This window comes from Sciurus carolinensis, chromosome 3 (assembly GCF_902686445.1).
Source record: "Sciurus carolinensis chromosome 3, mSciCar1.2, whole genome shotgun sequence".
Classification (NCBI taxonomy): domain Eukaryota; kingdom Metazoa; phylum Chordata; class Mammalia; order Rodentia; family Sciuridae; genus Sciurus; species Sciurus carolinensis.
The window spans coordinates 41915977-41977311 of record NC_062215.1 but is presented as its reverse complement, the minus strand read 5'-3'; the positions used below and the strand labels follow the sequence as shown (position 1 = coordinate 41977311).

The 61335-nt window shown below is 38.9% G+C and overlaps 1 protein-coding gene across 2 annotated transcripts; it reads left to right on the top strand.

The window, feature by feature from the left end:
• Positions 1-867: 867 nt before the first annotated feature.
• On the top strand, positions 868-56596 carry LOC124978893 (multidrug and toxin extrusion protein 2). Of its 2 annotated transcripts, XM_047542803.1 has the most exons (17): positions 868-1082; positions 1232-1333; positions 7313-7381; positions 8771-8919; positions 9900-9942; positions 10590-10634; positions 11870-11967; positions 13557-13654; positions 23519-23632; positions 24653-24720; positions 35146-35254; positions 36222-36297; positions 41337-41406; positions 43430-43562; positions 53669-53763; positions 55322-55376; positions 55833-56596. In XM_047542803.1, the coding sequence occupies exons 1-17, from the start codon at positions 924-926 to the stop codon at positions 56069-56071; spliced, it is 1722 nt and encodes a 573-aa protein (XP_047398759.1). In that variant the 5' UTR covers positions 868-923; the 3' UTR covers positions 56072-56596. The 2 variants fall into 2 exon arrangements, with proteins under 2 accessions (XP_047398759.1, XP_047398760.1); XM_047542804.1 differs by lacking the exons at positions 868-1082; positions 1232-1333 and adding an exon at positions 7109-7218.
• Positions 56597-61335: the final 4739 nt, after the last annotated feature.

Sequence of the window (61335 nt, the reverse complement as noted above, 5' to 3'; positions counted from 1 at the left end):
GCCTGGCCTGTGCCCTGAAAGAACAGATAATGAACAAAATCAAAGAAGTTAGCTACTGTTAATAAAAATCACCCAACTGCTGATTTTTTCCCATCTTGCATTCCTGGGGATGAACCCAGGGTCTTGCACTTGCATGTGCTCTACCACAGGGCTACACCCCCAGCCCTCCAACTGCCAAGGGATCTCTGCCCTCAGGGCTTCATTCTTCTTGGGTCCCTTACCTAAGTAAAGATTTACACTGTATGTGGCCCTCCAGGTGGAGCCTGGGGGCCTGAAGCAGCCACAGGGTCGCCTCTCACCCAGCTCTTTTTTAGAAAACCTTCATCCCTCCCCTTGTCTTCACCCCTGGCCCTCTAGCGATGTCTCATACCCCTGCCCTTCCCACTTGGCCCTGGATAACAGGTTCCTCTAAGCTGCAGGTACCAAGGCTACATTGACAAGAAGCCACACTGGCAGCATGTTCAGGACCCTGACCCGCAGAGCCAAGGCACTGGGGAAGAGTGGGGTAGTGGTGGATGGGGAACGGGAAGGCCTGAATATCCCTTCAGCTGCGGCCTGAAGAAAGACGTCCGGAAAGTGTACTTCGGGTATGGAGGATTGAGGGAATGACGAAGTCCACTCTCCCTCCACACTACTTTTGCAACCTGCCATGACGCCTTATGGAAACTCACTATCATCCTAGAGGGGCCCTCCGGGGCAAGCACCCCCTCCCCCGGGGTTCTGCGGCGGCGACGGTTGGACTGGGCGCCCCGGGCTTGGGGTGGGGGGAGCTGGCCTCGGCGAAGCCTGCCGATTCCCGCAGTGGACCATCGGCGGGCGGGGCGGGGCGGGGCAGGGCCACGCCGGGCGGTGTGGGGCAGGGCCGCCTCTGCCTCGCGCGCTCGCATTCCGCGGGCCGGCTTGGAGCCCGGTCCGGAGCCGGCATGGAGTTCCCGGCGGCCGCAGCGGAGCTCCCAGCGGACCAACCCCTCGAACGGCCCGGCGTCTTCTTGCGACGCGGCGGCCTGCGGGGCCTGCGGGGCGCGTTGCCCCCGGACCTGCGGCGGGAAGCGGCCGAGCTGGCGGCGCTCGCCGGCCCCGTGGTGAGTGCGGCGGCCCAGCTGAGCCCGCCCGAGGGCCCCTGGAGCCGAGTCGCGAGGCGTGGACCGCCAGCGTGTTCCCACCTGGCTGCGCGAAGCTCGGGGAGGGAGGGTTGATGTAAACTCAACTTTCCTTTCTATTCCCTGGGCAGTTCCTTGCACAGCTGATGATCTTTCTCATTAGCATCGTCAGTTCCATATTCTGCGGACATCTGGGCAAAGTCGAGCTGGATGCTGTTACGCTTGCTGTCTCGGTAGGTGTTCACATCTTTTTATTTGAGCTGATAACGGCACAATTTCAGAACTTTTATTTATTTGTTTAGTTTTATTTTAATTTTGGTGGTGCTGGGTTGCACATACTGGGCTGATGCTCTCCCACTGAGCCACCACCCCGCCAGTACCAAGCTTCAGAATTTAAATTGTGTCATGTCCTCCGTGTCTTTTTTTAGAGGATCTGGGTCTGACTTACAGGTACTGTTACCTGATCTTTAGATTTGAAGTAGATAGTATCAACTACTTAGACAAAGCTTTCTGAGCAGATCTCTAATTATAGAGGCACCAGGTCTTGTGAGGACTGTCGCAAGTAGATAAATTGGGCATATCTACTAAAATTAAAAGTTGCATTCTTTTTCTATTTATGAAATCAAACCGAAACTATTTTCACAATTCATTAGATCACACTATTTCACCTCTGTGAAGTATGTCCCTTCCTCCCTGGGTTGAAATTACACCTCTTTTGACGCCTTCTTGGGTCTGTTAGTGAGGTAGTGGAAAACTGCTTCTCTTGTATTTAAATCAGGTTTTCAAAGAAGGTGAAGACCCCTCCTGCAAGTGTTGGCAGGGTTTTTTTTTTTTTTTTTTTTTTTCTGTTCCCTCCCCCTAGGAGATGGGAATGCACAGTGAGATGGTGGAGGGCCATAGAAGTTTTTCATTCAGCCTTAGTGGAGGAACCCTGGCTTTGTGGAATCACATTTTATTTAAGGGATTTCTACTGTATTTGGTGAACTGACCTGAAGTGCAAACTGATCTGGAGTGCAGACATTTCTGCTTCTTTTGAAAGCTTATATTGACCCTCCAGAAAGTCAAGATTGAAGATGGGTTTTATATACACAATTGTCCCTGTGTCCTCTTCAGGAAAGATGAACTTGGCCCCTGCATAGCACAGGGCAGCAGATCCCTGGCCCACATTGTGCTGCCGGTCACCCATGGGGTATGAATGTACATTAGTGGGGTGATGATCTGAGGCCACGATTGAGGTCTGCTGTTTTCCTGTCCCTGCTTCTCAACCAGTATCCCGCACCCCAGAGCTCATTTCTGGGCAGTGCATCCTATACTTTTCCCTGTTCCTGATATCTCATGGCCTGTCAGTGACCTCAGCCCATGAGTGCTCCCTCTTCTATCTCTGGGGGTGTGACTTCACCTCCCTGAATTTATCGCATTAACTTCCAGGACCTCTGAATCCTCTTTGGGCCCCTCTTCCTGCACATTTTCACCCCATAGTAGGAATTTTCAACTTTACTTTTTCAGTCTCTTTTCAACCTTTGTCCCTGTAGCCATCAGTCTCCATGCCCATTCTACCTGTCCTTGACCTCATGGAGTTGTCATGCCAGGGTCCCTTCATCTTCTTTCATTCCTGTGGTCTCACCTGGCCCCCTACCCTGCATCCATGGCCAAGCAAGCAGCACCTGAACTCTCACCTCCCATTTCACAACCCCCCAGACCTTTTGTCAACCCTCTCTTCAAGACCCACTTTTTATTGTGCTCTGGAACCTTCCTTTCTCTTCCAACCTCTTATGCTTTATATATTTCTATCCCATTATGATAAACCTATCAAGATTCTCTTTTTCAATAAAAATATCCCTGTCCATCCATCTCCCTCTTGCCCAATGCCCTCTGACTTTATAACCTATGTTCTTTGCCAGAAAATTGACATTCTGTCTTCATTTCCTTCTTTCCCATTACAGTCCAGCCTCTATTCTCCCACTTCTCCCTATAACCTGCTCTGACAACAGTTGTCAGTGACTCCCTCCCCTTGTCAGGACAGAGGACTCACCCTGTGCTCTTCTCCCCAGCCCCCAGGAACCTGCCTTCTGTGTTTCGTCCTGGTCCACCTTGGCTCACCTGTGGCTTCCCTGATAGTTGTTCCTCACTTCTCCCCCCACCCCCTCTCTTCTGTTTTAAATGTTCCCTATTTATTGGCGTCTCCCAAATTGGTACCTCCACCCCTCACCTGGGCTTCCAGGAGACTGCTTGCAGAATGGATCAACTGGAAGACACAGAGACTTCTGGAACACAGAGTTTGAAGCTACTCCCTGAAGTTGCTAAGTACTGCCTTTCTTATTTTTAACATTTTTTTCATGGTGCTGGGGATGGAACTCAGGACCTCATCCATGCTAGGCAAATGCTCCACCACTGAACTACACCCCAAAGACCCCTCTTATATTTTTTATATCCCCAATCTCTATTAGTAAGCAAGTCCTCCTAACTTACTTCCATCACTCCTTAGAATTTCTCTCTTTCTTCTGTTTAACATTACACTCTCCTGGACCCTTCTTCATCCTTCCTGCCCTCCCTCCATCCACCAGACTCCATGCTGACCTCCCAGTGCTAGAGACCCTCTCTCGTGCCCCAACACCCTGTGTCTGCTGGGTCTTGGCGTGGCTGCACTGTGATGACTTTCTCTTTCTCTGGTTTCTCTCTTGCTGATCCATCTGAGAACTTAGATTCATTTTTGCCCAGCGTGGTTCCTTGTACATATTTGACTCAACCAAATATTTCAAAGAAACACATAGCTCAGGTGTCCTGCCCTGAGAGTCACTCTTACCTGGGCATCTCCTGTTTTGACCTTTTCTTCTCTCCTTCAATCCTATCCCTTTATGTTTTCCATCCGTGACATGGTGAGAGTTTAAAGCATTATTGTGTATTTATATAGAGTTCTATGACTCCTATTCTTTCATTTGTCTTATTAAAATTATTTAAAAATGTACCTGGGGGAAAACACTAAACTAAAATTTTATATGTAGTTTGTGACAGTTTCCTTCTTTCTTTCTGTGTATCCCCCAAGTCATCCGATGATAAAAGGGATAGAAAAGATTACCTAGTTTTTGATGTAATTAATAAAAAGAATAGTATAAATACAGAGCCACAATTTTATAGAAAGGTCTGAAGATGACCAATGGCTGGTGGGAAGGTTGGCGTGTTCCACCAGCAGGAATGTTTACAGATAAGATGGTAGATTGGGAACTCCACTGTCAGCTCTTGACAACTGGGTGGGGATTCTTTGCTTTTAATCGGTTATTAAATTGTAACTAACTTCTGGGAAGGCAGTAGACTCAATTATACAATGACTTTATTTATGAAAGCCAGATACATTTTTAAAAATTTGGCTGGGGCTGAGGGTGTGGCCCAGTGGTAGAGGGTTTGCCTAACGTGTACAAGGTCCTGAGTTCCATCCTCAGCACCACAAAAGGAAAACAAAATCTTGACCTTATGAAAAATACTATGTATTACAAAATGATTTACAACAGTGTAAGTTCTTTTAAGTGAAAGAACATTTGTTTATGTTTCACCTTGTTCCACAAAGAATTCCAGCTGATTGGTATAAATAAATTCACTATGGAAGGATAAATAAGTAGCTGGTAGAGCTGGGGTTGTGGCTCAGTGACAGAGCACTCACCAGGCACGTGTGAGGCACTGAGTTCGATCCTCAGCACCACATACAAAAGAAATAAATAAAGTAAATGCATTGTGTCCATCTCCACCTAAAAAACAACAACAACAACAAAAAATAGCTGGTAGTAGTGGAGCAAAGGAACACAGATGGAGAGAGATTGGAGCCAGGGGCAAGGGCAGCACCAGACTGGCTGCAGGTTTACTCTAAGCTCCTCGCTTGTGTGATTCTCAGTGAACCTCAGATTTTGTCAAACCATTATTCAGGGGAAGGAGGATTTTTCTGGATCCTGAAGCACAGAGGCATTTCTCTTATAGATTCTTATACAGTGGTCACTACACCTGTGTCCTGGACAACTTACCATGAGAGACCTGGTTGCAATTTTGTCCCATCTTTTATTTTAAAGTTGTGCATGATAGGGAAGAGGTATAACAACAGTTTAATCTATTAAAAGCTAGTGACAACTGAAGCAGAAGGGTCCTGACTGTAGTTCTCTGACCAACTGACTTGACCAGGAATGAGCTGTGAGCTGGGCAGGAAGAATAGTATCATAAGTCAACAAAGTAGGTCAGCTTACCAAAAACCAAAACCAAACCAAAATAAAAACCCCAAAATCCCACAACCTTTTCAGAAATTAGTGCACTTCACCTTTCTCTTTTCTTGAAGGCTGAAGTGGTTTTAGAGGAATTCAGCATTATATCATTGGTGCCTCATGTCCATGTCTTCATTGTGTTATGAGCCCTCTGGATCTCAGTTGGATCCAGGACCTTGCCTTGTGGGGTAAGCACTTGGTATTCCATGTGTGTGGCCTGTAACTTGCCTCCTGTGGGTTAGAGTTTCAGTCTGTTTTCTGTTGCTATAACAAAATACCTAAGACTGGGTATTTTATAAATAAAAGAGGCTTATTTAAGCTCACAATGCTGGAAATTCAAGAGCATGCGCTGACTTCTGCTTGGTTACAATGAGGGCCTTCCTACTACATCACAACAAAGTCTATGGCATCATGCTCATAGCAATGTGAAAGAGAGAGTTCACATGGTATGACAGGAAGCCAAAGCCAGGCATGGTGGCATGTGCCTGTAATCCCAGCAACTCGGGAGACTGAGGCAGGAGGATCACAAGTTCAAAGCCAGTCTCAGCAACTTGGTGAAGCCCTAAGCAACTTAGTGAGACCCCTCAAAATAAAAAATAAAGGACTGGGGATGTGACTCAGTGATTGAATCTCTGGGTTCAATTCCAGGTACCAGGAAACAAACAAACAAAAACAGGGTCAAGCTTTCACTACATGAACCTTTGAGTGACACCCAAATCATATTCAAACCAAAGCACCAGTCTTGGTTAGTCCAGAAGTTAAGTCATCTGGGGTTGACATTTCTGGTAAATGTGAGACCTAAGATGAGACTGGGGGCCTTTAGGCTTCTGGCCCTGTGTCTCTCCCCTGCCCTGCCCTGTTGCAAAATAGCACACTAAGCTCCTTCCCTCATCTGTGGATTACTCTCTGTGCCCTGGGTTGTGGGAGGACTGGATAAGGGCCCGTTCCTCACTGGAGGACTAAAACCTGGGTTCTGAGTCAGACTTCCCACCTCCAGGTCACACTCTCTGAGTAAGCAAGTATTAGAAACTTTGTAACTTGGCTTACCCAACAATTGGGAATAGTGATCATAACATCATACATATTAAGGGCTAAGGACGCTGCCTGGCACATGGTCCAGGCTTAATAAGTGTTCACTGTTTTTTTTTAATATTTTTTAGTTGTAGTTGAACACAATAACCTTTATTTTATTTATTTATTTTTATGTGGTGCTGAGGATCGAACCCAATGCTTCACACATGCTAGGCAAGCGCTCCACCAGTGAGTCATAACCCCAGCCCCGCTATTGCTATTTTTATTATTTTAAATACCTTTTTGTGCATATATGTAGTGCTGGGAATGGAACCTAGGGCCTTGTGCATACAAGGACAGCATTCTGCCACTGAGCTATACCCCCAGCCCTATTATTTATTTTTAAATGCACATCCTACTTTCAGATCAGGGGCATGACTTTTAGACATTAACCATAACTTAACTTTTATTTTATTCTTACTTTTTAATTTTTTATTGGTGCATTATAATTATATGTAATAGTGGAATTCATTATGCCATATTCATACATGAACATAATATAATTTGCTCAATCTCCTTCCTAGTACCTTCCCTTTCCCTCTCTTTTTCCCTCCCCCATCCATTTGCTCTACTCTACTGATCTCCCTTCTATGATTCTTATTTTAACTAGTGCATTAACAAACATGGAAATGGTAATGTGCTGCATAAAAAAATTTTTAAAAACTTGTTTTCTAGGTTTTAGATTTTTCCAAATCCAACACAGGTTGATTATGGTCCTTTGGTTAGAAGGTACATTTTTGTTCAGTTGACAAGGATCCCTGTGGACACCCATTTGATCTGAAATACAGAACCTTAAGTGTACAATTGTGAGTTGCTCTCTAAAATTGAACTGTGGTTCCTTGTTGTAAAAGGAGCTGTTTGGTGGTGACACTGCTGCAACTGTCCTGTTGTGTCTTGCAGGTTGTGAATGTTACAGGGATATCAGTTGGAACAGGTTTAGCTTCTGCTTGTGACACTCTGATGTCTCAGGTGAGGACCACCTTGCCCACATAACTTTTTTGGGAAATTACCTTTCCTAATAGAGACTGACTGGGGAACTATGCATCGTATGGTTTGTGGCCTTTTATGTGTCAAATGCAATGCTGCTAATGAAGGTAAATATGGCACACTTAGCTTTACCACGTCAAAAAACAAAATTACAACAAATTTAGTTCACGACCCAAGTGGCCTTTATTTACTGCTCATGACTTGGGATCACAACCTTCTGCAATATACAATAAGAGCTCTCACCAGGCCATATCAGAACAGTGGGTTTTATAAGGTGGGTACAAGGTAATAGTGCAATAGGAAAAAACTAGTTAACATTAGGTTACTTTGGGTTACTTTTTTGAACAGGTTAAATAAAGCAGAGGGGACTTCCTTATTATACAAACTCTAGTTTTCAGTAAACACTGGTCTATTTGGGGAATCTATCTGCTTTTTTAACGTTTCAATTTGGTAATGTGACATTTAACACAAGAGATACCTTTGGTTTGATTTGGTGTTGTCTGCTAGGGCTAGTGCAGGAGTTCAGTCTGAATCAATGGTTTCCCATCTTTATATTTAACAATTGGTTCAGGCTGGGTGTGTATCTTAGTGGTAGAGTGCTTGCCTAGCTGGCATTAGGCTTTGGGTTCTATCCCAGCATCAAAAAAGTGAAAAAAAGAAAAAATCAAAAACCAAGATAATAGCTAGTTCTGTCCTTTAGGTCTCATTTACCCAGGGGCTGCATTTTCCTTGTTTCTGTCTTATAGCTCCCTCCATAAACTTCTTCTCTAGGGATTGAACCCAGGGCTTCATGCATGCCAGGCAAGCGCTCTACCACTGAGCCATGCCCCAAGCATTACTTCTTGAAAGTGTTCTTTGAACTCCTGGTCCTGACCTCCACTCTTGACTCAGCCCCATCAATGTCTTTTCCATTTCTGCCCATCCCACTGGGCAGGGTCTCTTCCTGGCCTCTTGGGATGACATCATCAGGTGAGCATCAGGCTGTCCTTAACCCACTTGACTGTCCCAATACAGTGTGTATCTTTCCTCTTTGGCTCCCCAGAGAACTCCCTAGACTCTCAGGGGCTCCTATGCTCTGGCCTTATACCATGGCTCATCCTCTCCCAAGGTTTCACTCTCCCCACCCTTTTATAGCTCAATCTCCACTTTAGTACCCACCAGATTAATAGTCTCAGTACTGGATGCAGGGACCAGTCGTCTCACAAAGTATAAAATACCACAGAAGCCAGGTAACTTACTGACTGGTACTGCTTAGAAGCTTCTCCTACACTGCTGGCTGTGGGAAACATGGCTGCCTGGGCTACAGGGGCCGTTGAAAGTGTGGCCTTGGTCCATGGTATATTGTGACACTTTTTCTCTGTTTTTTCCAAGTCCTTTGGAGGCAAGAACCTGAAACGTGTTGGAATCATACTTCAAAGGGGAATCCTCATCTTGCTGCTGTGTTGCTTCCCTTGCTGGGCCATCTTCATCAATACTGAGTACCTCCTTCTGCTCCTGAAACAAGACCCTGAAGTTGCCAGGTCAGCAGTATCTCCATTTCAGAATCCTAGGTTAAGAGTAAGTGGCTGTCTAGGGCTGGTGTTGTAGCCCAGTGGTAGAGCACTTGCCTAGCATGTGTGAGGCACTGAGTTCAATCCCCAGAACCACATAAAACTAAATAAGCAAAATAAAGGTATTGTGTCCATCTGCAACTAAAAATATATTTAGGAAAAAGAAGAGTAAGTGGCTGTCTAGGATGGGGATGTAACTCAGGGGTAGAATGTTCACCTAGCTTGTGTGAGGCAAAATAAGAAAAAGTGGCCATCTGGCCTGTACCTGTGTCAGTATTTTTAGCCAATTAGCTGGACTTGAACCCTTTGGTGTATTGGAAGCTATGACTGTGGGCTCTAGACTCCCAGGGCTGCAGGGACTACCTGACACAGAAAGATGAGAAGCAGCAGCACAAGGGTGCCATGCCCTGGGTTCCTTTCATGCTGTCCCTTTTATCTTGGTGTCCTGCAAATGCACAGAATATGATTCCCTTGACAAAAGTAGAATACCACATGGTCGTCTTCATTTTCATTTTTGGAGCTGTTGTTTTTTTTTTTTTTTTTTTTTGGACATACAATTCCAGCATGGCCTCAGGTCATTGTCCTTGGAGTGTGTGGTCCTTCCTAGAGGACTCTTGCTCACCGTGAGAAAGTCTTGATGCTTTCAGAAGGCTTCTGAATTGCGCTCAAGTTTTAGTTCATTTTGTTCTGTTCACTCCCCCTTTTATGGCAGAGGAGGAGCTGGAAAATGTCAAGTTTTCAGGCTTCGCCTTAGAAAGTAGACATGTAACAGACCTCAGATAGGATCTATATAGGTTACAGAAAACCGACCCAAGTTGTGATGAAATTTCTCTTATCTAGGTTATTTTTAGTTTTAAATTTTAGAAAATACTCTGTGGATTCAATTTGAAGACAGTATGACCAGAAATCATTTTAATATTAACAAAAGACTCTTTGGTTGTTTATTCCAGGATAGCCCAAATTTATGTGATGATTTTCATTCCTGCTCTTCCTGTAAGTTTCAATGCTGTTGTGTTTGATTTGAAGCAACTGGTGGGTGTCACCCTGCACATGCCTCTTCCTCTCCCACCTCTTGTTTATTTATCAAAGTACTATTCATGCAGAAGTTCAACATTTGTTTCTTGCCTTCCCTACCACTGATTCTCAGAACTTGTACCACTCTGATGTCCAACAGATTAGGTTAAATACAAGTACTGATGGGAAAAAATTTCTTTCTTTATTCCTTATTCCATGGTTACTTTTGATCCCAAATTAATCAGAATGCTTCCTGGGCTGTATTGCGAGCCATGCAGAATGTCAAGGTTGTAGCTACTTCTTCAGCCAGTTAGAAATTACCCTGTTTCTACTCTTTAGGAAATAATCTTTCATCTACTCTGGAAAATTCCAAATAGCATTTGGTGTCCTAGCATTTAATTAGGGTAGGTCTGATTTTCTGAGTTTGAGATTACATACATAATCATGAGGAAATATCTTACTAGAAATCAGATCTTGAACTGAAGATATAGCTCAGTTGTAGAGCACTTGCCTAGCATACATGAGCTCCTGGGTTCAATCCCTAGCACTGCAAAAACAATAAAATGAAGTAAATAATGTGGGTACTGGAATAGTGATTGCATTTGTTTTTCTGTTTGATTTTATAGGCAGCATTCCTGTTCCAACTGCAGACAAGATATTTACAAAGTCAGGTATTGATTCTTCTCATATTTTTACCCTGTAGTACTGGAAATGTATATGAAATATTTTCAAGGAATTTTCTATAAAAGTAATTAATATTTTTCCTTTAATTATTTTCCTTATCTCTTGGAGTTTTCTATCAGAGAGATGAGGGTCCTTGTATCCTCCAACCCAAGAGAGGTCCCTGTATGAAGCCGTCCAATTCCTCTTGGTCATCTCTTTTTTCTCTCTGCTGCTCCCACACCCACCCTCTCTTCTAGGCTGGTGCTGGCTTTGCCTCTGGTGTGGGACCTGGTCCTGAGCTTCTGAGTTAGAGGGTGAGGGTCCAGATTTACTATGGCCACCTTCCTGAGAGTACACAGGGTCCATCATGCTTTTGGTACACCAGAGGCAGAAGCAGGGAGCAAAGGACAGGGCCAAGGGCAAGAGGCGGGTGAGTAGGGACAGAAGCTGAACTCCACCTCACTGTCTCCTCCAAGTCTATCCACAGGCAAGAAACTTGCTTGCCTTTAATTATAAAGTCAGGTTCTGGCAGGGATGGGGGTTGGCTCAGTGGTAGGGCACTTGCCTAGCATGCGCAAGACCCTGGTTTCAATTCCCAGCACCACACAAACAAAACAAATGATAAATAAATAAACATAGAGGCAAAGTTGCCTGAGGCCAGAGTGAATTCTTACTGCTTTGATAGCAGTCTACTCTGTTTAAATACAGAGGTAGTAGGGATGGGGAGAAGTTTTACCTAAAGAAAATGTCTGAATACTAGTATGGAGTGGGCAGTGTAAACAAAAGAAATGAGCAACTGGCACCATAAAACAAAGGGCTGAAGGTTTTCTGCACACCTGCTATGAAGCAGGCATTGCTGGGTGCTTTGCGCCTGAGAGCTTAATACTCATCTGGGGAGCGGTCCAGCCACTTGGCCCCAGTGTTTCCCGGATGCTCTTTCTTCGACACATCTTGCCAGGGCCTATTTGCTCTTCATGAGATTATTTCCTGTTTTCTCTCTCTGCTGCTGTTATGAAAACTGACCTACCAGGGCTTTCAGAAGCATTTGAAAACCTTCTTTGGCTTGGCCAGATGCTGCAGTCATAGAGGAGACAGTTCTGGTTGTTTTCACCTCTGGCCATTCCACTCTTGGGTGACTTTAGCACTGTTTAAAATTGGCACATGTTTAACTCTGATTGTCTACTTGACAACCTAGCTAAATAGCTTTTGAAAATGCTAATAATTTCCTATTTGGGGATTTCAGGGCATCATCATGCCCCAAGTTATTACTGGAATTGCAGCGAATATTGTCAACGTGGGCATGAATGCCCTCCTACTGTATGCCCTGGACCTTGGAGTGGTGTAAGTCAAAAGCTATTCATTCAGTAAAGTCTGAGTGTCTACTGTGTGCTGGCTCCCCTCCTAGGGAGTGAAGCAGTCATGAGAGGGAATATGTTCAGTGTTCATACCTGTGCAACAGGAAAGATCTAGCTGTGGGAGCCCAGGGAGGAACAGTTAGCTCAGGCAGTTGGAAGGGGGAGCAGTAGAGTTTATTTAGGTGAAGAGATAAGGACAGGTCTGGCAGGGATTGATACCTGTGTGTGGAAGTAGTTAGCTTGGAGGGAATTGCTACTTTAAAGGCTGAGATGTGTGACCAAGCAGAGGCAGAAGGGGACAGATGCCTGCAGGGATTCTTCCAGTATCTCTGAATGTTAATAAATTGAGCCAAATTCCATCTTACAAAGCTTGAGGAAATGAGGGCCCCACAAAGAAAAGGTAGTCAGTTTGAGCTTCCCTTTGGCAGGCATCCTGGTGGTCCGCCCTTCACTTGAGGATGCATGCCTCTGGTGCCTCAGCCCAGAACCAGCCTTGGCACTTGTGGCTACTGAGTGGTCATGCCAGCACGTGCAGACCAAGCCCCAATACTTTTGGGCTACTTCAGGACAGTGTGTTCCTTTATAAATAAAAATAAGTTCAGTGGATCTTGGCCAGCACTTTGAAAAAATGAAATATTAAGAATTAAAAAGAATAAAGTGAACTAGAATAGAAAGTATGAAGTACATCAACTATTATGGGGGTGTTTTTTATAGATTTTTTTCAGTTATGTATAGGTGGATGAGTGTACAGATGTTAATAATGTGGGTACTGAAAGTGAATGGAAACTATTGTGTTCAAAGCTATCAGTTAAAGGATAGCAGAGATCAGAACATAAGAACACATCAGTGAGAACCATGCATAACATCTTCCTTATGCTCAAAAGGAAGGAGCTGTGGGGGGAGTCATAATCTAGCAGGCAAGGGTGAGGACAGTGGATTGACCACCAAGATGGTTTCTCCTGTGGTGAACCTTAGGAGTTCCCAGAGAAATATAGTCAATGCAGTTTGGGGATTGGGTAAGAGAATAGATAAACCAATGATTAAATGTGACACTTACAATGAACACAAAAATAGACAAGGTGGCAGAGTTCCTGTGCTGGCACAGGGCATTTTATTTTCTCACGATAGGCCATGAAATGTTGCTTACTGAAGAGCCCCAAAGTTGGGTTCTAATAGAAAACAAGCTATTATCCTGGGAAATAAAATTCTACAACCTGGATCTGTGTTTTGAACACAGTAGCTGGTTGATATATCCTTTCTGACTACTTATATCTGAGAAATGGTTTGACAGTTTATTGAAGCTATTAACACAAGGAATGGTGATAAATCTTTGTCCTTTTGTTTTCTAATTGATGGTTAGTAACACTGGGTTATTCCACAAAACTCAATATTGTTGTAAAGCGAACAAGTCTATTATAAATGGATTTAGTGTTTAAAACATCAAAAGAAGACAGCCCAAGAGCTCCAGGCTTATCTAATAACTGTCACCACAGAACAAAAACTGGTCAGGGGCTGTCTGCTGGTGTATATTTGGAAGGATACACTCAGTGGTAACGATTGCTTTTTCTCCTTCAGAGGATCTGCCTGGGCTAACACCACCTCCCAGTTCGTCCTGTCTGCTCTTCTTTTCCTTTATGTGTGGTGGAAAAAAATCTACGTCGACACCTGGGGAGGTATGGCGATATTGCTTTCTTACCTTATGTCACTTGATATTCAGGAATATGTAATTCTGTTTTCTGAAATTTTTTTTTTTCACAAGGAGTTCTGGTTTTTATCTTTTGGGAAATCTAAAAATTATATGAATATTTAAATTCTTGAAAATGTAAAAGTTTCAGGGTGATGTGTGATTTTTTAAGGTGACTTTGTTCATAGAAAACTATTTGCAGCTACTGAGTTATAAGAATTAACATGAATTAAAATTACTAATACAAAATCCCAGTTTTTTCTTGCAAATTATCATGTTCTATGAAAGTGAAATTTTGTCTCATCAGCTCAAGTGAGTAGACTAACCCATGAAACAAAATAGAACCATTTTTGACTTAGCTAAATTCCTTTGAGCATTTAGTAGTACACTGGTAAGCATAATGTTAGATTTTTGTTTCTGTTTTTCCAACTTTATTAAGGTGTGATTAACAAAGTGTGTATATTTAGGGTATACAACATAATGTTTTGATATACATGTATATTGTGAGATGATTACTGCTATATTGCTAGGTAAACTCTCCATCATAGAGCTACCCTTCTGTGTATGGCAAGAATATGCAAGATCTATTCTCTGAGAAAACTTGAACTACATGTTAGATTATTATTAACTGTATTCACTGTGTTTCACATGAGGTCTCCAGAACTTATTCTTCTTAAACTGAATGTTTAATCCCTTTAACCAACATGATTCCCTTTCCCCTACCACCTAACCCCTGGTAACCACCCTCCTACTGTTTCTGTTCAACTTTTTCAGATTCCACACATAAATGAGATCATGCAAATATTTATTTTTCTATGTCTGCTTATTTCACTTAAAATAATGTCCCCTGGATTCATCTGTATAGTTAAAAATACTTAATTTTTAAATAATATTCCTGTGTGTATATTTTCTTTATCCATTCATCTCTTGATGAACACTCAGGTTGTTTTTATGTCTTGGTAATTGTGAAGAATACTGCAGTGAACATGGGAGGTCAGATAGCTCTTTGATATCCTGAGTTCATTTCCTTTTATTTTTTGTTAATTGCCTTTTATTTTTCTTGCCTCATTGCTGTGGTTGTTATTTTCAGTACTGTATTGAATAGACATGGCAAGAGTGGACACCCATCTTGTTCTAGATCTTAGAGAAAAAGATTTCAACTTTTCACCTTTGAGTATGATTTTAGCTCTGGCTTGCCATGTGTAGCCTTTATTGTGTTAAGATAGATTTTTTTTATACCTAATCTATTGAGTTTTTATCATGAAAGGATATTGACTTTTATCAAATCTTTTCTGGATCTATTGTGGTAATCATATGGTATCACATATGTATTCATCATATCCAGGGATAAACCCCACTTCATTATGGAGTATTAACCTGTTAATGTGCTGTTGAATTTGGTTTGCTAGTATTTTGTTGAGAATTTTTATATCTATATTCACCAGGGATTATTGACCTGTATTTTTTTCGGTAATATGCTTGTTTGAATTTGGTATCATGCTTATGCTAGTCTCATAAAATGAAGTATGTTTTTGGAAGAATTTAAGAATAATTGATATTAATTCCTCTTTAAATGTTTGATGGAATTTATGAATGAAGCCATCAGATCCTGGGCTTTGCTTTGGATTACTGATTCAGTCTTCTTACAGGTTATTGGCTTGTTCGGATATTCTGTTTTTTCATTATTCCATCTTAGTGGGTTTTATGTTTTTATGAGTTTGTCCATTTCTTCCAAATTATACGACTTTCAAATAATAGTTCTTAGAAGTCTCTTTATATTTCAGTGGTATATATATCTCCTGTTTCATTTCTGATTTTATTTATTTGAGTCTTTTGTTTTCTTAGTCTAGCTAAAGTTTGTCAGTTCTGTTTCATTTCAAAAGCCCAAGTCTTAGTTTCATTGATCTTTTCTAGTGTTGTGTGTGTGTTGTGTGTGTGTGTGTGTATGTGTGTATGTGCATGTGTGTGTGTGTGTGTGTGTGTGTGTGCTGTTCCATTCTTTTCTGTTCTCATCTTTGTTATTTCTTCTACTAACTCTGGGTTCCTTGAGGTGTAAAACTTAGGGTGTTTATTTGAGGTATTTTTTAGGCATTTATTTCAATAAACTTTCCTCTTAGAATTGCTTTTGCAGCATTATGTTTTTGTATATTGTATTTTCATTTGAATTTGTTTCAGGCTAATTTTGATTCCCCTTTTGGTTACTTTGGTTGTTCAGGAGTGTGTCATTTAATTTCTACAATTTTTTTATTTTTCTAGTTTCCCCTATTATTGATTTCTAGTTTGCTACCATTGTGGTCAGAAAAGACACTTGGTATGATTTCAGACTTCTTAAATTTGTTGACTTGTTTTGTAGTTTAATAGGTGCTCTATGCTAGAGAATGTTCCTTGTCTGCTTGAGAAAAATTTATATTCTGTGGTTGTGGGATGGAATGTTCTTTATGTATGAAGTCTATTTGGTCTGAAGTGTAATTAAAGTCCAATGTTTCCTTACTGATTTTCTGTGCAATGACCTATCTGGAAGTAGGGTTCTGAAGTCTCCTACTATTCTTGTATTGCTATTGATTCCTCCCCTTTGGATATGTTAATATTTGCTTTACATATTTAGGTGCTCCAATGTTGGGTCCGTATATAGTGAAAATTGTTATAAATTGACACCTTTATGTAGTGACCTGGTCTCTTTATATAGTTTATTACTTAAATCTATTTTGTTTGATGTAAGCATTGCTACCTCCTTATCTCTTTTTGTTTTCATGTATGTGGCACAACTTTTCTTCCTGTCAGTTTCAATCTGTGGGTGTTTTTAAAGGTGAAATGAGTTTCTTGTCTAGCTGAGTTAAGGATATCAGTGATGGTCAATTATTCAGGTCCACGGACGCAGAGTTGGAGGTAGTGAGAGTCTGGCAGTGGCATCCCTTCGTCTATGGGTAGATTTCTCCATTACATCAAATATCATCTAAAGTATTATTTGTGACTGCTGCCATGTTTTTACAACCATTTGTTTTGCCAAAATGCATATCCTAAGTGTTTTCTCATCATAGACTAGCTTGATACTTCCTTAGCTGAGGAGAATTGTGAGCAAGCCCAGTAAGCCTATTTTTGCAACTGCTTGCTCTGTGTGGAGCCTGTTTGGATCTGGTTTAGTGAGAATTCAAGGTCTTCGGTCATTCTGTCTCACTAAAATGGAAACTGCTTTTCTTTCGTATTGATTTTCATGAGCCAGGACCCCAATAACTTGTGTCAACAATGTATGGAAGTACAGCTTGTCCATGTACTTAGCCAGCTATTTTTATTCCACCATTCCGTGCCATTTTGTTCTTTTATAAACAACGTGTTATATTATTCATTCTCTGAGTCTCTAGTTTTAAATCATAGCTTTTAACCCACTTGCATTTATTGCAATTAAGACATAGTAGGCTTCTTTAGTAGGACTTTTCTTTGTATTTTCTAATTTTTTTTGTTTCAGTTTGCTTGTTTTTATTTTTTTCTGTGTTTGTGATCAGTTTTTTTCCTTCATTTCTTTACTTCTCTCTGCTCTATTCCTCTTCATCTGGAGTAGGGCCCAGTGAATAAGCACCTTGACTGTAGTCAGACTGTCTGGGGTCAAGTCCCACTTCTTAGCAGTGGACTCTGGGACTTATCTCTGCCTCAGTTTTCTCAGTGGTAAAATGATGATGATAATAATCAGACTTACCTCATTTTTTAAATATATGTGAAGGACTTGGAACAAAGATTGTAGTATAAAATGCATTAAGAATCATCTATGGATACTAAGACCATTGGATAAAAAGTTATTAGGGAACAGGTTAGTCAAATGATCTCCATCACCCTACAGATTATATTCTAGTTACAAAGGACAAAATACATATTTCCAGTGGTGAAATCTGGCTGTTATGCATTCAACAAATGTTGCTGCTATTTTTTATTAACCTTAAATATTTTTAATTGTTTTCTAGTCGCAAGCAATTTTCATTTTTTTTCCAAATTTTTATTTTTAAAATGTTCACACCCACTAAAATGTATAAAGGAATGGTTTAATGACCATTCAAACATACTATATCTACATTTACCAGCTGTTAACATCTTGTCGCATTTGTTTCTCTTTTTAAAAATGTAATCCAACTCTCTATACATAGACCCATATGTCTCACTTTTTTTGCCATCCAATAAATTATAGCCATCATGACAATTCAAAACTAATTATTTCAGTAGTTATCTCTTCTACATAACATTCTCCTGAATAACCATAACATCAGTATTATACTGAAGAGAATAAAAAAGAAAAAACTTATTGAATATATCTGGTAATAACCTCTGATATCATTCTGTATTCAAGTTCCGTAACAGTCCCCAAAACATCATATACTAAACCTGTTTTTGAGATCCGAGATTCAATTAAATTTCCTGGGCATTTGGTTGTTGATTCTTTTATTTTTTTTCCTCTTTTTCTTTTTCTTTTTAGACTACATTTTGATTCATTGCACACAAATGGGGTGCAACTTTTTATTTCTGTGGTTGTATACGATATTGATTCACACCATTCATGTAATCATACATGTACATAGGATAATGATATCTGTCTCAGTCCACTATCTTTGTTCCCCCTGCCATTTTCCTCTACACATTCCAAAGTTCCTCCATTCTTTTCTTACCCTGCTGCACCCCACACTCCATTATGTATCATCATCCAGTTATCAGAGAAAAAATTTGGCCTTTGGTTTTTTGGGATTGGCTTATTTCACTTAGCATAATATTCTCCAACTCCATCTATCTACCAGCAAATGTCATAATTTCATTCTTCTTTATGGCTGAATAATATTCCATTGTGTATATATAACCATAGTTTCTTTATCCATTTGTCAATTGAAGGGCATCCAGGTTAGTTCCAGAGTTTAGCTATTGTGAATTGAACTGTTATGAACATTGATGTGGCTTCGTTACTGTAGTATGCTGATTTTAAGTCCTATGGGCCCTTACATAGATAGCCTTTACGATGTTGAGGTATGTTCCTACTATCCCTAGTTTTTCTAGTGTTTTGAGCATGAAGGGGTGCTGTATTTTATCAAACACTTTTTTTGTATCTATTGAAATAATCATATGATTCTTAACTTTAAGTCTATTGATGTGATGAATTACATTTATTGATTTCCGGATGTTGAACCAACCTTACGTCACTGGGTTGTTGATTCTTTATCCTCCATTTTTCTTTTTCCTTTTTGCTGCTTGAGGATAGAACTCAGGGCCTCGTGACTGCTGAGCAAGTGCCCCACCACTGAGCTACATCCGCACCCCATTATCTTTTTATCTAAATAATCTTTCCCTTCTTTTCTTTTAAGACACTGATTTTTCCAGAGTCTCGGACAATTATCTTGTAGGATATCCCACATGGATTATCTGGTTTTGTCCTCATGAGTAGATTCAGGTTAAAGTTTTAGGGCAAGAATACTACATAGGGATGAGGAGTACTTTTTGCATGGTCCTGGAGGCGTATAATTTCAGGTGATACAGTTTGAACATTTGACTGGGGCAGTAACAGCCAGATTTTGCCACTGGAAATATGCATTTTGTCCTTTGTAACTAGAATATAATCTCTAGGGTGATGGAGATCATTTGACTAACTAGTTCCCCAATAACTTTTCATCCAATGGTCTTAGTATCCACAGATGATTCTTAATTCAATCAGTGATTACATTGAGGGTTACGATTGTTCTTAAACTTTTTATATGCATATTTGTATAAGGATATATAGAATAATCTGTAATAAAAGAAAAAAAAAACAGTTCAACCTAGCTTAACCCTTAAGGTTTATATAACTGACTCATATAACTAGAAATTCAAAGGCAGGGTCTCAGTATTGGTGTCCAAGGAAAGTTTGGAGCCCTGAAAGAAAATCAGAAGGTTCCAAGAAAATTAGGAGTGGTGGTTGGCTAAACAACCATAATGCTCACTATAATATATTAAAATGTGCATTTTTCATCTCTTTCCTCTTCCCAGATGTCATACCTTCATTTTCCTTTTCCTCAGCCTTACATGCCATATTATAGTTAACTGTAGTTCTTATGTCCTATGTCTTATCTAATTTCTTATTCATTTATTGTTTTTAATTTTGCCAATTTAGTTTTATTTTTTAAATTTTTTTTATTTGTTCTAATTAGTTGTACATGACAGTAGAATTCATTTATGCAGTTTGATATACATAAATGGAGTGTACTTTCTCAATTTTCTGATTACACATGGTGTATGATCACATCAGTCATGCTTTATTTTTATTTCTAATTTTTTACTTGGTTCTTTTTTATATCATCCTATCCTTATTTTAAAACTTTTTGCCTCTGAACATTTTAAGATTTTAAAATTTATTTTAGTTTGTATTTTTACTTGATTAGGTATGAAATCTCTTACATGTTTTGTGTCATTTTTTTTTTCTGACATGGTATTTCTTATTTGTTTATATCCTGGGTCATGGAACTTACTTCTTATAACTTACTGACTCTCAGACTCATATATTTTACATCTTAATATCTCTAAAATGGACTTTATTTTTCAACTCATGTGTTAAAATGTTATAATTTAATAGGCAGTTTCTGTCTGACACATAATGGCTCCTTAGATGTGTTGAAATACAGCATTTGATCTCACTACACAGTGTCTGGTTGAGGCCTGCCATCTCAAACTGTGATTTTTGTCTGATTTCCTTATGGTGTTGTCTGTGAACTTGTCTTCCAACGGGCCGTCTTCCTTGTGAGTCACATGGATGCCCTGACCATTGGTTAAAGGCCTATGCCTGCTCAGGTCTAATGGGCTGTGCCTGAGCATTTCTTGGCTCAGGTTCTTCTGTAAGTGGTGACCCTTTCTGTTCATGGCTCAGGATAGTCTGCTTGCTTGTGCCCAGGGCTGGCAGGCAGCTTTGTCTTTATTTGCAGATAGGGGACAGAGCTTTCCTGGCTCCTGACTCTCCCTGATCACTAGGGCCAATGCCTTGACCCTGCTACCCTTCTCGCCATCCATAGCTATCTGGCAATCTATGCTGCTCATTTTCTGTCAGTTTGTTGTGTTTTTCTTCCACTAAATTACCACATCCAAATCTGGGGTATAGGGTAGGGCCCCAGGCTTGTGCTTTTCTCCCTGAGAAGACCATATTGCTTTCCAATGGTGTTAGTCAAGTTGACTCTTGGTGCCTTTCTTTGCTTTCATGTTTCAGAAATTCCTTGGTGTGTTCAGTGCTGCCTCATCCTCTCCCACTTCTTTCCTTCTCCCACTCTGAACCTCAGTTGCAAAGTGCTGAGTTTCTCATGCTTACATTTATGGGACACCAATGTCATATTCCTTCTGTCCCTCCCACATTAGGGTATTTCTCCCTTCATGTCAGTTTCCATTCTCTTCCCCGCAAGGCACTCTGTGTTAGATATTTCTTTCATTGTATATTTCTGGAAAATGTGCCGTGTTCTTTTGACCTGCCTACACATTTGTATTTACCTGATAGTATTATAGTTTAGATTTCTTTCTTTTCCCTAAACTTTTTCACTTAGTACAGAGGTTGGCCAACCCATGAGCCAAATCTGGCTTGTAGCCTATTTTCATAAATGAAGTTTTATTGGAACACAGCCACATCTAATCTTTTATGCATTGCCTGTGGCTGCTCTTGCGCTTCTAGAGCAGAGTTGAATAGTTGTGACAAAGATCATTTGGCCCGTGAAGTGTATTTACCACATGACCCTTAATAGAAAAAGTTTGTTGACTTCTGATTTAGCAGTGTTTTCTTTTTGTTTATATTTTTAGTTATGGTAAAACATATAAACATAAAATTTACCATTTTAACCACTTTTAAGTGTACAGATCAGTGGAATTAAATCCATTCACACTGTTATGAAACCATCAACACCATATGTTTTGGCCATTTTCTTTTGTTCTAATTGAACACTGTAGACTGGATGAATAGTAATGAGTAGAGGCCTTTTGAGTTCATAGTTCCCAAGACTTGCCAGTTCAAGAGCATGGTGCTGGCTCTGCTCAGCGTCTGGTGAGGGCCTTCTTTCCACATCATAAATGGTGGAGGGCATCACCTGATGACACAGAGCAAGAATGCCAGAGACAGCTTGCGTTTATGATAAACCTACTCCCAAGATAAACCATGTGTCCACCGACCCATTAGTCCATTAATCCACTAGAGTGCTGCCATCAGGACCCAGTCACCTCCCAAGCGCCCCACCTAGATTACCACTAAGGCAAACAATAGAAACATCTGTCTCTAGAAATTTTTCATCTTGGAAAACTGAAACTCCGTACCCATTGAACAATAACTCCCCATTCCTCCATTCCCATGCCCCAGGCCCTGGGAACCTCCATTCTGCTTTTTGTTTCTATGAATTTGACTACTCTCAATACCTAATATAATTGAAATCATATACTATTGGTCTTTGAGTTATTTCACTTAATGTCCACATAATGTCCACAAAGTTCATTCATGTCGTAGTACATGTCAGAATTTCCTTCCTTTTAAAGGATGAATACTATTCCATTATATGTGTAAACTACATTTCCTTGTCCATTCATTAGTCAATGGATATCTGGATTGCTTCCATCTTTTAGCTATTGCGAAAAATGCTGTTATGAACATGGGTGTACAGATATCCCTTCCCAAAATTAATTTCGATTCTTTGGGATATATACCCAAAAGTGAAATTACTGAATCATATGGCAATTCTTTTAATGTTTTGAGGAACCTGCATATTGTTCTTCCATAGTTACATGCCCATCAACAGTACACAAGGGTTCCAATTTCTCTACATTTTTGTCAACCTTTATTCTTTGGTTTCTTTCTTTCTTTCTGTTTTTTTTTTTTTTGTTTGTTTGTTTGTTTGTTTTTGGATACTAGATATCCTAATGGGTATTAGGTTATAACTCATTTTGATTTACGTGTCCCTAATTATTAGTAATGTTGAACTCTTTTTATATACTCATGCATTTGTATATTTTCTTTGGAGAAATGTCTATTTAAATCCTTTGCCTATTTTTAAATTGTTTTTTTTTCATTGCCGAGTTGCAGAAATTATTTATGAGTTATGGATTTTATGACATCCAGACATCTGTACAAGGTATATGATTTGAAAATATTTTCTCCCATTCTGTGCATTACCTTTTCATTCTGCTGCTTGTGTCCTTTGGATGTACAGAAGAATTTTTTAATCTTGACAGTCTGTTTTTTCTATTTTTACATTTGTTGTTTGTGAGCACAATGTCTTTTAAGATCTACTCAAAACTGGGTCAGTGGTATTACACCCAGTCCCAGCTAATCAGAAGGCTGAAGAAGGATGACCACTTGTGCTCGGGAGCCCCTCTCAGGAAAAAAAAAAAAATAGGGATCTATCCATATTCACACATACACACACAAATATATAAATAAACATATATACATATTTGTTGCATATAACACATATGTGTATCATATATGTATGCAGTGTTTTGCTTTCAATCATACAGTGCATCTATCATATTTTATTTTACCATTTCTCTAGTTATCCCTTGATGGTCTCCTTGCTGTTGCTCATACTCCACAGCCATAGTCTGCACAGTGTGTAACCTACATTTTTTATGGTGTACTACAAAGCTATCTTTGCCCTTTATGTCCAAGAGCGGCATGTATGGGTGATAGGGCACAAACATACTTCAATTTCACTAAACATTGACAGTTTAGTGCCTGCCATCTTAAACTCTGGTCCTCTTTGACATCTTTATATCTTACTGGAGAACTGAGTCTACTTCTAGCCTCTCATCATGTGGAAGAGGCCAGTATCTGAAATAGAATGGTTAGTATCGGAGAATACAGTAAATATCTGTTTTGTTTTCTGTTCTGCAGGTTGGACGAGGGAGTGCTTCCAGGAATGGGGCTCCTACATCCACCTGGCTATTCCCAGTATGTTCATGGTGTGCATCGAGTGGTGGACCTTCGAGATTGGAACCTTCCTCGCAGGTCTGTCAGCAGTCCAGTAGACACCTATGCACAGCCTGGCTAGTCACATCTCCAAAGCTTTCCTAGAAACTTAAGTGTTGCTTCTCTACCCTGCACCATTTTATCAGGCTCTCAGGGAGGTTTTTAATACAGGCATAAACTCTCCACCAACCAAATTTGTGTTGGGTGGTGCTTGAGCACTGCTGACCTACCCTGCATTTTGTAAGTGAGGAAAGGGAGGCCACTGGTAAGATGTTTTCCAAGAGTCCTGGAGTGGGAGAACAAAACCTACAACCCAGGTCTCCTGATTCAGACTGCCTTGTGCTTCATTTGACTTTTCCTGAGCATCTGTCTGTTTTGTTGTTGTTGAAACAGATTTCTCTATGTTGCTTAGGCTGGCCTTGAACTCCTGGGCTCAAGCCATCCTCCTGCGTTGGCTTACAAAGTATAGGTGTGCACCACAACACCTGACTTCCAGCCAAATTTTTAAGATTTTAACAAATGCAGAGTCATTGATTTGGCTCTGTTTTAGCTATGATCTGTGAGTTTACTGAATTGTAGTGATTTGAGTATAGGTATTCATTTTAGCCATCTGATCACTAGTAATGTGATAGATTAAACAGAGGACAAGAGTAACAGACAAAGCAGTTTATGGAGAGTTGCACACTTGAGTGATCCTATCAGCAATGCATAGAGTTTGTCCTTCTGTTTCCCACTCCCACATTATGACCCCACATCTTCTGGGAATGACCTGCAACTCTAGGAGCCTTTTCTACTTTGAACCCAATGTTTTTTTCCCTGGTAGAGCAGGGGCTTGTAGAATGAGCTGTGTCAATCTTAGCAGCCTGAAATCTTGGCAACTCCCTGAGGAAAAGATACCTGGGATTCTTTTCAGAACAGTCTGATAGTGAATTCTGTTATCAATTGATGCTTCTGGGGCATAGTTAGCTTCTCTTAAGTTAAAATATGTTCTAGTTTTCTAAGGAAAATGCTTGCTTTAATTGAATATTTGAATGTTCTTTGCATGTGTCAACCTTTCAGGGCTGATTAACGTGACAGAGCTTGGAGCACAGGCTGTCATTTATGAACTGGCCTCTGCAGCTTACATGGTAAGGATGGGGTGAGACTCAGCACCTACTTCACATAAACCCTGTGGGCCATCATCATTGCTTTCAGAGAGAGAGAGAGAGAGAGAGAATAGCATAGTGATGACAGCATGGATGAATTAGGGCCAGACACGTGCAGTTGAGTCCTAGCCTTGCCACTCTCTGACTATGCGATGTAGGCTCCTTACTTAGCCTTCCTGAGATTTAGTTTCCTCCTATATAAAATGGGGGGAAATATCTACTGTTCAGGTGAAGACTGAATGAGATTCTACATGTGAGATACTTAGCATGGTACCTGGCATATACATTTAACCACTATGGAGTTGGTGCTGGAATATGATGGTGAGTGAGATGGAGACAACTTCTCTTTTCTTGTGACTCAGATAGGACACAGATAGAAAAGGGAGGGAGGGAGGGAAGGAAGGAAGGAGAGGAAGAAAGAGAAAAAAGAAAGATAAGAGCTTTGCAAATATCATATATATATGATAAGCACCATAAAAAAAGCAAAAATGGTGTGAGATTCATAAAAACAGGCAGATGCCTTTTAGGTAGGATAGTGAGGAAGGGTGTGTATGTGTTACACTTAAGCTGGGACATGAAGGATGAGAGTAACTGTCCTGGGGAGTCCACAGGTGGGAGCCAACTGTGCAGCCTGAGCCAAGGCCCCATGAAGGAACTGTGTCTGGCATGGCTCAGGGGTTACTGAGGGTTATTGAGGGGAAGTTGGAGGCTGCACACAGGGCCTGGGGTCTCAGGTCAAGTAACAACCACTCTTATCCTGTGTAGAAGCTGGCTTCAGGTGAGTGTTGTAGTTGGGAGTGGAAAGGACAGAGGAGGCTGCTGGAGGTGAAGGAGGAGAAAAGTGAATGAATTAGGTATGTGGGGAGGCAGCATGACAGGTCAGAGTTTGGTGTGGGTTGCAAGGCAGGGAGTGAGAAAAATCACGAGTCTGGCTTGAACAGCTGTGCCGGGTAATGTCTTTTATCTTCTGATGCTTTTTTGGATATTCCCACCCTATCCAGATATAGGACACTCCCATTTTTTTGTCTGCTTCTTGTTTTTGTTTTTTTAATTTTTCTTGTGCTGGGGATTGAACCAGGGGAGCCAAATCCTCAGTCCTTTTTATTTTTTATTGTGAGATAGGGTCTTGGAAAGTTGTTGAGTCTTGGCTTGAACTTGTGATCCTCTGTCTCAGCAACCTACCGCACTACCCCACCAAGTCGCTGGGATTACAGGTGTGTTCAGCTGCTTCTTGTTTTTAAAAGATTAAAAGGTTGTCTGGGAAATTGGATTACAGATCATTTTTGTTTCCTTATATTTTTCTTTAATCTTAAAAGTGAAAAAAATTGTAATGGGTATTCATGTGATCTGCTGGAAATAAAAAGGAAGAGTGTCAAGGAGCCGGCCTAACATGTAGAGGACAGGAGCAGAAGGAAACTCAGCTAAGAGTTGGAGGAGCTGGGCTGAGGGATGCAAGGAGGTAGCATAGTGGGAGGTTGGAGAGTATCCATTGGGTTTAGGATTAAGGCCATTAGCGATCTCATAGAACGATGAAGAGGGACAACCAGATTTGAATGAATGACTTTCAAGGTAGGTAAAGGAGTAGAGGCTGCTGAAGTAGACAGTTCTGCTTAAAGATTAACCTTGGTTGTCAAAGTTGGGATGTGTGAGATCAGGGGAGGGCTTTGATTTTGCTTCTGTATATATGTATGTATGTATTTTGGTACTGGGAATTGAACCCAGTGGCACTTAACCACTGTGGTCACATACACAGCCCTTTTTTATTTTCTATTTTGAGACAGAGTCTTACTAAGTCAATTAGGGCCTCACTAAGTTTCTGAGGCTGGCTTTAAACATTGTGATCCTCTTGCCTCAGCCTTACCGGTTGCTAGAATTCAGGCATGCATCACCATGCCTGGCTGCTTCTGTTTTTAAATGGTGATAGTAGAGCTATTTGATAAACAGTAGACATCTACTGTTCTGTCTTCAGAGTTGTTTTTCTATCTGTTCTGTCACAGACTTCCCGTTTCCTTACGTTTTTGTTTTTAATTGTGGTAAAATATATCTAACATAAAATACTATCCTAATTGTTAAGTGTACATCTCAGTGTGTTCTGAGATATAATTAATTGCACTATTGTGTGACCATTTCCAGACTTTTCATCTTGCAGAATGAAAACTGCATCCACCAAAAAGCTCCCCATCTCTTATCCCCAGCCCGGGCTCCTGGCATCCACCACCTAATTTCTGTTTTTGTCAGAGACTTCCTTTTGTTAGAGATGGGGAGTTAATAATTCTTCATTATTCTTGTGGAAAAAACAAGCTTTCTTAGTGGTGAGTTTACAATAAAATACATAGAAATAAACCAGTCAAGCAAGAGTTAGTGGATATAACAGGAAAACTAGAGTTAAGATTTTGAGATAACAATGTAGTCATAAGAAAGATCATAGAAAATTATTATGTTCAAAATAATTAGACATAAAAGAAAGAATTGAAACCAAAAGAACAATATTTGCAAAAGAACCAAGTAGAACTTTGAGAAGTGGAAAATAAAGTCATTGAAATTTACTATTAAATATACAAAAATAGCTGGTTAGTCACAGCTAAAAAAAATCAATAGTGAACTTGAAGATAGATGCGGGGAAATTCCTCAGTATAAAACAAAGGCATATAAAGAGACAGACTGAATGAAATTATATATGTAGTAGGAATTCCAGAGGGAGAGAGTAGGAGACTGGGGTGGATACAGTATTCAGAGACATTAGATAAGAGACAGAGACAGCAAGATGATTAAAGACATGAATCTAGGGCTGGGGAGATAGCTCAGTTGGTAGAGTGCTTGCCTTGCAAGCACAACGCCCTGGGTTCGATCCCCAGCACCGCAAAAACAAACAAAAAAAAAAAAAAAAAAAAAGACATGAATCTAAATATTTTCAAAATCTAATGATCATTGTACTGGAGATTTTAACTGGGAAAATAAATAAAGAAATAAAAAGCATCAAGATTGGAAAGGAAAATATAGATGGAAAGAAAAAGTAAAACTATTCCCATTTGCAAATGACATGATCTTTTATATAGAAAACTCTAAGGAATCTGCATACAAACACATATACCTTAAACTACTAGAGTTAATAAATGAATTCAGCAAAGTTGTAAGATATAAGATCAATACACACTCTTCAGTTATATTTCTGCATATAGCAATGAATGATTTGAAAATGAAATTAAGAAAACAATTAAAAATATTTGGTAACAATATATGAAAAAGGGCATTTTATTTTAAGTTTTATCAGTGTGGTTCCCTATATTTATGTTTAACTAGTTGGGTTTTTTTGTTTGTTTATTTCCTTGGCCTGTTTGTCAATTAGGGTTTAGTGGGATTTTTTTCTTATCCACTTACATGGAATCTGTATAACCTGAAGATTTTATCAGTTTTCTGTCAATCCTATCTGTAACAAACTATTTTCATTATTTTAATTAATTGATTAATTTTTTTGGTGCTGGGAATGGAACCCAGGACCCAGTAGCTTTTAATTTTACCATCTTAATATAAAAGTAGTTCATACTAAGAAACAAATAATATGTTCACATAGTTCAGAAGTTTTCAAAAGTGAGAGTAAACTTGCTTCCTCTCTTTTTAGTCTGTTCCCCTCAGCCATTCCACTCAACCATTTTCTGATCATTGTTACCAAAGACTGTTGAGAAAGATAAAGAATATAAAGGATATAGCTCATTTTCCATAGTGTCTCCTCTACCTTATGGTTTTTCTTTTACTTCTAGTTCTCTTAGTGGTTGCTTTCATGTCTTTAAATAAACATAGGCCTCTTTTCTTGATCCATCAACTTTATAGATGCTGTATCTTTTTTTTTTATTGTAAACAAATGGGATACATGTTGTTTCTCTGCCTGTACATGGCGTAAATGCATACATACCATTTGTGTAATCATAAATTTACATAGGGTAATGTTGTTTGATTTATTCTGCCATTTTTTTCCCTTCTCCCCCACCCCTCCCACCCCTCCCCTCCCTCTATACAGTCCTTCCTTCCTCCATTCCTGCCCCCCTCCCTAAACCCAACTCCAACCCCAACACTAACCCCTCCCACCCCCCATTATGTGTCATCATCCACTTATTATGACCCCCGTAAGATGAGGAATATTTTGTCATTATATTTCTTTCTGTATCTCTTCTCATTTGCCTTCCAAATTCCACAAGCTGTTTTACAGCCAGCTGCATGTTATGAGATGGACACTAATTTAAATTTACAAATAGTGACTCATGGAATCCTTATTACAAGGCCATCTAAGGGATTTAGATATTTCCCGTATATTTAGAGATGAGGAAGAGGGACCTAGTTCAAGGAAGTAATTGGTTGGGATTTGAACCCAGGGACCTGGCTCCAGAGTTCCTGGTCTCAACCACAATGTTATGCTACTATATTATTGTTTTCATTGTGTGATGGTTATAACCTTTGAATTATATTTTACATTATACTTGTATGTTTTATAATGCTGAAAAAACCAACATTAGTAACAATATGATTTTTATAAATATGATAATTTACAGATCCACTTGATGGTTCTTACAACACAGGAGAAGGAAATGCTATCCAAATAGTTACCAAAAGTCTTAAGACTGTGGAAAGAGAACTTTACCACCTAAAGATGAAATTGATGATTTTTTTTCTTGTTTTCATCAGTTGGTTAAAATCATATCATATTTTAGTTTATTTAATATTTAGGACAGGAATTTTTTAATGCCCTCATCATTTCATTAAGATCATCTGGTGTTTAAACAAACCATTACATATGAATTCATTTTTTTTCCTTAAATACCTCAGGACCCTTTGGTTCCTTATTTTAGTTTGTATACACTGATTTCTAGACTTTTTCTAGCATGCTACATAGCCGTCACTTCAGAATTTCTTTCTTTTTCTTCATGACTTAAGTCTGCAATTTCTTTGATCTCATTTCTTCCTCTTAGATTCCTTTAAAATGCTTTTTTTTAAAAAATGGAGGTAAAGAATTTTTTCCCAAGATTAAATGTAAGTTAAATCATGAGCCATATATATTTGAGTCTTTATTTTCCCTTTACACTTCATCAATAATTTGACTCAGTATAGAATCATAGGTTCAAAATAATTTCCTTAGAATTCTGAAGTCATCGCTCTGTGTTCCGGCATTCAGTTATTGACGTGAAGCCTGATCTGAAGCTGGCTGTTGTTCTTTGCATATGATTTTTCTCTTTGAAGCTTTTTGCATTTGTTCTTTATCCATGTGGTTCTGAAATTTCACAGGGGCTATTTTCTTATGATACTTTTTACTTCTGTTTAATACTGTTTAATACTGACACCCTTTCAGGCTGAAGACTTGTGTTGTTCTTCAACTCTGGGAAATTAAAAAATATATAACCTCTTTCCCTTTTTTGTCAGTTTTTTTCTTCTATTCTCTTTTAAAATTTCCTGTTAGGTGAAAGCTGAACTTCTGGATTAATCTTGCTTTTGAGGGTTTTTTTATATTTAAAAAAATTTTTTTTTTACTTATTTTCTGTTGATTGCTGCTATTAAGTTTTCTTGAGTTTCATTTTTAATTTCCAAGAGTGCTTTCTTTTTCTCTTATACTCCCTTTTTCATAGGAACCTATTGTTCTTGTTTAAATTGTATTACCTTTAAATACCACTGACGATATTATATTGAACTTTTAAATATTCTTTTCTCTTCCTTTTTTTTTTGAACTTCCACTTTTTATTTCTTAAACATTATTTAACAAGAAAAATATTCAACCAAATTTTAAAAAATTAGGATGGATTAATTTACAATAAAATAATCAACTTAAAGTAGCCCTTTTATTTAGGGCCGAAGAGGCCAATAGTTCCCATTTAAACAGCAGAATTGCCCAATTGATACTGTTACCTATGTTTGATGGCACAGAAATATAAAAGTCACACAACTTTCACTGATACCCACCCTACCCTCCAGAGTGGAGTTCAAATTACTTGCTTGTCAGGTCAGTACTCAGACCTAAAAATCAGTAATATTTTGACATATATCTACACCTAATCTGATGAGAACACTTTAAAAACAATTCTTATAGAAAAAAAACCCTTAAAATAATTTCATGGCACATTAGACTGCTTACAGAAACAGTAAAGATGAAAAAAAATACAAGAATTATAGTCCCTTGTTTATAGAAACACCCAAATAAAAATATTTTCCCTAATTAGTTATCCTTGCTTCTTATAACTTATTAGCAGAGACAAATTATAAGAAGCAGAATGCACTAGTTTTTGGTTTTTGGTTGTAGCTGCCAGCTTAAGAGTGCATCACTGTGAATACAAAGCAAAATGTGATTATGATCATAAATTCTGGAATGGGAAAAAAAATCAAAATCTCTCTAAAAGTTTTCCTTTATCCTTGCTTTCAAGTCACAACAAAATTCACAGCAGTTTAAAGGATGATGAGAGATTAAACAGGGGCCCACCAAAAAAAAGAGAGAGAGAGAGAGAGAGAGAGATTAATTTTACCTATTACATTCCTAAAGAAAAACAAAGTATAATGTATTACTAAGTTAACATTCCATAGTAAGCTACTGGAGCAAATACAGCACTTAACAGATTCATTTACAGATTAGGCATGGTAGCTTTAGGCAGAACATCTTATTTTCACCCTGTCCAATGTGCAACCTTAAAAAAAAAAAACCATAATGGAATATGTAATTTATGACAGCTGGCCAGGCACTTAAATCGGGGAAAGTGACCTTGAGACTTTGAGGTAAAACAATTATTTTCAGCAATCACATATTCTAAAAACTGTATTTTATACCACACTAACTGAACTTATTCAGCTTTTAACTCTTAAGTTTGTCATTCTGTTGTGTCAAAATTCACACCGAAGTGCAACTTCTTAAAAAGCTATTGAAGAACATTTTCAAGTCTGAATTTTGGCCCCATTTCTCTACTTCTGTGCTTAGAACATATCTGACCAAACTATAGATACATACACACAAGGGCTAAGGCCACAAGAGCCCAAAAGGAGTAACTAATCTTTCTCCCTGATTTGACATTAAATTTTAAAGACTTTAGATTCACACTGCCAGTCACATAGACACAAAAGAGTACAAATGAGGTGATAAGCCTCAATATAACTTCAGGAAAATGACAGAGCAAGAGGAGCAGACACAAAACAGCACAGAGTTTCCATTTATAAATGACAAGCCTACTGTGAATGCTCCCAGCATTAGCACTAAGGAGCACAACTCCAAGTTTATTATACTCTGGGCATAGTGTGTTTTTCTTCCAACTCTTCTGAACTCATTTATGGGTAATGAGTTTGCTTAATAAATGAAAATTCATATTAGAAGACAAAATTCTCAGAAAATGTTCAGACATTAGAACAGTACATGACCATTCTGGAATTAGTCCTTTATCAAAAGTTATCCAAATCTATTTTTCATTATAATTCCTAGGGCTGGCAATGTAGCTCAGGAGTAGAGTGCATGGTTAGCATGTATAAGGCCCTGGGTTCGATCCCCATGCCACCAAAAATAGAAAATTATCAAGGTATTATCTACAAATGGAAATACCATTCCTCCATATCCTCCTGATAAGTAATTACATTTCTATTCATTTCTCAGATAACAATTTCATTCCAAAGGCTACTTCATGTTTTGAACAAACTCATCAGCTTTTGTTGTTTATTATGAAGAGTAATTTATCAACATCTATTTAAAATCCTTCAGAGAACATTATAAGTTTAAAAACATTTGATTTGAGGCACCCTCATTCTCAAAAAGATGAAAAAAAATATTGGCTTAGTTTCAAAGTTGTTAAAAAAAAAGAGGGGGAGGTTAAAATATAAAGACTCCTAAGCTGATCCTCCTTAGAATATCAAACTTTTCTAGTCAAGGTAGAGGACTCATGCTTATTAATCTCTTCTTTCCTTGCAGGATTAACAGCAGGCATCAACAAAACTACTAGCTGGAGTTACTGGTCCAGGGAGCAAATGTGGAAGAATTTTTCTCTGCATGATGCTACCTGGCTTGTTCAAGTTTTGAAACTGTGACCCTGGTCCATTAGCACCATGCTTTACTCAACTGAAATAATTAATCAAGCCTCTGTTGCTGTGGGATAAGGGGCAGAGAATAGGGTGAGAAGGGGATTGAGGGCAGTTATATACATCACTAGGAGACTATGATATGCTGTGAAAATGTAATCTGTTAATATACTATATTTGAAGTTTGAAAATCACTGATTACAGCTATAACATCACATCAAATTTTTATAATATTTGAATAACTGCAAATGTAGAGCTTTCTGGTATGACCCAAATTTGAATATAAATGGAAGTTCATTGAACATGAGATTATCCATAAGCTAAAAGAAACAAATTATATACATTTATAGGTAGTCACCTACCAAAAAAGACTAGATAAAAATTAAGTGAAATTATTTGTAATTGCTTCCAGTTTCATTTTTCCCCAGGGGAAAGCTCCAAATAGGCCTCTGGAAAATCATCTTCACATAAGAAATGGCATCTGCTAACGTATAGGTATATCTTTCTTTTCTCTTCCTTAAGTCATCTATTTTGTTTCCTTTGAGATCAAGAGGCCTTTTATTTATCCTGATTTCTTTTTGGAGGAATGTGTTCTTCAGTTTCCTCAAAGCTTTGGTGATCTTAATGATTCATTTATATTTATGAATGAGTGAATATATGAATTCATAAAATAAATGGCTGGCATGGCATCTCCATTCTGTGATTTGGAGATTTTTCTCCAACAGATCTTTGCCCTGAATGGGAAGGACCAGTGGGGAGCTAGGTGCAAAGGTGATCTCTTTCAAGTCACACCTTAATTTTTGATTGATCGATTGTGGTACTGAGCTATGTCCCTAGACCTTTTTTATTTTTTATTTTGAGACATGTTCTCACTAAGTTGTCCAGGCTGGCCTTGACATTGTGATCCTCCTACCTTGGCTTCCCACATTTCTGGGATTTCAGGCATATGCTGCTGTGTCTGGCTAGGGGTTATGAGTGAGGGGCTATGAGGCATAGGTAGTCTGACCTCCATATTCCTGTCCCACCCATGTCCACCCATTCCCTAAAACAAAAGAGAAGGGGCTTGATTTGGGGAACACACAGTATGTGGAGAACTTACACACAGTGCCTCTCTGTGTTAGCCTGGCCCTTCTGTGTGTAGAAAGTAAGAAGGAGCTCAGATAGTTCTCAGTGGCAACTCCCTGGATACTGCTTTCCCTGCCTCAATGATGAACCTGGGACTTCAAAACTCTAGGGATCCACTGGGAAGAAGGAGCATGATCTAGCCTTCTGTCTATACCCTGGGGCTGTGGATCCCCATAGTTCTACCCCAGGATCATGGTGCTAGTACCCTCTTCCAAAAGCTGTTCTGCTAGTCACCGTGTTGTCTATAAATTTCTCTCCACAAAGCGTGGAAATTAATTTTCTATTAGTGATATCAGGGGAAGGATGGGGGTCAAGCATGTAAGCCTTGTCATTCATCTTGAACTGAAAGTCAGTGATACATGCTTTGGGCACAGGTCTTACATGGTTTTATGTTGCCAAATATATTGTTTCTCAAGTTCTTAACCTTAACAATTTAGTATATATGTTTTATTTACTTAGGCTAGTTTTCAAAAACCATAACGAATTAGAAGGTTGTGGGAGGGGTGCTGCTTGTGGCAGAAACAAGAAGTTGAAGCTGGTGTAGACATGAGAGCCAAAATTACAGCTGTCTGTCTATACAACCCATGTTACACAAACAGCCTGAAGGCAGCACTGCGTTGCAAGATAATATCTGGGGGACAAAGATTACGGATGGTTGAGTGATCTATTTGAGAAACAAAGAAACTTACAGCTTTAGATTTCCATAATTGATAATTAAAATTAAGTGTTGGCATTTGAAGGGGCATATTTCAGCTGTCTGGATGGTCACACATGGAGTGTTTCATCTGGCCCACCATCAATGAGGGACTATGGAGTCAGATTTCATCAACCTTTATTGAGTTCCTACAATGTGCCAGACTTTGTCCTAAGTGCTTTTTCACATGGATCCTTCAATTCTTATAAATAAATGATATTTATGGTTTATATTACATTAAATCTTAATAGCTAGCTTGAATTAAATCATGCTGTTGAAGGTGTTGCAGTAAAGGAGGGGCTTTACACCCAAATCCAGCTTCCTTAAGAGGTCCTAGCCTGGTACCTGTGAAGCAGGGAGACATCAGGGCTGCAGTGAGGAAATCAGGTGTCAAGGAGGCTGAGCCCTTTATTTCCCATCACACAGATAGGATGAAATAGAGTTAGTTCTAGAACCCAGAATGCTGAGTCTGTCCAGTATCCATCTAGTTGGATCCTAGTGTGCTAATTTGTGAATTTTCAAGGTTTTTGAAGTTACGATTTATGTTTGTTAATTCCTAGGTGCCTTTTGGCTTTGGTGTGGCTGCCAGTGTCCGAGTGGGCAATGCCTTGGGGGCAGGGAATGCTGAGCAGGCGCGGTGCTCCTGTACCACTGTCGTATTGTGTGCAGGTGAGTAAAGCCCTTCTCCTTCTTGGTGTCTTTAAGGAATTTAATGTGATAAGTGAAAATCAGTGTGTCAGAATTTCTCTGTGAATTGAATCACTTACATTCACTCACCTATGCTCTTTTCAATTTACTGAGTCAAGTAAATCTTCTAATTATAATTTTCTGTTACTACATACCAAGTAAATAATGTTCTTGGTTCTACTGAAATAATTTCCAAGGCAATTATCATATGAAGTTATATTTTATGACCATAGTGGAGTCAAAGTGACTAATTCTTCACATTCCTTGACCTTCACCTCCTCCAGCTATTCCAGTGTCTTGAAATCTGAGCGGTTAGAAAAGATTCTGATGCACTATGTCCCGGCCTGTTTGTGCTGCTATAAGAGCATACAGGATGGGGAGCCCAAAGTCAAGGCTCCAGCAAGTTTGGCTGTCTAGTGAAGGCTGCTCTTTGGTTCCAAGCTGGAGACTTGATGATCTTTCTCCTGTGGCAGAAGGGAAGGAAGGGTGGAAAGGGGTCCAGAGACACCTAACCCATTCTTCAGGGCTTAGCCCTCATGACTCAGTCACCTTGCAGAGAGCACGCTTCCCAATAGTTTCATTGGAGATTAAATTTCAACATGAATTTTGGAAAGGACAAAGCCACTCAAACTACAGCAACTGAAATCTTATTGAGGCTGTTTTTTGTGAGTCTATCTTAGAAAAAAGAGTCAGAATCACTGGATCTTAATTGTCCTTTTCATAGACAGCAAACAGACACGTTATTTACCGTATATATATTTTTTGAATTGGATCTTGCTATGTTACCTCAAACTTGTGGGCTCAGGCAGTTGGGACTACAGATGGGCACCGCCATACCCTGCAACATTATTGCAAATCATGGATGCAAATCTTGCATGAGATGTCAGCCCTAGGATTGCTCACACTTTGGAGAATTGTCACCTCTTGTTGCTTCTTCCATGCTTTCCAGGTGTTTGTGCACTCGCAGTGGGAGTTCTGCTAGCAGCTTTGAAGGATGTGGTTGCCTACATTTTCACCAGTGACAAGTATGTACTCATGAAGAAAAATCTCGTTGCCGTTAGGTTTTCTTTCTTCGCTATATTTTCCTGTTTATGAGAGCCAGGTGGCAGTTTACTTCATAGGAAAGCTTGTCACGCAGCCAGGAATGAGAAGCACAGTATTGTGTGAATGAGTTTGAATGAAGAAAGCCCGAGAAAACCATTCCCCCTCCTCCAATACCCAGTTCATTTGCTCATCAGACCTGAGTGAAGTTTTGCTCAGATGTACACAGGAAGAGTATATGCAGCATCCTTATCCCCAAAGAGGCACCTTATAATCCAGGGCATGCTGATGGTATCCTTGTCTGATTCTTTCTAGGCAGTATTTACAAAAATGACTGACTTGATCTTAGGCTCAATTGTATTGTATTTTCTGTGACGCTGTGTTTGAATATTTTTTTAGGTATGCTAATGTGTCTTTTCATTAAAAAAAAAAATCTTCACAGGTAGCAGGTGGCTCAGAGGTAGAGTACTTGCCTAGCATTCTTCTAGTCCTGAGTTCCATCCCCAGTCTGAAAAACATTCTTTTTCATGGAAAGTTTGAAAGTTTGTACCAGTTGCTTCAGGTTCCTGTTGGGAAAAAAATTCAGTTTTATTCTTTACAAGTCATGCTCTCCCAGTTTCATCTAACCTCACTGGGTTTAAACAAATGCCTAAATATATTCTTATACAATCTTAGGACTAAAGAGGTAGACAGATGGAGAAATAGGAACTGGTTTTATCTTCCTGCATTAAATAACAAAAAACTAGACAAAAAATAGTTATTTTAAAAATGTGTTTCATACATATGAACAATAAGCAGCACAGAAGAGTTATTCCTGAGAGGGGAATGAAATGAAGAAAACCCATGTAATCAGCTTACTGGAAGAGGGTTTCAGGCCAGGAAGGGGAAGCCCTGTTGTGTTAGTCAGCTTTTCATTGCTGTGACAAATACCTGAGAAAAACAGCTTAGAGTAGGAAAGGTTTATTTGGGTTCACAGTTTCAGAGGTTTCAGTCTATGGTCATCTGGCTCCATTGCTTTGGGCCTGAGGTGAGGTGGAACATCATGGCAGAAGGATGCTGCTCAGTTCATGGTAGCTAGGAAAAAAGAGAGAGAGGAAGGCTAGCAGAAAGACCAACAGACAGACAGACAGATACACACACACACAGAGAAGGGATGGTGGGTAAGAAATACTCTTCGGGCATTTCTCCAGCAACCTATTTCCTTCAACCACGTTCCACTTCCTAGTTTCCACTGCCTTCCAGGAATCCATTCAGCTAGCAGTGGATCAATCCACTGATGAATCCACAGTCCTTGTGATCCATTTACTTTCCTAAAGCTCCACCTCGGAGCACCACAGCACGGGGGCACCAAGTCTTCAACACATGAGTTTTTGTGGGACACTCTGTGTCCTGGCAAAGCTCCTCTGTCCCCCTGAGATGGAGAAACAAAGTTGGGAGTTCAAGGGGGCCATGTCACTGGGGTTCACATAGCCAAGTGTCAGAGGGAAGAGGGTTCCATGGAGAGAGCACTTTCAAGATCCACAGAGGTCTTTCTAGGTCTTTAGATGACCACCGAGTTGTGTATGCATATAACTCAGGGAAAATGAGGCCAGGAAAAAATAACCAAAAGGAACGGGCAGAATAGTCCCTGAAGTTTGTAAAGGATTAGGAAGAGTTTGTGGTACCACCAGCCGAATGAAAGAACACCGATACGTAGGACGTCTGGTGGAGTTTTCAGAAGGGTGTTGACTAGAAGAGAAGAATTAGCCCTAGGAATCAAGGGTGCTCTGATCTTGCCTAACCAAGCTTAAGTATAAACCTTAAAAATATCAAACTGTTTCCAGGAAGCTTATCTGCATCAAAGCTCAAGGGTATATAAAATGATATCTTTGGACCCAACAAAGTAAAATTCACAACATCTAGCATACAAGTAAAAACGACCAGGCAAACATAGAAGTAAAAACTAAAATCCAAAATGAAGGGAAGTATCAATCAAATGAAAATGACCCAGAATTAAAACAAAAAACTGAATACAAGGATATTAGAACAGCTTTTAAAACTCTGACTCATATTTTCAAGAAGGTAGAAGAAGAAACTTACTTTTTATTTTTTATGTGGTGCTGAGGATTGAACCCACTGCCTCACACATACTAGGTAAGTTCTCTACCACTGAGTTATAATCCCAGCCCCTCACCCACTTGTCTTGAATAAGTGCCCCATCAGTCACCTAAAGTCTTTGGTTCATTTCTAGAGTTCTAAAAAAAATTGGTTATAGTAATATTTGCCAGTTTCTATTTTTCTTTTTTTATTTAAATTTTTTTTTATTTTTACAAACTGCATTTTGATTCATTGTACACAAATGAGGTACAACTTTTCATTTCTATGTTTGTACACTATGTAGATTCACACCATTCATGTAATCATACATATACATGGGGTAATACTGTCTGTTTCATTCTACTATCTTCCCTTCTCCCACACCCTCCTGCCCCATTTTCCTCTACACCATAATTTTATTCTTCTTTATGGCTGAGTAATATTCCATTGTGTATATATACCACAGTTTCTTTATCCATTCATCAATTGAAGGGCATCTCGGTTGATTCCACAATCTAGCTATTGTGAATTGAGCTGCTGTGATTATTGATGTGGCTGCATCACCGTAGTATGCAGATTTTTAAGTCCTTTGGTTGTAAAACAAGGAGTGGGATAGCTGGGTCAAATGGTGGTCCATTCCAAGTTTTTTGAGGAATCTCCATATTGCTTTCCAGAGTGACTGTACCAATTTGCAACTCCACCAGCAATGTATGAGTGTGCCTTTTTCCCCACATCTATGCCAACATTTATTATTGCTTGTGTTCTTGATAATAGGGAATCTAATTGGAGTTAGGTGAAATCTTAGGGTGGTTTTAATTTGCATTTCTCTAATGACTAGGGATGATGAGCACTTTTTCGTATATTTGTTGATCACCTGTATATCTTCTTCTCTTTGTATACTTCACAATTGTTTTGTTGTTGTGGAGAACTAGACATTTTGAATATTATAATAGGGTGACTGTGCAAATCAGATTCTCCTTCTTCCCCAGGCAATTGCTGTTCTTCCTTGTTGAGGGCTACAGTCCATTTGTTTAGTAACCTTATAAACTAGCTTTTACAAAGACTGTATGACCTGATAAGATACTTCCACAAATGCTTTGATCTGATGAGGATATTTTTTGAAAACTCTCTTTAAAAAATTATTTTTTCCCAGTACTGGGAATTGAACCAAGGGGTGACTTTGACACTGAGCTACATCCCCAGCCCTTTTTGCTTTTGTTTTGAGACAGGGTTTCAGCTAAGTTGCTGAGATTGGCCTGACACTTGTGATCCTTCTGCCTCAGCCTCCTGAGTGTCTGAAATTACAGGCATGCACCACTGCACCCAGATTCCTTAAATTCTTTGACAGGCCCTGCCTTGGAAGGCACAGCAGTCCAAAGGGCCTCTATGCCAGTCCCTCAGTTAACCTGAGAGACCAAAACACACAACTCTGACTTTTGCCAGGCCCTTACTATCCAGCCTGGCAGCAGTGAGCTACACAGGAATGCTGCCTGCGGCGGGACCGGGAGATGAGAAACCACCGCTGCTCTGTTGGATGCCAGAATTCACCAGCTTTTACCAGCCTATTTTCTTCACCAAGTACTCTGCTAATATTGCACGTGTTTGGACTTCAGAGTTGGGAAATCGTTGGTTCTGACATTTCTTACCAGTTCAGCGGTTGCTGTGGCAGAGGCTGATTCTTGAGCTTCCTTCTCTGCCATCTTCCACGATGCCACGGGGGCAGCATAGACTTTCCATGCCAACTTGGCGCTCTCATTCTTTGGTAGAAGTATTTTTTCGGGGGAAAGTCTTTCAGATATTATTTTGTCCGTGGCTGTGCACCATTTTTTAAAAAGCAATTGCTCCCTCCTGTGCATTTTCTGTCCTCCCTTTTGGAATTCTTCTCAGACAAGTGATGGAACTTATTCATTAGTCCGAAACATCTTTTCCCATGTCTTTCTTTGTATTTTGGGACATCCCTCAACTTTATCTTCCAAGTTGGAATTTAGTCTTTAGCCGTGACCATTCGTTATCTGGTCTTCAAGTGAAATACTCTATTTTAGTGTTCACATTTTTCATCTCCAATTACTTTTGCCCAGTTGTTCCTTTTTTCTTAACTGCCTGTTGTTAGCTTATGAACGTCTCTTAAGAATAGTAATTACAGTTTAAAATTTTTTTCTCAATTTTTCCCTTATATTCTATCTGCTATCCATTGTCATCATACTCATTTTGATTTTTCCTTTTGTTCAGATATGCTATTGATTTTCCTTAGTGCCTGTTAGGCATTGGCTCCATGTTTGTATTTTTTAACGAAAGACCATTTTGTTGTGTTGATTAGAGGAGATAGTTAGGTGGCTACAGTCCTGTTGGCCTAATCCAAAGAGGCCACTCCTCTGAGTGAGAGGGGTGACTGCAGGCTTTGCCTGAGCTGGTGGCTCTGGATGACCATCAGGCTTCCTGTGAAGGTGCATGGGAGGGAGGTAGGAAATCTCTCTGGGAGAGGGTACTGTGGCCTGTTCCATGGGTCACATCCATACTGGGTCTAAACCCTGTCACTGCTGTGCCCTCTCCAGAGCTCCAGGTTGTCCTCTGCAGAAGCTGCAGGCAGATCTTTCATACATGAAGAGTCCAGGGGATCCCTGAAGAGGGAATGTTACCTATATGAACACTGCTTTCAACTCCATTTTTGAGGAAGACTCCTTTCTACAGAGGACACTTTCCAAAAACAGGCTGAAACCTGCTTTTTCTTCCCAACCCCCACATTTACATACTCATAAGTAGAGCTTTAAGAATTATGCTCTACAATGGCAGCTTAGTCCATATCCCTCTTACTCTAAGTTCTACATAGTAAAACTTGAATTCATGAGTTTTTATTATGTACTTAATTTGTCAAAAAGAAATGGTTTTTTGACCGAATTGTCAGGTTTGTGAGTTTTAGGTCACTGACTACTTTCTTTTCCTCTAACAGGGATATTATTTCCCTTGTGAGCCAAGTGATGCCGATTTTTGCTCCCTTTCATCTATTTGATGCACTTGCAGTGAGTATTTGGAATCATTTTACTCTAATATATAGCAAAATATGTTTTGCGTTTCCAGTTTTTTAATTAAAAATAGAATATCTGTTATTTCATTTAAAGAGAATGAGCTCTTGCTTCAAGCAGTCTGAGTCACTTGAGGGAAAGATGAGTCACTCGAGAGTGTAGCCTCACAAGGTGGAGGAGACCGAGTTCTCCATCTCCTCTAATTTTATCTGGGGCCTGAATGCCTGAGTGACGTCATGGCCACAATGGTGGGGTGACCCCTGTTTGAGTCCTCCCGGGCCGGCCATGCTGCCTTTGACTTAATTCTGGCGGTTGGATCTTTCTCTTGTTTGGTCTTCTGTGGACCTGTGGATATTTGAAGACCCTGTGGCTATGCTCCAGAATCACCCCTGAAGGTTTTCTCAGTTTGCACATCATTCTTTATGACATGGTTTCTAGGCCCCTTTGTCATCTTGCTTTTTTCCCCCCCATGGAATTTCTCGCACTTTTTTCCTATTGCTCTGAAGATATGGTACTTGTGATTAAATACAGCAAATGGTAAGAAGAGTGTGGAAGAGAAGCTCACAATAGCATTAATATTTTTCAGCTATGATTTCAGACCAGTTTCTGCTGAGATACCATCAATGAAGCCTATAAGTCCTTTTTTGTATATGATTTTACAAAATATTAATTTTTTAAAAAAAATTTGGGGGGGGGCTGGGGCTATAGCTCAGTTGGTAGAGTGCTTGCTTTGCATGCACAAGATGCTGAGTTCAATCCCCAGCACCACCAAAAAAAAAAAAAAAAAAAAAAATTTTGGTACTGAAGATTGAACTCAGAGGTATGGAGCCACATCCCTAGCCCTTTTAACTTTTTATTTTGAGAAAGGGTCTCGCTAAGTTGCCTAGGCCTTGCTAAGTTAGTGAGCCTGGCCTCTAGCTTGTGATCCATCTCAGCCTCCTGAGTCACAAGGATTACAGTTCTGCACCACCATGCTTGACTACAAAATATTTTTATTTTGATTTATTTTTTCCTTTAGGGTACAAATGTTTCAGTTTTTTAAATTAGAGCATTATAGTTGGGTTCATTTGGACAAAATCATACATGCATGGAATTTGATTTCAGTCCCTGTTCCCCCCACTTTTCCTTCCCTCCTCCCTCTCTCTATTCTCCTTTCTCTGCTCTACTGATCTTCCTTTCATTTGTTTATTTATTTTTGATTGATATTTTCTACATATACATAAAGGTGAAATATATATATATAATATATATAACATGATTTTGTTAAATTTATTCCATATTTATGTTCCCCTTTCCTGTCTCTGAACCCTCCCTCTCGATCTTCTTCCACTCCACTGATCTTCCCTATATCTTTATGATGTCTACCCCCTACCCCCTCACACCCTTCCCCACCTTCTTTCCCTTATTTTGCTCTAGTTTTCAAGTACAGGAAAACATTTGACTCCTGATTTTCTGAGTCTGGCTTATTTCACTGAGCATGATGTTGTCCATTTCCACCCATTTTCCAGCAAATGCCATAATTTCACTTTTCTTTGTGGCTGAGTAAAACTCCATTGGGTACATATACCACAACTTCTTGATCCATTCCATCTGTTGATGGGCATCTGGGCGATTACATAATTTGGCTATTCCCAATAAATAGTCAAATAGTCAAGATAAATAGAAATTTAAATTATATTACCTGATGACTTTTCTGAGTAAAGTTTCTGTGGTTTTATTTTTGTTGTCGTTGCTGCTGTTAACATAACTTACTTTGTTTATTTATTTTTGTGGTGCTGAGGATGGAATCCAGGACCTCTTGCATGCTAGACAAGTGCTCTATCACTCAGTTAAATTCCTAGGCTATTAACATAACTTTAGAAGCGAAGTGTTTTCCTTTATCTCTTAAATATGTGCTAGGGCTGCTTTGAAACCGAGCTATTTGAGCACACCAGACTGGTGAGCTACTAATGCAGCACTCTGAACTTGATGTGACCACGGCTGTGTGACCGCATCCTTGGTGTTGGTTCTCCTCCCCTAGGGCACCTGTGGTGGAGTGCTGAGAGGTATGGGAAAACAAAAGATCGGCGCCATCTTGAATGCCATTGGTTACTACGTTTTTGGTTTTCCAATCGGAGTATCTCTGATGTTTGCCGCTAAACTTGGGATAATAGGTATGTGATTCAGTCCTCAGTGACTTGCCTCAAATCTCACTTTGTCATATTAAGATAAACCGCTCAAAATATAAAGCAATTGACTAGAAAGTTGCCCTGTGGAATAGGAAAAATTACCACCCCCATTTATATTCAGTGCCTCCCTTGTACAAATACACTGGAAATGCAGTATTGGACAAAATAAACACGCTCCTGTCCTCCTAATCATGAGCCCAAGATTAAATGATCAATTATAACACTAGTCAAGTACTGTTGGGTTAAGTACTGCAGAAATGAAGGACAGAGTGCTGCAAGGGCCTGAGAGTAGCTGTAGGGAACACCTGTGCACTTCTGGCTTGCCAGAACAGCCCCCTAGGTGATATGCTAGTTAGATCAGGCCTGAAACTCAGGTAGAATTACCTAGAAAAAGTGAGAAGCATTTGTTGAAAAGAATGTTCTTTCTCCACTAAATGGTCTTGTTGAAAATCACTTAGCCATAGTCGTATTTTTTTTTTTTTTCCTGGACTATCCTATCTATTTTTTTGGCCTGTATGTCTGTCTTTAGGACCATACCACACTGCCTCGGTTCCTGTAGCTTTGTAGTAAGGATTGAAATCACGAAGTGTGAATCCTCTGACTTTGTTCTTTTTAAATATTATTTTGGCTTAATTCCATATGAACTTGTGAATCAACTTTTCAATTTCTGCACAAAAGACCAGGATTGCATTGAATCTGTAGATTGCTTTGAAGAGTATTGTCACCTTAACAATATTAAGTCTTCCCATCCATGAACATGAATACCTTTCTATTTATATAGGTCTTCAGTTTCTAACAGTATTGATTACAGTTTTAAAGGTACAACTTTTTTACTTCCTTGGTTAAATTTATTCCTAGGTATTTTACTCTTTTGGATGCGGCTATAATTAGACTTATTTTCTCTACAGATTGCTCATTGATAGTATATTAAAGCATAGCTGATTTTTGCATTTTGATCTTGTATCTTGCAATTCTACTGGATTTATTTATTACATCTAGATTTTGGGGGGAGTTCTATATAAGATTTACCATCTGCAAAGAGAGATAGTTTTACTTTTTCCAATTTTCATACCTTTCGTTTCTTTTTCTTGCATTACTATTCTGGCAAGAACTTCTACAGTAGTATTTTAACAATCTTTCTAGGTTTTCCAGTTTTTTTTATTTTCAATGTAAGACAATGTCATAACTAAAATCTATAGAACATGAGATAATAATCATAAAAAGCTTCTGTCAAAATTATGCTAGGCTCTTTATGTACTTTATGTTACTTAAATTTACAATATCCCATTAGCTCATTTTATGCACGAAAAGCCTAAAACCTGAAGAAGTTAAGTAATTTGTTGAAAGTTCCACAGGCAGTAAGGGGTAAGGTGAATTCGAACCCAGGTAGTTGGACTTCAGAGCTGCCCTCATTGCTGCTGTGTGTTTTCCCTCTTGTTTGAGTTTCAGAATTCCATCGTTCATTCAGTAAACATTCTCTGAGTACCTGTATGTCAGGCCCTGTACTATGTTAGAATCTAGGGATATAAAAAGAAACAAGTGAGGTCCCTGTCTTTTATGATTTCATACTCTTTACTCTTAGTTTTCACTACTCTCTTGTGCTTTGGCATTTTATATCTGCAAGGTGTCCATCCCACTTGCAAGAAAGGAAGAGCTGAGAGTTTACAATGGCTGTGGCAATAGCTTTCATCTTAGCATCTGTTATCTCCAATGCCCTCTCATTATCCTCTCTAGATGTGACTTCTCAGCACTTGTTTTCTTGCAAAGGAAGGGAGGGGTGCTCTACAGCTCAAGGAAGCTTCTGTGTTTTACGGACACCTCATTTCTTCCTTGAGTTGTATCTCAAGATCCTACCAATAGATCTCTGTCTATAGAGAATAAGTGCAGTGTCACCAGAGATTTGGAAACTGACTTTGAAATCCACCTGCCAGTTCATCCAATACCTGGAGGTCAGCTGTGTTTTCATGAAATAGGTGCTTCTCTGATACTCATAGCTTTTGTGTTCCATTACCTGATGAACATTTTGGGAATACTTGCTTTTGCTCAGGTATGTTTTTCATCAAGTTTGGGTCACCATCCCATGAAAAAAAGAAACCTGTTTGAGGGTGTGAGAAAGCCAAATTCTGGGCTAGGGTTTGGTCATGCAATACAGCATGTAACCAGGTGTGGCATGTGTCTGTGATTTCAGCTTCCTAGGATTACAGAAAGGGCAGGAGGGTCAAAAGTTTGAGGCCACGTGGATGACATAGTGAGACTCCCCCATCTTAAAAAAAAGTCATTTGTCTTTGTTGGCATTCCTTCTAGATGATGAAATTCCAGGAGCTTTTCATGACTTACAGCCACATTTGTCTGAAGAAGCCAGCAAAGTTAGTGACTGTTCAAAAATAATTATGTGCACAGTTGGAATACAAGACAATTACCCAACAGTGTTGCTGTTCGAACACCAGTTTTTTTCCTATCAAATTTGTGGCCTGTCCTATACATGAGTGCCTGCAGAGTGGACGTCTGGGCCTCGCAGACAACAAAGAAGCATGGCACAGAAGTCAGGAAAATTTAATTTGTCTGTATGACATGACATACAGACAAATGTATACATTTGTCATACAGACAAATGGCACATGTCATACAGACAAATGGCACATTTGTCATTTTCATATTAGTTGGAAAACACCTTCCTCAAAATTTCACTTTCCACCTCTTTCTAAAAGCCTTTTTAATCATGGGAATTGTGGTTTGGGGGATTTTGGCTTTCAGGATTTTAACACTTAAGCAGAGCAGAAGCTTGGGTCTTATCTCCAGAACCATGAACCAAAATAAACCTCTTTCTTTTATAAATTACCCAGATTCAGGAATTTTATGATAGTAAGAGAAAACAGACTAAGACCCCTTCTTTTTCATTATAAAATCTGTTAGTTGTTTGTGCATGCGAAGCCTGTTAATAACTCTGTGTAGATGTTGTACCTTGTTACTATTCTGAGTTCCTCTTCTTATTTACAGTAATTTTCAGTTTACTCTCAAGGGCTTTTCAGGTACGTAATCATATCATCAGTAAATAATTTTAATTTTATACTCTCCTTTCCAACTTTCATACCACTGTTTCCTTTTTCCTGCATAATTCCTCCAGAAGTATAATCAAATTTCGTGCTGACAGTGGAACTTCTTGTTTTATTTGCAACTTTAGTGATCCTGCTTCCAGTGTTTCTCTACTTAGCAGCATGCTGGATTTGGGGCTGAAGTACACACATAAACCTTTTTCTTTTGTGTGTGTGTTTTGTCATGTTCAGGAAGTATCTACGGAGTCTGTTTTATTGAATTTTTCCAAAATATGTTTTAATTATTTTTTCAAATGCTTTTTTATTGCCATTAGAAATGATCCTATAATTTTTATCCTTAGTTCTATTATGAAGATAAGTGATATTAATTAGTGATTTTAAGTTGTCTTTTACTGAGCTGATAGATTCCTTTCTGTCAGTATTTAAGAAATTTGTAGGGAGAATGCTCAGCACCCTGAAAGCCAGAAAATAAATGCATGGCAATGTGAAGAGCTCCTTGAATGTGCTCCCCAGCAAAACTGATGAAAATTGCAAATAAAATGAAACAACTATAACAAAAACCCAACTCTTTACAGTCACTGGCCCCAGGAATACAGAGCAAGAAAACACAGGACACCACTTAAGGCACCGTTGACACTCAGGGGTATGGCTATTGATTTCTCTCAAGAGGAATGAGACTGTATGGACCGGCTCAGCAGGAGTTACCTAGAGATGTGATGTGGAGAACCACAGAAGCCCTAGCTCCCTGGGTCTTGATGACTCGAGGCCATCCCTGGCCACCTCTCTGGAGCAGAGGAAAGAGCCCTGGAGTATGAAGAGACTAGGGACTGTAGTCATAAACCCAGCCATATCTTCTCATCAAACTCAAGACTTTCCACCAGAGCAGGAATAAAACATTTATTCTAAAAAGTGATAAAGAGAAGTTAGGGATATTGTGACATTGAAAATCTACACAGAAGGAAAGAATGAGAAAGTGTGGAAGAGTGAAGGTCAGATAGCTTGTCATAATGAATTTAACAAATGCATAATGATAATCCATAATGAAAATCTCACTGTCAACAGGCATAAAGAACATATAGCATCTCAGAAAACAACAAATTTTATGCCAGTCACTTTTGAGGAGCTATGTGTGTCTTTATGTATCCAGAGCAATTTTTGAAACATCATTTCTCTGAAAGGAAATTTGAAATGGCTGAAATGGGGTCTATTCCATGCTTCAATCAATAACGTGAACAATTCAAATGTAGCGTTGTGTTAAACTTCTACTCAAACATTTCTATAGATAAGAGATTTAACAATGAAGAGCAAATTTCTAAATACGATCAATTTGTTACTTTACAAAGAGTGCATTATTTTGTAGTCAACAAACAGTTCCTCCTTGTGCCAACACACACAGTTTTAATGAATATGGGAAGGTTCATGCTTACATGTTATTGTTTAAACAAAATTCCAAAATAAATATTTAGAAAGTATTCTACATTTGCAAGTCCTTTAGCCAGGTATCTACCATAACTAATTACCAATATATTTATACTGGTAAAAAAAAGTTATGAATGTGGTGAAACTCACAAAAACTTTAGCCTTGGTTCAGATGCTAGAAAACATTAGTGTCCTTATTTTACAAAGAACCATTACAAAGGTAACAAATGTAGCAAAGTCTTTCATCAATGCTCTAAATTTATGGTCCATTCAAGTATACATATTCAAGGTAAGACTCATAATTGTAAAGAATATGAAAGAATTTAAAATCAAATTGCAACCCAAGATAATTCATACCAGAGGGGAGCCCTACAAATTTAAAGAATGTGTAAAAGTATTGAAGGATTGCTTGATCTTTTATTATAGCAGTGACAAGCCCTACAAATATAAAGAATGTGGCCAAGCTTTTAAACAAATCTCAAAACTTAACACCAGAGAATTTATACTGTATGAAAACTATAGGAATGCGAAGAATGTGGCAAAGTCTTTAAGGATTGCTCGACCCTTACTCAACACCACAAGATTCTTACTGGAGAGAAGCCCTACAGAGGTAAAAAATGTGGCAAAGCTTTTATCAAATCTCAAACCTTACTTAGCACCAGAGAAGACATACTGGAGAGAGACCCTGTAATGTAAGGAACGTGGCAAAATCTTTGGGAATTGTTCAAACTTTACTAAACACCAGAGAATTCATAGTAGACAGAAATCCTGAAAATATGAATAATGTGTCAAAGCCTATTTTTAAATTTCAAACTTCCTTCAACATCAAAAAATTCACACTGTATTGAAACCTCATGTATGCAAAGACTGGTGAAAAGTTAGTAACTTAACCAGGCGCAGCGGTGTATGTCTGTAATGCCAGCAGCTCAGGAGGCTGAGGCAGGAGGATCTCAAGTTCAAAGCCAGCCTCAGCAATTTAGTGAGGCACTACGCAACTCAGCGAGATCCTGTCTCTAAATAAAATACAAAATAAGGCTGGGGATGTGGCTCAGTGGTTGATTGCCCCTGAGTTCATCCTTGGTACCAAAAAAAAAAAAAAAAAAAAAAAAAGTTAGTAACTTGAACAATTTCAAGTGGAATGCCCTTTGTCCTTAGAGTACACCTTAGAGTACAGCAAAATGCTTATAATGGAAGAAAAATCTTGACAAATGTAAAAAGTATATCAAAACCTTTATCAGTATCTCATCTTGATGTATATAATAGAATTATTAATGAAGTAAAATCCTATAAATGTAGAGAATGTAGCATTTCCTTTAACTGTTGCTTAAAATTCATTGGATTCATTAGTTGATATGATAGAAATAAAGAAATCCTCACAGATAGCCATATAGTGCAGTTTGCTCATCCTTTAAAAGATATGTATTTGTTTTAAATCGACAATTACTAAATATACTCGGTCTTAAAAATCAGAGAAAACATAACTATTTGTTAGATAATTGTATCAGAAGGAAAATAACCCATTCCTGAGAGTTTTTAATCTGTATTTTTCTGAAGACTTTACAATGGAATTTTATATACTTTATTCCCATTATGCATGAATTTGTTTTTACTAGATAAACCCCAATGTTTCTTTAAAAAAAAAGTAAGGCATTTTTCAATGTATTTTATTGCAGTATGGCTTGTTCTCCTCAAAGGTGAAGTTATGCTGAATATATAATTTACCCCTACGTACTTGTTAAAGATAAACCTTTTTGTAGCTATTCTATAGTATTTCCTTAGGACATTTGTTATTGTTTCTAGAAGAGAGAACATCTGAATTGCTCTTCTTGAGAAATAAAATAACAGTGTATGAGCATTCAATATGTATGAATTATTAAAAACATTCCTGAACCTTTCCTTAGGAGCCATCCATTCCTAGGAATGGAATCACTCAGTCAAAGAGTATAAATGGTCAGTCCATCTATATCTAAACCATGGAGATTATTACAGGTTTTGTTTAATTGCTAGGAGGAACTATGAGGACCAGCCTTAAGCTGCCTTTGCCCGTGTGGGGTTGCAGACAAGTTTGAATGAACTAAGAGACTGATTCCCACTTGATGGCATATTCCAGCCCTAGCCTAAGCAGCTTGCAATGAAGCCATTGATGTATAAATTATTTTTAAAATTTTTTATTTGTTCTTTTTAGTTATTCATGGGGGTAGAATGTATTTTGACCTGTTATACATCCATGGAGTATAACTTCCCGTTCTTGTGGTTGTACATGATGTGGAGTGTCACTGGTCATGTATTCAGATAGGACCATAGGAAAGTGATGTCCAATTCATTCTACTATTTTCCTATTCCCATTCCCCCTCCCTTCCCGTCATCCTCTTTGTCTAATCCGATGTACCTCTATTCTCCCTGCCCCCCTTTATTGTGTGTTAGCATCCACATCAGAGAGAACATTCAGCCTTTGGATTTGGGGGTAAATTATCATTTTAAGTGGTTAAAAACAGTTTCTTCTCATAAGAAGATAGGCATTGTTTGAATATTTGCATGTTTATGGAACCCTCTTAGATTCTCAGTCATCTTTTCTGTTAAGTAGTTGGAGGGATTATTTTGAAAGTGAAATTCTGAAAATACCAGGTATCACATCCAGAAATTCTTACACTGGTCTGAAACCTTCCCTGGGGTCCTCATTAGAATGAGAATAAACCCTGGATCCTCCCATGGCTTGCACACCCTCTGTAGTCTGCTTCTCTGACCTCCTCACCTGTGCACTTACTTCCCTGCCCCCAGCCTCCTTCCTAACTGACTTCCAAGCTGGCCTTCTGTGGGCAGCCCGAGCCCTGTTCTCGCTCAGCCCGCAAGGCCCGTCCTGACCATCTCTCTGCCTGCTCCACACCCTTCAGGTCCCCACCTCAGAAGGCACATGAATGAGTGCATTCAGGCTCTGTCTGCAGGGCATTACTACATGGCTTTGCCCAGTGTCAGCCATGGCACCTGCCACTCTTTTATTTTTTTGATTTTTATTTTTACAGACTGCATTTTGATTCATTGTATACGAATGGGGTACAACTTTTCATTTCTGTGGTTATACACAATGTAGATTCACACCATTCATGTAATCACACATGTACGTAGGGTAATACTGTCTGACTCAGCCTACTATCTATCCTTCCCCTACCCATTCCCACCCCATTTTCCTCTACACCATCCAAAGTTCCTTCATTCGTCTCCCACCCCCCCGCCATCCCACCTGGTTACATATTGTCACCTACTTATCAGAGAAAACATTCAGCTTTTGGTTTTTTGGACTTGGCCTATTTCACTTAGCATGATATTTTCCAACTCTATCTATTTACCAGCAAATGCCATAATTTTATTCTTCTTTATGGCTGAGTAATATTCCGTTGTGTATATATGCCACCGTTTCTTTATCCATTCATCAGTTGAAGGACATCTAGGTTGGTTCCAAAATCTCAGTTTTGCTCAATTGTGAATTGAGCAGCTATGAACATTGATGTGGCTGCATCTCTGTAGTATACTGATTTTAAGTCCTTTGGGTATAGGCCAAGGAGTGGGATAGCTGGGTCAAATGGTGGGTCCATTCCAAGTTTTCTAAGGAATCTCCACACTGCTTTCCAGAGTGGCTGCACTAATTTGCAGCCCCACCAACAATGTATGAGTGTACCTTTTTCCCCACATCCTCACCAACACCTATTGTTGCTTGTATTCTTGATAATCGCCATTCTAATTGGGGTGAGGTGGAATCTTAGGGTAGTTTTGATTTGCAATTCTCTTATTACTAGAGATGTTGAACATTTTTTCATGTATCTGTTGATTGCTTGTACATCGTCTTCTGTGAAGTGTCTGTTCATTTCCTTAGACCATTTGTTGATTGGGTTATTTGTATTCTTGGTGTAGAGTTTTTTGAGTTCTTTATATATTCTGGAGATTAGTGCTCTATCTGAAGTATGAGTGGCAAAGATTTTCTCCCACTCTGTAGGCTCCCTCTTCACATTATTGATTGTTTCCTTTGCTGAGAAAAAGGTTTTTAGTTTGAATCTATCCCAGTTTTTGATTCTTGCTTTTATTTCTTGCACTCTGGGGGTCAACATTGTAAAGGCTATTTATGCTAAGCCCACTGCCAACATCATTCTTAATGGAGAAGGATTGAAAGCATTCCCTTTAAAAAGTGGAACAAGGCAGGGACGTCCTCTTTCACCACTTCTATTCAACATCGTCCTTGAAATACTAGCTAGAGCAATTAGACAGACCAAAGAAATTAAAGGGATACAAATAGGAAAAGAGAAACTCAAGCTGTCACTATTTGCCAATGACATGATTCTATATTTAGAGGATCCAAAAAACTCCACCAGAAAACTTCTAGACCTAATAAGTGAATTCAGCAAAATAGCAGGATATAAAATCAACACACATAAATCTAAAGCATTTTTATTCATAAGCGATGAATCATCTGAAAGGGAAATGAGGAAAACAATTCCATTCACAATAGCCTCAGAAAATAAAATACTTGGGAATCAATCTAACCAAAGAGATGAAAGACCTCTACAATGAAAAGTACAGAACATTAAAGAAAGAAATTGAAGAAGATCTTAGAAGATGGAAAGATCTCCCGTGTTCTTGGATAGGCAGAATTAATGTTATAAAAATGCCCATACTTCCAAAGGCACTATATAGATTGAACGCAATTCCAATTAAAATCCCAATGACATTTCTCATAGAAATAGAGAAAGCAATCATGAAATTCATCTGGAAGAACAAAAGACCCAGAATAGCCAAAGCAATCCTGGGCAGGAAGACTGATGCAGGAGGTACCACAATATCAGACCTTAAACTCTATTATAGAGCAATAGTAACAAAAATGGCATGGTATTGGCACCACAATAGACAGGTAGATCAATGGTACAGGATAGAAGACACGGAGACATGCCCACTTAAGTACAGTTACCTCATACTAGACAAAGTTGCCAAAAACTTACAATGGAGAAAAGAAAGCCTCTTCAACAAATGGTGCTAGGAAAACTGAAAAGCCATATGCAATAAAAATGAAATTAAACCCCTATCTCTCACCCTGTGCAAAACTCAACTCAAAATGGATCAAGGATCTAGGAATTAGTCCTGATACCCTTCACCGAATAGAAGTAAAAGTAGGCCCAAATCTCCATCACGTTGGCTTAGGACCAGACTTCCTTAACAAGACCTTAAAACCACTCTTAAAATCACCACATTTTATTGCTTTCTTATAATCTTACTTCCACCACTATAGTACAAGCTCCTTGAGGGCCCTGAACTTGTCTGCTTGTTCAATTTTGTGTCTCTAGCACTTAAAACAATACCTGGTACAAAACAAAAGCCAGCAAGTATTTGTTAGCTCAGCACATAAAGTAGCAAACAGTTTTGGAGGTATTTTGCATTGTTGATTGATTGATTGCTTTTAATAGCTCAGTATTTGATTTGCATCTAATACCTGGCCTATACTCATGTAAAATTTTAGGGAAGTTAATTTAAATGAAATTTTGCTTTATAGATTATGGGCTATTGGGGAAGAATTCTAATGATCATAGGAACATGCTTGAAGAAAACCTCATTCTGCTATTCATTCTGTACCCACAGGTCTCTGGTCTGGACTGATAGTTTGTGTCTTCTTTCAAGCCCTTTTCTACTTGATATACATCCTGAGGACAAACTGGAATAGAGTTGCAGAACAGGTAACAGTCCGCGTGTGGTTTTAGAGAGGTGGATCTACTTGATCCCATGGCATGGTGAGGAGTCTGTCAGTCTTAAAAAACGATAAAATGCCACCGGCACCAGGACTCACTCGAGTCAGGGAGGGCACGTGGCACGCCAGGGGACAGAAGGAAGGCGTGTGTCAGCACGGTTCTCTCTCAACGTAGAGCTGAATTGGGGTCTTCTGTACTAACCAGAGGATCCAACCTTTAAAAAACAAAGAAAGGGGATTTGCTTGGATATATTTTCTTATTTTGGTATAACAGTCTGAGTAATATGGTTTCCTGTTTATTCTGATGTTTTTTAGACTTCTCTTAAAATACTTTTTGTCTAATTTTTCATCCCAGAGCAGGATGTTGAATATGTGCGATCTGTGGGGAGTGATGGGGGCAGAGGGTTGTGGCGCTGCCCAGTGTGAGCATCCGCAGGTTGAATGGGGAGCTGTTTTTGTTGAAGCAAGGCTTGCCGTGAGGTGGGCGGCTGGCTTAGCGGGGGATTCTTAGGAGACACAGGCTGAGTTTAGGTATATCAGCTGTTGCACAAAGGGCTCCAGATCCTTTGGATTTGCCTCATAATGGTGTATTATATCTTTCCTACGTTCAGTTTGATTTGTTGAAGGAATAGAGCATATAGGACATTAAATTAGACCATAAACTAACTTTTAGATGGTGATGTACACATTTACTTTTAGCTTTTATTCATTTTATCTTTGTTTAGGAACACAAAGGGGCACAGAATGTAAACATATAATAATATTTGCAATGATAGCCACAAGCAGCTTTTTATTTTATCATTGTGAGTTGAACAATGTGGGGAAGATCTGTGGTTTTCTGGTGTTATGTTCTTTTGGCAAATGGCATTTTTTGGACTAACAAAGGCTATACTAGATATTGTACCACTTTAGCAATAGTTTCAGCAGCATCTGTTTTGTTTCTTTTTTGTTTGTTTTTTTTAGATATACATGACAATAGAGTGTATTTTGACACACACATGGAGTATAACTTATTCTCTTTAGAATCCCAGTCTTGTGTATGCACATGATGGTAAGATTCACTGTGGTGTATTCACATATGAAAATAGGAATGTTATGTCCTATTCATTCTATTGTTTTTCCTATTCCTGTCCCCCTTCCTTCCCTTCATTCCACTTTGTCTAATCCACTGAACTTCTATTCTTCTCCTTCCCCCTTATTGTGTTAGCATTCACATATCAAAGAGAATATTTGACCTTTGGTATTTGGGGATTGGCTTATTTCACCTTAGCATAATAGTCTCCAGATCCATCCATTTACTGGAAAAAAAATAATAAAGTCGTTCTTTTTCATGGCCGAGTAATATTCCATTGGGTATGCATACTGCATTTTCTTTATCCATTCATCTGTTGAAGGGCACTTAAGTTAGTTCCATAGTTTAGCTACTGTGAATTGAGCTGCTATAAACATTGATGTGACTCAGCACTATCTTTAAATTGAAATTTTAATCAAAGACTACCAGTTTGATTTGACTTGTACTTCATTTACCCATGTGACTTTGTTTTTAGGCACAGATTCATGCTGGGCTAAAAGGCAATAAAGAGACTCTACCAACCCCAACAGGTATTGGAGTCCATTTTCTAATACACTCCATTTCTACCTTTCAAAGACAACTTAATGTGGCCAGAGCTGTTTATTTTATAAGATTCTACTCTTTTACTCAATACAATTTGTCTCAGTCATAATAATTGGCTTGGTCTCTGGACTCTCCTATGAAATGATTTACAAAGTAATTTCTCATATACTAACCCACATCCCCAGCCTACTTTTTATATTTTATTTTGAGATTGAGTCTTGCTAAGTTACTTAGGACCTCACCAAGTTACTGAGGCTCACTTTGAACTTGCGATCCTTATACCTCTGCCTCCTGAGCCGCTGGGATTACAGGTATGCGCCACCATGCCTGGCTCAATGGTCTTTTTTTTTTTGTCTTTTACCAACCTGTTCTTTGTAACTCCACTAATAACCTTTTCCTTGACTCAGTACCTAAGTAAATGCCGCACTGTTCTCTGCAAACAGATCTCCCAAGCCTGGAAAGGGAAGCAACCGATGCAGTGATTTTGCCTGATATCATCAGACCAGAAAGCCAGACTGTCCAACTCATGGCACTGGAAGAAAACAACCAGTACACAGTGCCCACCATTGGGGATGTCTTGACAGTGAGGCAGCTGATATTCTATCGTGGAATGGCTTTAGTTGTTGCTCTTGCTGTCCTTTTAGCAGGAATTTTAGTAAGAATTTTTAATGACCGTGGATAAAATGGAAGCATTATCACCCATCTACAAACTTGAACTGATAACCATATGTCATGGAAAGTGACCTTGTTATATGACCCATTCTTCACTGTGGGTAGAAAGGATATCGGTTATTCCAAGAAACTGCACCACTGGAGTTCAAGAAAGGGACGAGAAATTTTGTTTGTTTCTTTCTTTCTTTTGGTGCTGGGGATATAAACCGAGTCTTGTGCGTGCAACACTTGCTCTCTACCCCTGAGATATACCCTTTGCCCCCAGGAGCTATATAGTTTAAAGTATACTTTTCTCTGTTAACTTTATCATGGTTTCTAAATATGTAAATGATTTTTCTTACTGTGAATGTTCTTTACTCTTTCTTATATTGAATATCCTTCTCCTTTCAGGAAAGTGACTCATTGTCATATAAAATATTATTAATCTCTTTGTATTTCTCAGTTAGTATAATGTTTTGATAGTGTCTATCTCAGGTATTATCATATAAACTTTTATAAAATAAATACCTCAAAATTTAAAATGCATGTTGACACTATTTGGGGCAATAATGTCAATGTAAAAGGCAACTTTTTTTTTGTCTTTTAAAAAATATTTGTGTCAGCTTTTATATTAAAAACTAAATCTCTGTTCTTTTTATGACTCAGCTCCTACAGTACTGATACCTATGGTTTCAACTTCTAGGCCAGAGATTTTTAGAATCTGAACAAACTAAAAAGAAAGAATTTGACCAAATCAAAAAGAAAATTCTTTAAAAATTCTAATATTGGTTATTTCCTGACACAAACTCCACCATGACTTGAAATAGAGTTAACAGTTCAAAGTCCTGCTGTGTGAGTCAGCTTTCTGTTACTGTAAAAGATACTGGGGCTGGGCATGTTGGCACATGCCAGGAATCCCAGCCACTGGGGAGACTGAGACAGGAGGATCACGTTTGAGGTTAGACTTGGCAACTTAGTGAAACCCTGTCTCAAAAATAAGAAGGGCTGAGATGTAGCTCAGTGGTAGAGCCCCCTGGGTTCAATCCTTAGTGTTATGGGGCACAACTTAAGAGCAGACTGATCACCGCTGAGAAGTCCAAATTTCAGAGTCTTTATTAAGCCAGCCGACTGACTGTCTCACACAATGCCCCCAAAAATGGCTATTGGGAGAACAGCCCTGACCAAAGTGTTGTAGGGGTTCTTATACCAAAATTTACATTAATCATAAGTGTCTGTTACTATGATTCGAAATTACACATTAACATCATGAGATCATCAACAGGTGGGAGTGGGGAGTGGGTCACCCAGGTACAAACTAAAGAATGGTGACTAACATCCACACAATCACTGTTCACATGGTACATTGTTTAGGAGCAATAGGGATCAAAAGAGAGCAATTTTTCTTTATATAGGAATTATTCTGTATTGTTAAACATGTCACACTAAGTAACTGATGATGGGCACAGAGGCGGGGTGTTCCCACGGGAGAAGCTTATTTCCTACATAACATGGAGTCTCAGAGCAAAATGGAGTCTGTTTAGTCATTTCTCTTAGAGTCTGGCTTATAACTTTCTCATGGAGTCAGATCTGTCAGCCCATCACTCTTAGTACAATACAACAACAAATGCCTGGGAAAATCAACATTTAAATAGGAAAGGCTTTTTTTGCTCAAAGTTTTGGAGGATTCACTCCGTGGTTGGTTGACCGCATTGTTTTGGGGCTTGTGACCTCGCTTCAAGCTTCTTGCCTCATGGCACAGATATGAAAGAGGAAGAAGGAGCTGGGGTCCCACTATCCCCTTCAAGGGCACAACCCCAATGAACTGAAGGCCCCCAAAAGGCCCCTGTCTTCCAAGTTCCACCACCTCCCAAAAGTGCCAAGCCAGGAACCAAGCCTTTAACACTTGGACCTTGGGGGAATATTCTAGATCCAAACTGTAGCACCACCCAGTGGTCAGCACTTCCCTTAGCTTATTGTCTCCATCTCTTGGAGGAGAACAAGCAATTTAGGATTATTGAAAATCCCTGAAAAGCCAATTATTTAACCTGTAGCAAACTTGTTTGCCTCACTTTGGTCACTGAACTTTCCAAAGCAGAACGACCTCCTATTCACTGTCTACATTATACAGTGATCAAATGTGACCTGGATAAAAGATTTAGTTTAATTAAAACAACTGTTGGAGTAGGAAAAAAAAAAAAGGCCAATTATGTGAGAAAGCAACTAGACATAACCAGTGAGTTTACAGGGACAAAAATGTCTTCAAAGAGTTAATGTAAAATATTACAACCATGAGGCAGAATAAGGTGCTATAATAGAATAAAACATTCAGAAAAAAAATTGAGGCAAAATTTACATAACATAAAGCTAACTATTCTGTTAGTTTAAATTGGTGCACTCACTGTAGAAAATGGTATGTGGAATCGTTAATAAATATGGAATTATCAGATGGATGCAGCAATTCTACTTTAGGTATATGCTGGAAAGAACTAAAAGCAGGGACCAAAACGGATAACCTGGATACCAAAGTTCACTGCAGCATTATTCACAATAGCCAAAAGGTTGAAATAATCCACATATCCATCAACAGGTAAGTGAAATGGTGATATATGCCACAACATGGATAAAGCTTAAAACATTATGTTAGGGAAAATAAATCAGATGCAAGTTTATACAAGGATATTTGTACAAAGGGGCAAACAGTGTGATTTCACTTACATAAGGTACCTAGGAAAGTCGAGTTCATAGAGAAAGTATAATAGATGTTATCAGGAGAGGCAAGTGGGGGAGTTATTATGAATGGGTACAGGGTTTCTCAGAATGATAAAAAAGTTCTGGAACTGGATAATGGTGAACCGTTGTACAATATTGTGAATGTACTTAGTGCCATTGAATTGCTGCTTTAAAAAAGGTTAAAATGGTCAGTTTATTTTATATATATATATTTCATGATAATAAAAAGATGGAAGGTAGTCAAAGTAATGCAAATGAATACCATGTCCTTCAGAAAAAGGAAGATAATGAATGGATGAAAAGGTATTCAAATAAATAACAGCATGAGATCTGACAATTGAGTGGGTACTCTGTATTAGGGGAAAAAAAATCAATACCAAAATAAAACCTGGTAACATTTCTTTTCCCCAATGACAAGGATTTTCTTGACCTTCAGGCAGAAAGAGCAAATCATCTCCAAAGGAGAGAATAGGTTGGTTACAGCCTTCCTTCTACATTGTGACATTTCTTTCTGAAAGGGAATATAGCAATGTATACAAATTTCTGATGGGGGTAGAAATGTAACCCCAAAGCACCAAACTGTTTTGTCCTTCAGATAACAAATAAAGGCAGTGGATGGATATCCTCAAGTGTGCAACAACCCACCAGATGTAACAACCCTGGCTATTTTTTGGAAAAAAAAAAAAAAAAGCAAACAAAAACCAAAAAAAAACTACTTGTAAAAAAAACACAAGATGTTTCAGAACATGAATCAAGATTGATGAATCAAAATAATTCAGGACTGATGAAGGTATTGACAACATATAAATAAGAAACAAAAAATCAATTGTTTTGTTCTAATTAGTTATACATGACAGTAGAAAAAAACCAATTGTGAGTGAACTTTGACAGTGTAAGAATAATTATTTTTAAGTAGGCAAAGGGGAGGTGGGAAAAAGTTTAAGTGCTCTAATTTCCTGTTTTCATAGCTATAGAAGTCATTTAAGATTAAAATTTGCAGTATATGAGGCTACAGGTGTATCTCAGTGGCAAAGCACTTGCCTCGAATGTGTGGCCCTGAGTTTGATCCCCAGCATCTTTTTTTTTTTTTTTTTTTTTTTTTTGTGGTGCTGGGGAATCGAACTCAGGGCCTTGTGCTTGCAAGGCAAGCACTCTACCAGCTGAGCTATCTCCCCAGCCCAATCCCCAGCATCTTTAAAACTAAACCAAACAAACAAAAACTTGGAGTATAAGCAAGCCTCCAACTTCTTTTTTAAATAACTTAATTGCTTTTTGTTTTAAGGGATATTTTAATAAAATATTATGTCTCATGAAGAAACCTCACTTGAAATGAATGAATTCATTTTCACTTTGGTACATTTCTCTTTTATTGAATTTAAGGAAATTTAAGAAAACACTAACAGATCACCTCAATTTTGAAAAACTTTCTATTATAGATATGAACGAATGAGATGTCTGACTAACCACCAAATGTCAGCAGTGTTAATTACTTCACAGTTGGAGCGTCTAGAGTGGTTTTTTTTCTCTTTGTTTTGTACAGTCGTGTACAAAAAAACTTAAAAAATAGTGACTGCCATATCATTTTTATAAGACAACGGTAAAGTCACTTTTTTATAAAGAATTGGTTCCTGTAATGCACTGAGAGAATCTGGCATAAGGTCATGAAGTCTTCACAACCTTTTCAAAGAAGCAGTTATAATAGAAATATGGAGTTAGGAAACGGTAAAAATTGTAAGAGCTATTTCTGTCTTCTCTTGACACCTTACAAAGGGTTCATTCACAACAATGAAGATTTCTTCACACTTTAAAAGATAGAGTGTCACAATCTGATCACAGATTTCTCAAGCCTTCTGGATTCATGGCACCCTTAGTGTTTCAGTCATTTTTTTCCTGACTCCTCTAGGCCAAAAGGAATATGTTAGAGTTCTGTTTACTTATCAGTGAAGTCTAAGCAACTTAGTAATTAGTCATGTCCTAACAGCTTAGTAGCTGGTTTTTTAAAAAGTGATACACATAAATTGAAAGAAAAAAAATACGTTATTGTTGCATAACCACTGTAATGGTGTTAAAGAATATGTGCTGGGCTCTGCATGACTCCTCAAACCCTGGAATCACACGGCACAGTGCCACCCTCCCTACCTGTTTCACATTGATTTTCACACTTTTTATTATAGCAACTGCTAAAAGTTTTGCAGAGAGATGGTATCATCAAAGGGAATATACTGTAACCTAACATTGGAACTCTGAAGGATGTTTAGCTGATAGCTTGCGTTATATCTGACAAATGCAGAGCGTCACTGTTTCCCCTGAAATTTTAAAATACCCCACAACGTACCTGTGAATTCACTGCTGTTCCCCTTGGCACTTGGGCTCATGTTTTAAGAACCATGAGTGCATAGGAACCAGGAACCCATGAAAAGAAAACAGTTTGAGAATGTATAACACCATTAACAATGGGAACTTCTGGGTGATAGTATTACAGATCGTTTTACTTTCTTCTGTATACTTTACTGAAAAATCAATAGTGACTATGCATTACTTTTTACAATCAAGAAAAACAAATGA

Bases quoted from the DNA above. Each gene is read 5' to 3' on its own strand.
- LOC124978893 (XM_047542803.1), top strand. From the start codon at position 924: ATGGAGTTCCCGGCGGCCGCAGCGGAGCTCCCAGCGGACCAACCCCTC. The intron at 24,721-35,145 runs GTAAGGATGGGG...GTTAATTCCTAG, and splicing joins TGGCCTCTGCAGCTTACATG to GTGCCTTTTGGCTTTGGTGT. The intron at 53,764-55,321 runs GTAACAGTCCGC...CTTTGTTTTTAG, and splicing joins GGAATAGAGTTGCAGAACAG to GCACAGATTCATGCTGGGCT.